The sequence below is a fragment of the Anomaloglossus baeobatrachus genome, chromosome 5 (assembly GCF_048569485.1).
Source record: "Anomaloglossus baeobatrachus isolate aAnoBae1 chromosome 5, aAnoBae1.hap1, whole genome shotgun sequence".
In the NCBI taxonomy this organism is placed as follows: Eukaryota; Metazoa; Chordata; class Amphibia; order Anura; family Aromobatidae; genus Anomaloglossus; species Anomaloglossus baeobatrachus.
Window position 1 is genome coordinate 294,944,544 of NC_134357.1, and position 72,089 is coordinate 295,016,632.

The 72,089-nt window shown below is 45.7% G+C and overlaps 1 protein-coding gene across 1 annotated transcript; it reads right to left on the bottom strand.

Annotated features, from left to right (window-relative positions):
* Nucleotides 1–19,173: 19,173 nt before the first annotated feature.
* On the bottom strand, nucleotides 19,174–37,518 carry GALR2 (galanin receptor 2). The gene is made up of 2 exons (XM_075347477.1): nucleotides 36,662–37,518; nucleotides 19,174–20,793 (listed from the first exon to the last, which is right to left on the bottom strand). Exons 1-2 carry the CDS (start codon nucleotides 37,003–37,005, stop codon nucleotides 20,016–20,018), a joined length of 1,122 nt encoding a protein of 373 aa, XP_075203592.1. The 5' UTR covers nucleotides 37,006–37,518; the 3' UTR covers nucleotides 19,174–20,015.
* Between the last annotated feature and the right edge of the window lie 34,571 nt (nucleotides 37,519–72,089).

The following is a 72,089-nucleotide window of genomic DNA, read 5'->3' on the forward strand; positions in this document are numbered from 1 at the left end:
TGTCAGTCTGCAGCCCTCATATGCCACTCACCCTGCAACTCCATCTTTCCTCATATGCCACTCACCCTGCAACTCCATCTTCCCTCATATGCAACTCACCCTGCAACTCCATCTTCCCTCATATGACACTCACACGGCAACGCCATCTTCCCTCATATGCCACTCACCATGCAACTCCATCTTCCCTCATATGCCACTCACCCTGCAACTCTATCTTCCCTCATATGCCACTCACACTGCAACTCCGTCTTCCCACATATGCCACTCACCCTGCAACTCCATGTTCCCTCATATGCCACTCACCCTGCAACTCCATCTTCCCTCATATGCCACTCACCCTGCAACTCCATCTTCCCTCATATGCCACTCACCCTACAACTCCATCTTCCCTCATATGCCACTCACCCTGCAACTCCATCTTCCCTCATATGCCACTCACCCTGCAACTCCATCTTCCCTCATATGCCACTCACACGACAACGCCATCTTCCCTCATATGCCACTCACCATGCAACTCCATCTTCCCTCATATGCCACTCACACGGCAACGCCATCTTCCCTCATATGCCACTCACCATGCAATTCCATCTTCCCTCATATGCCACTCACCCTGCAACTCCATCTTCCCTCATATGCCACTCACCCTGCAACTCCATCTTCCCTCATATGCCACTCACCCTGCAACTCCATCTTCCCTCATATGCCACTCACCCTGCAACTCCATCTTCCCTCATATGCCACTCACCCTGCAACTCCATCTTCCCTCATATGCCACTCACCGTGCAACTCCATCTTCCCACATATGCCACTCACCCTGCAACTCCATCTTCCCTCATATGCCACTCACCCTACAACTCCATCTTCCCTCATATGCCACTCACCCTGCAACTCCATCTTCCCACATATGCCACTCACCCTGCAACTCCATCTTCCCACATATGCCACTCACCCTGCAACTCCATCTTCCCACATATGCCACTCACCCTGCAACTCCATCTTCCCACATATGCCACTCACCCTGCAACTCCATCTTCCCACATATGCCACTCATCCTGCAACTCCATCTTCCCACATATGCCACTCACCCTGCAACTCCATCTTCCCTCATATGCCACTCACCCTGCAACTCCATCTTTCCACATATGCCACTCACCCTGCAACTCCATCTTCCCTCATATGCCACTCACCCTGCAACTCCATCTTCCCTCATATGCACTCACCCTGCAGCCCCCTCCCCCTCATGTCCCCTCTTTTCTCATTACCAGTCATCATGTGTCCACATCTCCTTCAGGATTCAGTATGTTTGCTTTCTGCCCGGCATCCTGTGTCTCCTCCCACACAGTCACATGGGCGTGACATCATCGCAGGTCCTGCAAGATGAATTATTCCGTCTGCTGTGCTGCTTCTTCTCCTGCCGGGCGGGAACTTTTGAAATGACACACGCAGCGCAGTACTGACAACGTCAGAGCGCGCGCGTGTGTCACTGACAATTAGTGCCGGCAGGGAACAGAGGAAAGACTCCTGCGTTCCGCTGCCTGCACTGACTGTGCGGACCTGCACAGGATCTCTCCCTGCTCGGCACGCTGCAGCCCGGCTCCACTGCACCGGCTGAAGACGGGCGGGCCGGTCACAGAGAGTAGGCGGGCCGGATGTGGCCCGCGGGCCGCCCCTTGCCCAGGTCTGCACTACACAGAGCAATGAGAACCAGGAAGTGAATTCACAGCGTTCTCATGCATTACCTCAAAGCACAGCTGAGAAGCAGAGCTGCAGAGCATGCAAGGAATAGTCACACAGGCTGGGTCAAACACCGTACGGGCAGAAGCAGGACCGAAGGAACGAGCAAAAGCGGAGTCAAAGTCAGGCCAAGGTCAGTACCGGAGGAAGCAACCGAGTGGGGAAATAGGAGAGGGGACAGAGGACAGGAGGGACGACCAGGGGATGGAACACAGACAAGGACACGGGGGCACAGGAACAGACAGATCAGGATATCACTCACAGGACCAGCAATCACAGGCAAAGCAGTGCTAAGCCTTTAGCCGGCACTGGTTCACTGGAAATGCCAGCTTTTAAGGCATCCAGGGTCTGGAAGTGAGGCTCGAGAGAAGGCTCCGCCACCTAGCCATGTGGACAGGGAGGCGAACCATGACACTGTGTTTGTCGAACCAGAACTGATAGACATTGTGATGATCCGACTTGATGACTCCAATATTTTGCCTTGACGTCTACCTCTTGGCTTTTGAATGGATTCAGCAATTTCATATTCTTCCAATTGTCATGGTACTCACAAGAGGCAGTTTGGCAATTATTTTGGCTGAGAAACTGCTATTGATGAGCTGGATGATGTTTCTCTTTTCTTGGGAAATCTTCTTCATGGTTGATTCTCAATTCAAATCAGTGACCTTTCACTTGGGAATGAACCTAATAAAACACTGAGCTGTTAGGGAATTTGAGAACAAGTTGTAATTTGTAGTATACAGGAAGAAAAAAAACATTTCAAACACCAGGAGCAAAACAGTAACAATTCAAAGACATGACAAGAATCTGCATAATTAATTATATGCTAAATAGTTGCAAGTCAAATTTATGTATGAGATTACCTTCACTTTATAGACAATCATCTTGGTTATGTCACGTTCAAAGATCTAGTGGATGGTGAGATATGGAGTCTTAAAATCAAACGTGCAAAACATTGTTACTCTTTTGCTCCTCACTGTTTTAACATTTGCCAGGTACTGACTACAGCTCACATCAGCATTGGCGTTGACCCACCACTCTAATGAGAGTTGTAGTACCCGGCAAATGGGAATATCATATTCTGCTATGTTTCCATTCAATTGAGCAATCTTTCCTACCATTTCACTGATTTTCCTACCCCTCCCAACCCTCAATAATAATAATAATAATAATAATAAAGACTATTCAGCCGCCGAACTTGAACTTGAACACGGACTTCTCTGAAAAGTACATGCTCGAGTCGAGTCGAGGTATGAATGACAAACTTGACTGTTTGGGTTCTCTCATCACTAGCCAGGACACTTCTCTGGTTGAAAAACACCCTTCACGCTTGTATCTGTGGTGCCTGGAATGTGATAGTAACACACTAATTGTTCAAAAACTGTGTAACTTTAAAATGTGAAACAAGAAAAATTAGTCACTTCTTTTGTATCCAATCCTGTGTTTGGAAAATTTATTTAAAGTGAATCTGTCAGCAGGATTCACACCTTAAAATATTTATATGTAGCTAATTCCAGCAATAACTTTACATCATCATTACTGAGAAATGGGGAGGATTTACTAAGTGGAAGTACGCCAGAATTCTAGTACAATTATCAAGTAAAATATGGTATACAGGGATCTGTGCCAGTGTTTGGTTCCTGGAACACCGCTGCACGAGATGTCTCGTCCGTCCGGCACCGCTGAAATCTCGGTGCCCGTGCCCGCAGCCAACGCCCCGACCAACCCCTTACCCCTGTCACTGGTAGCGGAGCTCGCAGCGTCTGCGAGGGAGGGCCCAGACCTGGGGTCCCCAGGTCTTACCTTTGTCAACGCCCTGCCACCGGTCCCGGCTTCCATCCCAGCGGCACCGCCGATGACGACGGCCCTAGCAGTCCGCCCGGCCGCGACGGAGATGACGACGGCTCCGGCAGTCCGGCCGGCCGCAACAGCAGCGAAGCACCCATCCCGTTAACTATCTGGGCAGCCTGGTTCTGGACTGGGGTCAAGGGGTGCTGCCCATTTCTTAGGGGCAGCATCAGGGCCAAGTTGTTTGGGTGGGTGACTAAAGGACCCGTTCCGTTGCCATTATTAAAAGTGTTTATTTTTGTTGCAACGTTGAAGTAATGTGCATCCCGTTGTGGGAGGTTTGCAAGGTAATGCTTGTGTTTTGATGTTTTATTCTTTTTGCAGTTAAAAGAAAAATAAAACCGGTGATGGACGGGCAGCCCGCAGACAGTCTGCATTTTGCTAAGGGAAAATGTGACGCCCTGGACAAGCCAGGGGCCACAGGTAACAACACACACACACACCCCCACCCCCAGCAGTTCACAGCAGACATCCCCAGTGAAACTTGATTCCTTTCCTCGGACTCAGACAGACACACCAGGTGGGTGGAGTCAGGAGATGGAGACGCCCACCCAGGAGTTTGGCTGACCTGAGGCAGGAAACAAGCCCAGTCAAGTTCAGGCACAGGAAGAGAGAGGAGGTCTGCAGAGAGGCAGACATAGCCAGGGGCCTAGGTTGGAGCCTAGGACCCTCGTACAGAAAGTCAGGCAGACGGTAGTGGCCGTCTGCAGGGAGCCGGGAAAACAGTTGGTGGAACCGTATTAGCCGGGGCTGGGCGGTGGCCCACCGGTACTGAACCGGGGAGCCAGCTGGAAACTGGAACGCAGGAGGAGTGTACACGGAGGTGAAAGAAAGGACTTACACCACCAAACTGGGTCAGGGGAGAAACAACAACCGCAGCCGTCTGTGGGACCCGTCCATCCAGCCGTGTGTTTTACTGAGAACTGTGTCATCATCATTACCGGCTGAGTGAGTACCACCGTGCCGTGCGGCACCGCGCTGCCCCCGCGACCCTGCACCTCACCAGGCCCCGTAACCCGCCTGCTACCCATCCACCTACCTCACCGGGCCCCGGGACAACCAACCCCCTACCCACGGAGGGGAGAACTAACATCTAGCTGCTCCGTACCATCACTCCCGGGATCCCCGTCCAGAGCAGCGGTGGTGTTCCAATCTCACCACAACCGTGGGTGGCGTCACGGACAATCTCCCTTACCAAATCCCTTTTTACTGTGGAGCCTGGGATCACAGACTGGGTCACGCCACCGTGATACCCACAGAAGTGACCCCGTGGCCCGGATCTGAGTACCCCTGGTCCCCGGGCGACACATTTGGCGTCACGAACAGGATCCTACTGCTCTGCCATTTGGTAGAGGTGCACCTTGTTACTGCCGGAGGTGTCCGGCCGAAAGTTTTGCAAAGCCGCCATCTTGGGCGCGAAAAATTTCCCGCTCGAGCGTCTTCCCCGAGCAGGAAAGGCGCGAAAGTGGAGCCCCGCCCCCTGAAGAAGGAAGTGCTAAAAAGAGGCTAAGGGGGACGGGATGGCGTCCGGCCGCATGTGAACCGCGGCTGTGGAAGCAGGGACGCCAGGACTCTGCCAGTGTTTGGTTCCTGGAACACCGCTGCACGAGATGTCTCGTCCGTCTGACACCGCTGAAACCTCGGTGCCCGTGCCCACGGCCAACGCCCCGACTGACCCCTTACCCCTGTCACCGGTAGCGGAGCTCGCAGCGTCTGCGAGGGAGGGCCCAGACCTGGGGTCCCCAGGTCTTACCTTTGTCAACGCCCTGCCACCGGTCCCGGCTTCCATCCCAGCGGCACCGCCGATGACGACGGCCCTGGCAGTCCGCCCGGCCGCGACGGAGATGACGACGGCTCCGGCAGTCCGGCCGGCCGCAACGGCAGCGAAGCACCCATCCCGTTAACTATCTGGGCAGCCTGGTTCTGGACTGGGGTCAAGGGGTGCTGCCCATTTATTACGGGCAGCATCAGGGCCAAGTTGTTTGGGTGGGTGACTAAAGGACCCGTTCCGTTGCCATTATTAAAAGTGTTTATTTTTGTTGCAACGTTGAAGTAATGTGCATCCCGTTGTGGGAGGTTTGCAAGGTAATGCTTGTGTTTTGATGTTTTATTCTTTTTGCAGTTAAAAGAAAAATAAAACCGGTGATGGATGGGCAGCCCGCGGATGGTCTGCATTTTGCTAAGGGGGAATGTGACGCCCTGGACAAGCCAGGGGCCACAGGTAACAACACACACACCCCCACCCCCAGCTGTTCACAGCAGACATCCCCAGTGAAACTTGATTCCTTTCCTTGGGCTCAGACAGACACACCAGGTGGGCGGAGTCAGGAGATGGAGACGCCCACCCAGGAGTTTGGCTGACCTGAGGCAGGAAACAAGCCCAGTCAAGTTCAGGCAGAGGAAGAGAGAGGAGGTCTGCAGAGAGGCAGACATAGCCAGGGGCCTAGGTTGGAGCCTAGGGCCCTCGTACAGAAAGTCAGGCAGACGGTAGTGGCCGTCTGCAGGGAGCCGGGAAAACAGTTGGTGGAACCGTAGGTAGCCGGGGCTGGGCGGTGGCCCACCGGTACTGAACCGGGGAGCCAGCTGGAAACCGGAACGCAGGAGGAGTGAACACGGAGGTGAAAGAAAGGACTTACACCACCAAACTGGGTCAGGGGAGAAACAACAACCGCAGCCGTCTGTGGGACCCGTCCATCCAGCCGTGTGTTTTACTGAGAACTGTGTCATCATCATTACCGGCTGAGTGAGTACCACCGTGCCGTGCGGTACCGCGCTGCCCCCGCGACCCTGCACCTCACCAGGCCCTGTAACCCGCCTGCTACCCATCCACCTACCTCACCGGGCCCCGGGACAACCAACCCCCTACCCACGGAGGGGAGAACTAACATCTAGCTGCTCCGTAACATCACTCCCGGGATCCCCGTCCAGAGCAGCGGTGGTGTTCCAATCTCACCACAACCGTGGGTGGTGTCACGGACAATCTCCCTTACCAAATCCCCTTTTACTGTGGAGCCTGGGATCACAGACCGGGTCACGCCACCGTGATACCCACAGAAGTGACCCCGTGGCCCGGATCTGAGTACCCCTGGTCCCCGGGCGACACAATTGCGTCACAGGGCCTCCAATGGCAGCGGGGAAAGGTGATTTCCCAGCCGTGGACATTTAAATCGTGCTATCACATTTTGACAGCGCGATCTAAGGGGTTAACAGGCGCGGGTGGAAAGCCGTTAGCCGTACATGCCGCACATGTCTGCTGTTCAAATCATCAGGTTCCCAGGTATTAATAATAGATGCTGATTGCTTTTCCCTTTTAACCCGTTCACAACTGCATTTTTCATTTTTGCGGTTTTGTTTTTTTTTCTCTCCTTACAATAGCTATAACTTGTTTATTCTTCCGTCCAATTAGCCATGAGGGTTTCCTTTTTGTTGGACAAGTTGTACTTTTAAATGACACTATTCATGTTAAGATGTGATGCACTGGAAAGCATGAAAAAAAGATGCGTTGAAATTGCAAAAAAAAAAATCATTTAAGTGGTGTGATGTGGTACTCACGCTGCTTGCTGTTTGATGTAGCACACAGGAACACTTTCCATTTAAAAGTCTAGTTGGTTTATTACATGTCAGATAAACGACACTCCTGGTAACATAACATCATTCCTCTTCTGGCTTCAAGAAATATAACACAGTTATATTAAACAGTTAGAAATATAACACAAGTCCGTTTCACCTGCGTACACCCACACAGGTTCGGATATAATTTTTCCTTAGATGTAGCCCAGTGGAGCTATCTCAGAGTTCACTTACTGACCCCGGTCAGTTTACACACCTTTCTCTAGAGCAGGGGTCTCAAACTCGGCTGGGTGTATGGGCCGAACATAGAATAAAAATGATTTGATGGTAAAAACATTTTTTTTTATCTTTTTTGTGCCCAGTAGTAATGCGCCCATCCTTGTGCCCAGTAGTAATATGCCCATCCTTGTGCCCACTAGCATTGTGCCCATCCTTGTAGTATTGTGCCCATCCTTGTAGCATTGTGCCCATGCTTGCAGTATTGTGCTCATCCTTGTAGCATTGTGCCCATCCTTGTAGCATTGTGCCCAAGTAATAATGTCTCCAGTCCTCATCCTAGTTACCAATTATGCCGTTCTTGACATACACAAAAAAAAAAGATTCTTCTTACCTTTCCTCTGTTCCCTCTGTTTTCTCTTCTGCTTGTTGTGGCCTGCAGAACCGTAGACCCCGTGATAATTGCGGCCAGTGCAGGTGTGGCGCCCCTGACCTGGTCAGGCACCACTGAGTACTGCACCCATGCTGGGGACAGTACAAACAACAGATACAGAAAAAGAAACAGATACAGAAAAAGAAACAGATACAGAAGAAGAAAGAAAAGACAGAGATGGAGAAAGCAACAGGTGCCGCAGCCCTACAGGCCCAAGCCCTGGTAAGGAGGAATCTGTGTAAGCATGTAAAGTAAAGTAAGAAGTACAGCAAGTTAAAGTTATGACAAGTTTGCAACGTTTACCTGTTTAAGAAATGCGCCCACATGAACTAATGTGAGAAACCCATGAACCTTAAGGCTATGAACTGGCTATAGCCACAAACTCTCGCAGTGTACATAGTTACCCCAGAGGTACCACCACCAGAGCCAGCCTGTTTAGGGGCCTGGCTCGCCCGCAACCAGGGAGCATGCCTGTTTATGGGGCCTGGCTCTCCACCACAAAGAGGGTACCTGGTCAGCACCAACTGTGGAGGCCGCCTCTACATCCTGCCAGAAGAGGCTGAAGGCGCGGCTTCACCAGGCCAGGTATGCCCTGAAGACCACTAGACCATGAAAGCCGCCTCTACATCCTGCCAGAAGTGGCTGAAGGCGCGGCCAACGGGAGAGGAAGATTGGAGGAAAGGTCTGGGGAAGTGGATGGCCCAGACCTGGTTACCAAAAGAAACCGGTGACCTGCCTCCTGAAAGGGTTTTGGGTGGGTTAACGGACTTGTGGGTGGAGGGTGGTGATGTATGGTACCTGGTGGTTTTAAAACGTTTTACCATGTTTTAATGTTTTATGCATTTTAAAATGTTGTCTTGCAGCCCGAGGACGTGCTGGTGATAACTAAGGGGGAATGTGGCGCCCCTGACCTGGTCAGGCACCACTGAGTACTGCACCCATGCTGGGGACAGTACAAACAGGTAATCCAGAAGGCTGACCGAGGTGTGACTACACAGGCGCATAGTGATCAGGTCTCACACATGTACCTTTGGGAGGACCCCTGGGGATCCCAGGAGGGGGCGAAGCCTCCATCTCCACTCAAGGGGTGTGGTAGAGAGCCTGGTTGCTAGGTGGCGTAGGCAGGCACAAAAGGGAAAGGAGGAGAGAGCAGTCTGAAGCAGAGTGTGGAGGAGTGAGGAGCATGGAAGTGGAGCTCAGACAGGAGCAGCAGTGCAGGTCCCACGAGTGAGCCAGTTTAGTGTGCAGCTCAGGAAGAGCAGAAGCAGACCCTGGAGCTGTTGCAGTCTAACAGCGTCCGCGCAGTGACTACCGACGGGGGAGAACGGTCACCTGGTAGTGCTGCCCGAACACCACACACAGCTGGAGAGAGAGCAGTGTAGTGGAAAGTACGGAGACTGTCAGGGAGTACCAGGCCCAAACGGGTAGCAGGTCCCAGTGCAGGGATAGATCCACCTTTCCTTGCCAAACCTGCATGAGGGGGCACTTTACACCCCCAAGACAACACCACAGAGTCCGCAGCCACGTAGCCACAGTTAGGGCCCATAGTTCACAGGAGACAAGCAGCTGGAGTGATCTGGTCCAGGCTACAAGCAAACGGGCCGAAACGAGGGGAGCAGCAACTTCCCTGGGTGACCCCCATAGGGACTAAAAGTCGGGGTTACCACAAACCACAGAAGGGCTAAGGAAGGCGAGTCGGTAGCCACCCTCATCAGTCAGCCTGAAGGACACCTGGTTCCAGCCTGGTTCATCCCAGCTACGCCCGGGTTACTCATCCTGCCATCATCAGTGAGTAAAACCCCTGAAAGACATTCTGCTTGTGTGGAGTTATTCTGCGCCTTGTGGTTCTACACACCTACACAGGGCCCTGGGGCTTGCCTCACTCTCAGGAGGCTATTACAACTGGCTGCACCCACCATCAGCCCCAGGCATCCCTTAACCTGCAGTGGCGGTCCCCACTGACCGCAATTCTGAGAGTGGCGTCACGACAATCCTAAATAGAAGATTTCCTACCTGTGACAGGATCCAGCTGCGTGGAGTCCCTGAAGGTAATGCACCGACACTGCACTGGTGGGGCTTCACACAGGGGGCCGGCAGGACTTTACTACACTTGATTCATTTGTGTAGCAGCATGCACTTAGGAGCTCTCTGCACTCTGCCATTCACAGGCAAGCAGGTGACTTCATACAGCGATGCTACCTGCTTGACATTGATATAATGCAGAGAGCTCCAAGCGCGCGCTGTGCCGCAAATGCATCAACTGCAGCAAAGCCCTGACAGTGCTGGCCCCCTGCATAGTACCACGATCGTCACGCGGTCTGCGGGCACTCGGGCCGCAACAAGAAGCCTCAGAGGCTGCATGCAGCCCGCGGGCCGCGTGTTTGAGACCTCTGCTCTAGAGGTACCTTCCAGAGGTATCACCGACCTCCCTACACGGTCCCAGTCAGGACAAGCTAAGCTTCCTGGAGACAACACAGCCTCCTCACCTTGGACCATGTGTCAAACAATCAGTCTCCATTTTGACACCTGAGACACACCCATGGGCAGAGGTATGTGAATAGCCAGACCCGCTCATCTCTCCAGCCATCCATAAAACCTCTTCCTAGAATACCCTAATAGCTTTGTGGCACTATAAGTACCAGAGCAGACATCCAGGTTTATAGTATTTCTGTGATACATACCTGCAACCATGTTATAGTGTTACAGTCATGAAAGGAAATTCAAACATTTGTAAAAATGATTTTGCTTGTGTTGCCAGTTACTGAGACCCAGATAGAAAATACCAGCGTTTGCTGAGATGCAAAAAGAAGGGCACTACAAAAAAGGCCTGTTTTTGTGAAATACCAGAATGTGTGGGTCCAGCTGCTGGTAATAAAATAGGACCTGTGTGATGTCTTATAAATGCAAATAACGTATATGGATATTACTGTGCTGCCCCTAATTTTCTGACACCAATAACAGTTTTAATTTTTGGGATATGAGGCTGGGTGAGGGCTTGTTTTTTGTGCCCCAATCTGATGTTTTTCACTGATACTATTTTGGATAGATACAATCTTTTGATCACCTCTTATTGCACAGTTGCGACTACCAAAAAAATGCAGTTCTGGCGTTTTGATCTTTTTTTTATTTACGCCTTTTACCAATTGAATTAATTTATTTTATATTTTGATAGATTGGACTTTTCCAAAAGGAGTGACATCAAATGTCTCTTTTTAAGTGATTTATTTTTAATGGGGCAAAAGGGGGTGTTTTGAAATTTTGTATTTTTTCACATTTTTAAAAACTTTTCTTTTTCACTTTTTGTTGCATTTGTTGCCCCCCTTAGGGGACTTGAAGCATCAATTATCTGATCACTTGTGCTATACATAGCAGTGCTGATGCATTTCTATGTACTGTATATGGAAAATTACAATCTCCTATGAATACCAGCTACAGGCAGGCTTTCGCAGGAGAACTGAAAGCAACGGGGGTCTTCAGCAGACCCCCAGCTGTTATGACAATCCATTGACACACCATCACACACGTCAATAGTATACCGATGGGCTCGTGGAATGATGCGTCCCTTTGTTGGCTGATGTTAAATTCCACTGTCAGAGATTACCAGTTACATTTAAAAGGTTAACAGCCACTAAACCGTCAGCCATCATCAGATGGGAAAATGCTGACTTGGAGAGCGAGCCCGCGTCAAAGTCACGGACACGACATGTGATGTAACTGTATGTCATATGTTGTGAAGGGGTTAAAGAGAGTGTTAATAGAAAATTACCATTAATGGATATTTAGTGATTTTGTATTACTATGTATTTTAAAAAATATCCTTACATTTTGCAGTTTTTATTCTAATCTCTGAGTCTCTAGTCTGACATTTCCTGTTCTGTGGAGATAATTCTGAAATAGACAACTCATTATCATCATGGGTAGGATTACGATGAAAGGTAGCACTGATATATTGATAATATTGGACCCACCTTTCACAGTAGGTGATGGCCACCATTTCCACCCCCCCCCCCCCCGCAAAATGACCTCTGCACAGACCTCAGAGCATGCCAAGAAGTCTTTTTTAAAGAAATGGAAGAACATAACGACACTATTTATCCCTATGGTTTTATGTAACTACTGTAAGGCTATGTGCCCATGTTGCTTTTTTATTTGCTTCTTTTATGCACATAAAAACGCATGTTGTGGCAGGAAAAAGGTATCAGAAAAATATGCATTTTTATTGTGTTTGGGTGTTTTTTTCATGTATGTTTTTTCCTGCTTCTTTTTGTACTTTTTTTTTAGTCATGACGATCGCAGGAGTGCCTACGCTGTACCCCCGCGATCGCCATCGGGCTCCAGCTGATGTTACTGCCAGGATCCGGCTCTCACTGCCCAGAGCGGTGCTTGCGCCGCTCCTAGCAGTTTAACCCCCTAAATGCTGCGATCTGTGCAATCGCAGCATTCAGAAGGCAGAGAGAGGAATCGCTTACCTGTCCCTGGCGATCGGGTCCCTTTAGGGACCCGATCACCGCCATAGTAGCCCTGGGTCTCCACCATGACGACCCCGTGTTACTGAGCTACGGATCGCCTCACAGACCATTTATGCACGGTGTGTGAGGCGAAGTGCTGCCCTATAATCCCTTGTAATGATAAGGGTATGACCGCACTTTGCGTTGTCCAAAACGCATGTCAAAACTCACCCTCTGGCAGTAATTGATTTTCAAAAAGAAGGAGCCAGCACCAGCATGATTTCTATACTGTATTTGTTAATAAATTAGAGATTTTTGGCAAAACATTGCAATATTTTGAGCCACCCCGCCAACATCACGGCAAATCCCATGGGGCAGTCCTACACTAAATATTATATTTTGTTTGGGGTGCCATATGGCCTCACACATCAAATGCAGAACTGCTTGAGGCAGCACTTACCTGGTGCTTTTCATTCCCGTACCTGTGACTGAGTCATTTGATGTGTGAGACAATATGGCACCCCAAACAAAATATAATATTTAGTGTAGGACTACCCCATGGGATTTGCCGTGACGTTGGCGGGGTGGCTCAAAATATTGCAATGTTTTGCCAAAAATCTCTAATTCATCAACAAATACAGTATAGAAATCGTGCTGGCTTCTTTTTGAATTTTTTTGGCAGGTGGTTAGCCTCCACCAGGCCATGCACCCTTTTTTGGTTGTTCTATCTGTAAACTGGTTTAGCTATTGGTGACTGTTCACACACAGCCACCGGCCCTGTCCACAGGCTTTTTAATCTTAGCAGCACTTGCCTGAGCCTGTCCCGCCCACAGCTGTGACTTAGTCACAGGTACGGGAATGAAAAGCACCAGGTAAGTGCAGCCTCAAGCAGTTCTGCATTTGATGTGTGAGGCCATATGGCACCCCAAACAAAATATAATATTTAGTGTAGGACTACCCCATGGGATTTGCCGTGACGTTGGCGGGGTGGCTCAAAATATTGCAATGTTTTGCCAAAAATCTCTAATTCATCAACAAATACAGTATAGAAATCGTGCTGGCTCCTTCTTTTTGAGTAATTGATTTTGCCCAAAGTTGCTTTTGACCACAAATTAGCGCTAAAAACGCATGTGTATTTACCGCATTTTAGATGCGTTTTTAGCGCTTTTGACATGCTTTTTCAATTGCGTTTTGAGAGATGCGTTTTGAACATAAAGACACTGCTTAATAAAGTTTAAATAGTCAAACTCAATGAAAAAAAGGAAAAAAAAGAAATAAATCTATATTTTTTAGAAAATTACTGGAAATAAATAAATTTCTTAAAATTATTGCGGTAATATTATAATTTAAGAAAAAAAAGCAATAAATTATTACTTTTCTTTATTTTAATTGTCGGACTATGTGTGTTTGTAAAGGGACATATGAATTCATTATTTTGATGTCCAAAAAGCATGCATTTTGAAGTCCAAAACGCATGTTTTCTGCACCAAAAAAGCAGGTAAAACGCAGGAATTTTGATATTTCTTGCTTTTTGCCATTTCTCATTGACTTTAATGTTAGCAAAACGCACCCAAAATGGCAAAATCAATTGACATGCTGCTTCTTTGAACGCATGTTTTTTGCCACACAATATGCAAATTAAACGTTGCATTTTAAAACGCAAAGTGCGGACAAGATTTCAACATTTTCCAAAGACTTTGCTGGAAAATCAAAACACATGCATTTTGGCATGAAAATGCTGCAGTTCAAAACGGACCTAAAAAGCACCTGAAACGCAGGTGGAAACGCAAAGTGCGATCATACCCTAAAACATTGCAGTGGACTATAAAAACGCACAAACAATTGACATGCTGCTTCTTGTTTTCAGCAACAAAATCTGCAAGGAAAAAAGAAGCAGTGTGTGCACAGCAAGTCAGGCTTCTCATAGACTTTGCTGGGATGCTTTTTCCTTGCTTTTATTGATTAAAAAAGCAAGGAAAAATGCAGAAATAAAATGACACTTGCGCACATAGCCTAAAGCATATCCAAATGCTGTTAAGTATAGCAAATTAGCTAACCTCATAGTAATAAAAAAAATAAAAAAAAAATAAAAATATATATATATATATAAGACCTATAATAAGAAAATAAAAAAATAATTAGAAAAAAGAATATGTATTGATACTTGGTTTTAATCAATATAAAAAATATATATAAGTTCCTTTTAAGGTAGCATATTTATTAAAGGTCTACTTAAATGGTGAATAAACACATGCTGCATTTTAATATAACATCAGCAAATTAGCAAAATTATTAAAAAACTAATTAATAACATTGCATTGTACTACTTAAGGCATGCTGGCTTCACAACTCTAAAAATAAAGCCTAGATCGGTGCTTAAAAGGGATTGTTTGAAATCTAACTAGGGTCTGGTTGTAATACCAGACAAAACCTTTAGCCCCATGTGGTGCTATTCCTTAAAAAACAAACCCCTTTTTGATTTCAAACCATCCCTTTAAGATACAATTATGTGAATGGTATTCAATAAAATGAAAAAATGCAGTTATTACAGATTTTTTTGCACGTTAATGATAATTATTAATGGTTCAAGTACATTGAATAGTCAAGAAAAGCATTTATATACTGTAGCTTGTAGATGTACAGTACAGACCAAAAGTGTGGACACACCTTTTCATTCAAAGAGTTTTCTTTATTTTCCTGACTCTGAAAATTGTAGATTCACATTGAAGGCATCAAAACTATGACTTAACACAAGTGAAATGAAATACTTAACAAAAAAAGTGTGAAACAACTGAAATATGTCTTATATTCTAGGTTCTTCAATGTAGCCACCTTTTGCTTTAATTACTGCTTTGCACACTCTTGGCATTCTCTTGATGACCTTCAAGAGGTAGTCACCGGAAATGGCTTTCACTTCACAGGTGTGCCCTGTCAGGTTTAATAAGTGGGATTTCTTGTCTTATAAATGGGGTTGTACAGAAGTCTAGTGGATACACAGCTGATAGTCCTACTGAATAGACTGTTAGAATTTGTATTATGGCAAGAAAAAAGCAGCTAAGTAAAGAAAAATGAGTGGCCATCATTACTTTAAGAAATGAAGGTCAGTCAGTCTGAAAAATTGGGAAAACTTTGAAAATGTCCCCAAATGCAGTGGCATAAACCGTGAAACGCTACAAAGAAACTGGCTCACATGAGGAAAGGAAAGGAAAAGAAAGGAAGACAAAGAGTCACCTCTGCTGTGGAGGACAGGCAACAAGCAGAAGAGACTTGTTTAGGCTAAAGAACACAAGGAATGGACATTAGACCAGTGAAAATCTGTGCTTTGGTCTGATGAGTCCAAATTTGAGATCTTTGGATCTTTGGATCCAACCACCGTGTCTTTGTGCAACGCAGAAAAAGTGAACAGATGGACCCTACATGCCATGTTCCCACCATGAAGCATGGAGGAGGAGGTGTGATGGTGTGGGGGTGCTTTGCTTGTGACACTGTTGGGGATTTATTAAAAATTAAAGACATACTGAACCAGCATGACTACCACAGCATCTTGCAGCGGCGTGTTATTCCATCCGGTTTGCATTTTGTTGGACTATCATTTATTTTTCAACAGGACAATGACCCCAAACACACCTCCAGGCTGTGTAAGGGCTATTTGACTAAGGCTATGTCCGCACGTTGCTTTTTACCTGCTTTTTACCTGCTTTTTTGCTGCTTTTTCAACTGCAGCGTTTATTGCCAAAATGGTTCTGTTCTGCTTTTCAAGCAAAGTCTATGGGAATTTGGGTTTCTTGTCCGCACTATGCAGTTCAAACTGCAGCCTTTTTGTTGCAGAACTTTGGTCAAAAACTCAGCTTTGCAGTGCAAAACCCAAATGGCAAAAACAATTCACATGTGAATTGTTTTTGCCATTTGGGTTTTGCACTGCAAAGCTGAGTTTTTGACCAAAGTTCTGCAACAAAAAGGCTACAGTTTGAACTGCATAGTGCGGACAAGAAACCCAAATTCCCATAGACTATGCTTGAAAAGCAGAACAGAACCATTTTGGCAATAAACGCTGCAGTTGAAAAAGCAGCAAAAAAGCAGGTAAAAAGCAGGTAAAAAGCAACGTGCGGACATAGCCTAAGAAGGAGAGTGATGGGGTGCTACACCAGATAACCTGGCCTCCATAGTCACCAGACCTGAACCCAATTGAGATGGTTTGGGGAGAGCTGGACCGCAGAGTGAAGGCAAAAGGGCCAACAAGTGCTAAGCATCTCTGGGAACTCCTTCAAGACTGTTGGAAGACCATTTCCGGTGACTACCTCTTGAAGCTCATCAAGAGAATGCCAAGAGTGTGCAAAGCAGTAATCAAAGCAAACTTTTTTGTTAAGTATTCCATTCCACATGTGTTAATTCATAGTTTTGATGCCTTCAATGTGAATCTACAATTTTCAGTCATGAAAATAAAGAAAACTCTTTGAATGATGTATGTCCAAACTTTTGGTCTGTACTGTAGATGTTATCACACTCATCTGTCCTGAATTGACACGTGGATCTTCAAGATTCCTCTTTTTATAAAAATTCCAATAACGGCTAGAGGAATGCTTAGTCAATGCTGATGGATGCTCATAGCTCATATTTAAAAGAATCTGTCAACAGGTTTTTGCTATGTAATCTGAGGCCAGCATTAAATAGGGGTAACAATACAGTTTGACATAGGAAACATCTTTGTGTTGTTGTTTACTTAAAACGTAACAGTCGATTTAATTTTTATTTCATAAATCAATAGTACACATGATAAAAAGCAACTTTGTAATATGAGGTGCATCTCAATAAATTAGAATATCCTCAAAAAGTTAATTTATTTCAGTAATTCAATATAAAAAGGGAAACACATATATTATATAGTCATTACACACAGAGGGATCTATTTCAAGTGTTTATTTTTGTTAATGTTGGTGATTATGGCTTACAGCCAATGAAAACCCAAAAGTCATTATCTCAGAAAATTAGAATATTATATAAGACCAACTGAAAAAATTATTTTAAACTCAGAAATGATGGCGCCTACTGAAAAGTCTGTACAGTAAATGCCTCAATACTTGGTCGGGCTCCTTTTGAAGGAATTACTGCATCAATGCGGCGTGGCATGGAGTTGATCAGCCTGTGGCACTGCTGAGGGGTTATGGAAGCCCAGGTTGCTTTGATAGCAGCCTCCAGCTCATCTGCATTGTTGGGTCTGGTGTCTCATCTTCAGGGGGCTTTAAACGCTATGATATCGTTAATGTTTTATCGTCGGGGTCACATCGTTAGTGACGCACATCCGGTGTCATTAATGGTATTGCGGTGTGTAATACTTACCAGCGACCTTAAACGTCCTCCAAAGTGGTGAAAATCGTTCACCATGGAGAGGTCGTCCTAAAACCAAAAATTCATGGTTGTTTAACAATGTTGTTCCTCATTCCCGCGGCAGCACACATCGCTGCGTGTGACACCGCAGGAGCGAGGAACCTCGCCTTACCTGCCTCCCGCCCGCAATGAGGAAGGAAGGAGGTGGGCGGGATGTTCGTCCCGCTCATCTCCGCCCCTCCGCTTTGATTGGCCGGCCGCTTAGTGACGTCGCGGTGACGTCGCCGTGACGCCGAACGCACCTCCCCCTTGAGGGAGGGATTGTTCGGCAGTCACAGCGACGCCGCCGACCAGGTAAGTGCGTGTGACGCTGCCGTAGCGATAATGTTCGCTGCGGCAGCAATCACACGATATTGCATGCACGACGGGGGCGGGTGCTTTTGTGTACGATATCGCTAGCAATTGATAGAAATATCGTAGCGTGTAAAGCCTGCTTTCCTCTTGACAATACCCCATAGAGAACTTTGGGGTTTAGGTCAGACGAGTTTGCTGGCCAATCAAGCACAGTGATGCTGTGGTTAGTAAACCAGGTTATTGGTACTTTTGGCAGTGTGGACAGGTGCCAAGTCCTGCTGGAAAATGACGTTTTTTACATCTTCAAGAAGCTTGTCGGCACAGGGACTTTGGTCTTGATAAAACACAGTGGACCTACACCAGCAGATGACATGGCTCCCCAAACCCTCACTGATTGTGGAAACTTCACACTAGACCTCAAGCAGCTTGGATTGTGGCCTCTCCATTCTTCCACTACACTCTAGGACAGGGTTCCCCAACTCCAGTCCTCGAGGGCCACCAACAGTGCATGTTTTCAGGATTTCCTTAGCATTGCATGGGTGTTGGAATCATCAACTGTGCAGGGGATTAAATTATCACATGTGCAATACTAATGAAATCCTGAAAACATGCACTGTTGGTGGCCCTTGAGGACTGGAATTAGGGACCCATGCTCTAGGACCTTGATTTCCAAATGAAATGCAAAATTTTCTTTCATCTGAAAACAACACCTTGGACCACTGAGCAACAGTCCAGTTCTTTCTCTCCTTGGCCCAGGTAAGACGCTTCTGGCGTCGTCTATTGGTCATGAGTGGCTTGACACAAGGAATGCGACACTTGTAGCCCATGTCCTGGATACGTCTGTGTGTGGTGGCTCTTGAAGCACTGACTCCAGCAGCAATCCACTCCTTGATAATCTCCCCAAATTTTTAAATGGCCTTTTCTTAATAATCCTATCAAAGCTGCGGTTTTCCCAGTTGCTTGTGCATCTTTTTTTACCACACTTTTTCTTTCCACTCAACTTTACATTAATATGCCTGGATACAGACTTTGCAGGTCTTTTGTAGTAATTATTCTAATTTTCTGAGATAATGACTTTTGGGTTTTCATTGGCTGTAAGCCATAATCATCACCATTAGCAGAAATAAACACTTGAAATAGATCCCTCTGTGTGTAATGAATCTATATAATATATCTGTTTCTCTTTTTGTATTGAATTAGTGAAATAAATTAACTTTTTGTTGATATTCTAATTTATTGAGATGCATCTGTATCATATCAGACAAATTCAAAGAATTGATCAGTCATCAACATTTTCAATTCTGAGGTGAAATTCTGATAATGGGAGGAGGGATGAGCTAGAGGAAGAGGGAGGGGCCATAGGCAGAGCTCCTCCCCTCCCTCTTTTATCTACATAGTATCTCATCAGTACTAACTGCCATCTCCTATCTCAGTATACAGATTTTACCTCAGAACTGAGAATTTTGATAATAACTGATCAATTCTGGAAGAGAAAGAAGCAAATTGTCTGATAAGATATAATATAAAAAGTTCTTTATTTTCATGTTTACTATTGAATTATTAAATAAAAATGAAAAGGATGGTTACACTTTAAACTGAAGGCTTTATCACCTTGTGGATTATCATTGCTGTGACCAGCTGCCTCAAGTTTCCATGGCTCCGCCCCCTCCTTTGATAAGCAGTTAACCATCTATATATATTGTACATAGTGAGCCTGGTGTGGGTAGGGCTAACTTTCTCAGCTCTGCTGTATGCTAAATCTAAAAATTCAGATTTTGGCAGAACCTCCGCAGCCAATAATCTAAGTGATACATCATTGGATTCAAGGTCTCTTTGTCAAGATCATGCTGCTCTCAGATGAGGTAGCAAAAGTCTGCTGACAGATTCCCTTTAATTTGCATTTGTAGTCTTCACAGTATACATGGGTTTTTTGAAAAATCAGGGTCAAAGATAAAATTTGTTACTTTGGTATTAGAATTGCTATATCAGTGGATATTGGTTATTGATTGCTCCAACACGTATTCTGGAATCAAAAGCTATGATGTTGAAGATTTCTTTCTTCATCTCTTCCATCTTGACTCTCACAACTAGGTAACGTTAAATGTGATGAATGCCGAGCCTCTTTTATCAGCATTTCTTTCTGTATCTTCCCATGGGCTTCCGGGATCATGACAACAGGCAGAGCAGTGTAACGGACCTTCACTTAACTGAGTCACCTCTGTGCACGCTACTTCCAATGTGCTGACTCCTGCGTGGGCTGCAGGGACCACATGGATCTTATTGGCTGACCTTTGGCGCAACAGCAAGCAACGAAATATCTTGCGAAATCCCTTCCGGAAGTGTTTTGAAACCAGGGCATAGACCACTGGATTTACACAGGAGTTGGCGTAGGACACCAGGTGTGAGAGGATACGTAGGGCATATGTGAAGTTATTAAGAGGAAAGTATCCAAACCACACACAAAGAATTACAAGGTGGTGGGGAAGCCAACACAAGCAGAACAAGACAGCAACAATGATGATCATGCGAGTCACCCTCCTCTTCGCCCTTTTTGATTCAGACATATCTTCAATCGGGTCTACAGAAGTCCAGAGATATCGTATAGTGCGCGCATAGGTCAAACTGAGAACGAGCACAGGAATAACATAGCTGAAGATAAAAGTACAAAGATCCATAGTCTTACGATGAGAGATTTGCCACACTGGGTGGCAGACAGTAAGGTTAGCCATCTGAAATTCCTGGTAATAACTGAGGTAAGGTCCCGAGAAGATTAATGACAGGCTCCAGATGAGGGTGATAGCCATCAAAGCATTTTTGGGTGTCCGCAGCTCTCTCGAACGTAATGGATAACGTATAGCAAGGTACCTTTAGGGGAAAAGAAAACAATAAGGAAATACACTTTAGCGGCAAGATTAATTAATGGCATTTCAAGGTATATATAAAAAAACATGCAGCATAAACTAAAACATAATATAAGTCATGTTGGAAAAAACATGCATTCACTACAAAACACTATAGCAAGGTAATAGAAAGTAATGCGGCAGTCTTCCTTCTGACCTCTAGCTCTAGGGGGTACTTACACAATAAGATCGGCCGTGATTTTAGATTCATGTGGAAACCAACCAAAATATTTTGTATGCTTACATATGAATTTGGAGGCATAAAGAGGTATAGTAAGGGTCACAAAGACTTTAAGGAATTATTATTATCATATTATGGTTCCAGAGAACTTGAAAATGGTATGGAGGAATAATATGGTTGTGTGCATGAACCCCATCTGGTATAGTTTCTATGGTGTAATCTACATAGCATGGGCGGCCACATCATTGTTGCAACTTGTGCAGCCGCACAGGGGCCCGAGAGGTTAAGGGGTCCATTTCTACCCTCAAATCAGGTATAATTGTGCATTATGATCAGCTATTGGACAGCAAAGGACTCATATATTGTTATTGCACAAGGCCTTTTACTTTACTGTCGGCGTTCGCGAATGCTACATAGTAAAGGGTACTTTACACGCTGCAACATCGCTAGCAATTGCTAGCGATGTCGAGCGCGATAGCACCTGCCCCCGTCGTTCCAGCGATATGTGGTGATCTCTGCCGTAGTGAACATTATTGCTACGGCAGCGTAACACGCACATACCTTGTCAGCGACGTCGCTGTGACCGCCGAACAATCCCTCCCTCAGGGTGGAGGTGCGTTCGGCGTCATAGCGACATCACTAAGCTGCCGGCCAATAGAAGCGGAGGGGCGGAGATGAGAGGGACGTTACATCCCACCCACCTCCTTCCTTCTGCATTGCCGGCGGACGCAGGTAAGGAGATGTTCGTCGCTCCTGCGATGTCACACATAGCGATGTGTGATGCCGCAGGAACGAGGAACAACATCGCTACTTACCTGACAACGATTTTTTGCAATTAAACGACCTCTCCAAAACAAACAATTTTTGTCGTTTTGCGATCGTTTTAGGTTGCTCCAGCCTGTCACGCGCTGCAATGTCACTAACGGATCCGGATGTGCGTCACAAACACCGTGACCTGAAAGATATATTGTTAGCGATGTTGCAGCGTGTAAAGCACCCTTCAGGCCCCTGCTCCACTTGCTTCTGATGTGAGAGCATTGGATACAATATGCTAACGACCCTCAGCTCACAATTTCCTGCGAGCGTGAGCCGAGTGTCATACAACTATGATCCGATCCTGTGATTGGATCACAGGTACGGCGAAGATGATGAGTGTAATTTCACACATACCCATAGATTTGTGAGCCGAGACTCACTGCCAAATCCGGCATACTGCGATTCTTTTCTCATGCTGATATGTCATGAGAAAAGACTTGCAGATGGACTCTGGTGACAGTGCAATCCGATGTTTTATTGAATTGCACTCGTCCGTGTAAAACGCAAGTGGAGCCGAGGTCTATGATAAACCAACCTTGTAAGAAGAATCCGTTTGCTCCTTTTACATAGAAAAGCCAATTTATTCAGGGCACTTGGTTTGTACTAGAGACACTTAAATGCTTTTGCAGTAATATTCGATCCATAACTCATTTATGTTCTCACAAAGAAGTTGCAGCAATGAACTTGTTGATGCCAATTATATCAAGAAGTATTTCTAGTGCCAATTACATTAAGAGGTGTTACTAATAAGCGCATTAGTTCGAAAAGTTTAATGTCCGATTGCTGGTCAGTTATAATGTACAAATACTTGTATCTCCCCAATATATAAAGAATGGATTTAGCTTGCTAGGCAGGCATAACAGAATAATGAAGCTTTACTGCCACGGCTCTCTGTATTTTGAGACTAGTGACAGGATCAGGACTAGAGTCTCTCATTGTCAACTGAGACCCTACATATTAAACATGTTTTTTTTCCTTTGGGTGTTGCAAGGGTTAATGTCAGTTTTCTGTGCCAGCATCTGCAGACTCCTGTTCAGGTGTTTCTGGTGTGCGACCACTCCCAGTCCCTTTATATACCCTCTGCTTCCAGCTGAGGGTGCCGGTTATTCTCTTTGCCATTTGGATTCTGGGCCTGGAGGTGGCAGGAGCTGTTGGATTGTTTGCTGTTGGTAACGGTGTTAGCTGCAGTACTGATGCCTGACTGCAGCCTAGATGTTGGAGTCAGTCTATTGTTGTTTTCCCCCCTGTTTGTCTTACCTTCCGTTTGTGTGTTATTTTTGTGTGGCAGTGGCACTACTGATCCTTACCTTTCACTCACTAGCCAGGGCTTACTGCAGGGTTTCTCAAGGCTTCAGGTTCCTGCTCGGCAACAGGTGAGTAATGTGTACAGGGAATGGCTAGGAGTGCACGGTACAATGGTAGGTAAGTGGAGTAGGTGTCCATCTTCCCTCTCACTAGCATCAGGGCCCACTGTTGTTAATGTGTCCTCGGTCTATCCCTTGTTACAAAACACCTATCTGTTCTGTGTTTTACCTCACGCCGGACCTTCCCTAAGTCTGAGTCGTGACAGCTACTCAACACTACCTCTATAAGGAGGGTGACCAAGAGACACAAATAAAGTTGAAATGATTGGCACAGATTTACTAAAACTGTGTTAATATACCAAATTTATCCCATGGGTTCATTCTGGTCTTTAGACACTTCTTTTATAACTTTAAAATGGATTTGTCTCCAGATTTCACAGTACAAAGTTCATACAATAATTAGAATTCTTAGACCTGAGGAAGCTGATGTATTTGCTTTGAATATACAGGTCAGAGTAGTATAATGCTGAAAATAAGATGAGCATTTTATGACCTGGGCTCTATAACAAAATAGCATACTATAACAATCTCCACCCACGTAGCCTGACTGCTGCAGCTTGTACGGAGCGTTGTGAAATCTCATCAGCAGGAGGGAGAAGGGACACGGAGGAGCTGTCAACCTGGCTAAGTGGAAAAAGACAACAGAGACCCTGATTTCAGCAATGTATCACTTAGTTTAATGTGAGCTGCAGAAAGAATCACAGTTTTCTCTGCTGCAGATCTGGCAGCACTCAGAATGATAAGCCCTGTATAAGCTAACCCAGGGGTCTCAAACTCGGCTGGGTGTATGGGCCGCACAGAGGAAAAAAATAAATTGGGGGGCCGCATTCTTTGCAGGACAAAGTGACATTTTTATTGGTACCATATATAATATATTTTATTTTTTTTACACACCTTGGGATCACTGATTTTGAACATTTTCACTTGTTCATTATAGCAAACGCGCACATTCTTTGTTTAAATATAAACATTTTTTTTTATATATATATATATTTTATTCCTTTCTTGTAACTAATAGTCTTACTATTAGCACCATATAGAAATTTTGACCAACATCTTTTAGTAATGTTCCCCATATTGTTGTAACGTGCCCATCCTTGTCCCCTTGTAGCATTGTGCCCCATCCCACAGAAATGTGCTCATCCTTGTCCCCTTGTAGTATTGTACCCCATCCTAGTCCCCATCCCACAGTAATGTGCTCATCCTTGTCCCCATCCTAAAGTAATGTTCCCCATCCTTGTCCCCATTTTGTAGTAATGTATTCATCCTTGTCCCCATCCTATAGTAATGTCCCCAATCTATAGTAATGCGTCCATCCTTGTCCCCCATCTTATAGTAATGTTCCCCATCCTTGTCCCCTTATAGAAATGTCCCCATCCTATAGTACTGTCCCCATTCTATAGTAATGTGCCCATCCTTTAGTAATGTGCCAACCTTGTCCCCACCCTAAAGTAATGTCCCCAGCATTATCCCTATTCTATAGTAATGTTTCCCATCCTTGTCCCCTTTGTTGGTAGTAATGTCCCTATCCTACAGTAATGTGCCCACCTTGTCCCCATCCTGTAGTAATGTCCCCATCCTATAGTACTGTGCCCACCTTGTCCCCATCCTGTAGTAATGTCCCCATCCTATAGTACTGTGCCCATCCTAGTCCTCATCCTATAGTACTGTGCCCACCTTGTCCCCATCCTATAGTAATGTCCCCAGCCTTGTCCCCATTCTATAGTCATGTGCCCATCCTAGTCCCTATCCTATAGTAATGTCCCCATACTATAGTAATAATGTCCCCATCCAATAGTAATGTCCCCATCCTTGTAATGTCCCAATCCTATAGTAATGTACCCAACCTTATCCCCATCTCATAGTAATGTGCGCACTTTGTCCCCATCCTGTAGTAATGGGTCAGCAGCTCCCCTCACCTTCCACAGACGCCGGAGTGAAGCTGAGGGGAGTGGTCTCCAGCCCCAGATCCACAGTGATTGGAGAGATTGGTTACAAGGCCGGTCTCACCAATCAGAGCTGGGGGCGGGTGAAACACAGGTCACCCAGCTCCAGCCAAGGATCAGAGCTACAGCTGCACTGATCTTGGCTGGATTTCAATGTTTCAGCGATTTTCAATGGCTGAAACATTAGTGGCTGTGATTGGCTGAGTGGCATTCGTCAGCCAATCACAGCTTCCGTAGGTCCGGGGAGGAGACACCACCCCTCCTGAGGTCCCCTCCTCCCCGAATCTAAGGTATTTGCAGCGATCGCAGCCTCCGGGGCTGCGATTTCGCCATGACGTACTGGGTATGTCATGGGTCCTTAAGTACCAGGGAGCCATAACGTACCCAGTACGTCATAGGTCGCTAAGGGGTTAACGTCCAACACACACATACACACACACACCATTCTTCTCACCTGTCCCGCGCTCCCTCCTCTGCCTCATCTCTGCTTCGTGCGGCCCCCAGGTCCGTGCCCCTGGTCACTAATGCGGCAGGTGCAAGAGCTACAGCCACTGTCAGTGATTTATGTCAGATGATTGTATTGCCGGCGCGAGAGCGCAGCGCCACCAACACATTCATCTGACATAAAGCGCAGACAGTGGCTGCGGCCCCTGCACCTGCCGCATTAGTGAACAGGGGCACGCGCCTGGGGGCCGCACAAAGTACCCTGAGGGGCCGCATGCGGCCCGTGGGCCGCGTGTTTGAGACCCCTGAGCTAACCTGTTCCCACTCCTCCTTGCGAAAACAGTACAACCCAGCATAGTGACACATCGCTGCTTTACATGTGTCGATTTCTCGTGCGATCGCATTTACGATCGCACCCGCCCCCATAATTTGCGTGGCACGGGCAATTTCTTGCCCGTGTCACACAATGCTGTAACCCCCCGTCATACGTACTTTCCTTCCAAACGAACTCGCTGTGGGCGGCGAACATCTACTTCCTGAAGGGGGAGGGATGTTCGGCATCACAGCGATGTCATACAGCGGCCGGCCAATAGAAGCTGAGGGGCGGAGATGAGTGGGACATAAACATCCCGCCCACCTCCTTCCTTCCGCATTGCCGGCGGGACGCAGGTAAGCTGCAGTTCATCGTTCCCGGGGTGTCACACGGATCGATGTGTGCTGCCTCGGGAACAATGAACAACCGGACTTTCGATTTTTAGAAAATGAGCGACGTGTCAACGATGAACGAGAAGGTGAGTATTTCTGCTCATTCACCATCGCACGTAGCTGTCACACGCTACGATATCACTAACGATGCCGGATGTGCGTCACTTACGACGTGACCCCACTGGCATCTCATTAGATATATCGTAGCGTGTAAAGCCCGCTTAAGTCTTGCTGCTCTCAGATTACATAAAACCTGTTGACAAATTCCCTTTCACAGCTCCACTGCCCATCATAAAGTTTACATACTTATCTCCCAAACCGGCACTGTTCCTTCTATCACAGCACTGTTCCCTCACTTGACCACTGCAGCCAATCTTTGAGTACTGACTGGCTGCAGTGGTCACATAACATAAGAATGTCAATCTTAATTTTCTTACTGAGTGCATTTCCATAAAGGATTATACAGAAACTCTTACATGGATATTCAAAGTTATTGCATCCTTTCAGGTCTAAGAGATTTTTACTAATGTATGAAGTTTGTTTTGTGAAGCCTGGTGACAGTGGTGACCCACTTTAAACAGCTATTGTTTGGCTTAATTTGTGAAAATTATTTGTGCCAACATTGAGGTACACTGAGGTGAGTGATCGGTGACGCACGCTCTTGATTTGACCTCACTGCAGGGACCAGAGTAGCAGCAGCTGAACCTACGGAGGGTGAGTACTTGCTGATTCATCTCTGTGCCTGGTGTTATTTTTATTATACAGTTATGGATATACTTTCCTGATAATGGACAATCTCTATAACATCATAATAATAATAGATACAAATTTATACAACTTAATACAAAGCAGTAAATGACAAAAGTGCTAATCTCCTTCCAGAACTGTCCAAATATCTATTTATGAAAATCAGAATAACTGTTTAAAGCACGCCAGTGTTTTTTTTTATTTCAGGGCTGGAGTGGTGCTTTAAACATAAGTCCCCTGCCTCCAGTCTTGTCTTTTTCCAGCATTGATTGGGTTGGTCTCCAGAGATTTGTGACCTGCCAGCAGCTCCAGTGTTTCATGAAGCATGGTGGACATCACAACTCAAAACAAAACAAGTCTATGAGAGCCTTTGGCTTTACCCAGAAAGAATCAAGATAGAATGATGAAACTTTACATTTATTCCACATACTCTCCACTGATGTCAGCACACTTCTTATATCATTATTCCAAGTTGTTCGTTTGTGCAGTGTGAGCGGAGGCGTTGTCTTGCATGAACAAGATTCCTTTGGACAGCTTGCCGTGCCTTTTGGCCTTCAGAGCTGCGTTGAATTGGTCCAAAAGTTCAATGTACCACCTTGCATTGATGGTGGAACCCTTTTGAAGGTAGTCCACTAGCAGCACGCCCTCCTTATCCCAGAACACAGACGCCATCACCTTAGTGGCTGATTTTTGCACCCTGAACATCTTTAGACGAGGAGAACCACTGTGTCTCCACTCTTTTGACTGCTACTGGTTTTCAGGGTCATACAAATAAATCCAGGTCTCATCCATAATGACCAGTTGATCCAGGAAGTTCTTATCAGTCCGGAAACGCTGACAAATGAACCGGGAAGTTTTCACTCGCATGCTTTTCTGATGTGTTGTCAAACATTTGGGGACCCACTTTGCAGATTGCTTCCTCATGTCCAAATGTTCATGGATAATGACACAAACACGATCACGAGAAATCCCCATGATGTCTGTTATTGCTTTAGCTGAAATTCATCCATTCTCCAGTATAAGGTTGTGCACAGCATCGACGATCTCCGGAACAACAACCACTCTCGGTTGTCCAGGACATTCCTCATCATTGGTGCTGAAGTGGCCCGTTTTAAATTTGACAACCCAGTTCATAACTGTGGAATATGAGGGGCATTGATCCCCCAATGTCTGCGACATATCACCATGAAGATCCTTCGTGGACTTTCCTTGAAGAAACAAGAATTTTATCACTCCTCTTCTCTCAGTTGCTGTGAATATCGCATTAGACTTCGCCATTTTGTTTTCCCGCAAAAGACATCAGCAGCCCCTCGTATAATACTTACATTTAAAGCACCACGCCAAAGCTGGAAAAAAAGCTGGAGTGACTCTTTAATGGAGTGATATGGCTCTATAGAACACTCAAAGTGATTTGTCCTGAATCAGAAGTTTGTGTTATTGGGTTTTTAGCCACTTCTCCCCCAGGTGATTTTCTGTTTTTGTTTTTTCCTCCCCTTCTTCCAAGACCCATAATTAGGGCCGGCCTTAGCCTGTATGGCGCCCTGTCCAACACTGCCCTTTGGTGCCCCCCCCCCCCCCCCACTGATTTTTTTACCCAGTTTCCAGGAAACAAATGAGGACCAGAGGCCATTTTTTTATATATCCTAAGAAAATTGATCTCTTCAAATGTACAATAAACTCCTCCAGATTTGTGCTGGAGAATCTGCTGCTCAAATCCACATTAATTCCACCACATCACACAGAGACGGAGACACACAGAGACTGATATAGAGACAGTGACACAGAGAGACTGATATAGAGACAGAGACACACAGAAACAGAAACACAGAGAGACTGATATAGAGACATAGACACACAGAGACAGAGATACAGAGACACACAGAGACACACAGGAACACAGTCTGATACAGAAACACACAGAAACACAGAGACAGAAGCAGAGACACAAAGAGACACACACACAGAGACTGATGCAGACACACACACAGGGACAGAGACACACAGAGACAGAGACACACAGAGACAGAAACACACAGAGACAGAAATACAGAGACACAGACACACACAGACATAGAATCACAGAGACTGATTATAGAGACAGACAAAGAGAGAGAGACACAGAGACACACACAGACACACAGAGACTGATAAAGAGACACAGACAGAGAATGATATAGAGACAAAGAGAGAGAGACACAGAGACACACACAGACACACAGAGACTGATACAGAGACACAGACAGAGACTGATACAGAGACACACACACAGAAACACATACAAACAGAGATTGATACAGAGACACAAAGACAAACACAGAGACAGGCTTATACAGAGACTGATACAGAGACACACCGATATAGACACACAAAGACTGATACAGAGACACAGAGGCACAGAGAAAGAGACGGAGACACACAGAGACAGAGACACAGACATAGACAGAGAGAGACACACAGAGGCACACATACAGAGACATGAACACACACAGAAACACAGACACATACACAGAGGCACATTCACACACAGACACAGAGGCAGAGACACAGACACATAAACAGAGATACACAGAGACAGACACACACATAGAGACCCACAAAGACAGAGACACACAGACAGAGACACACAGAGACTCCCAGAGACAGAGACACACAGAGACACGCAGAGACAGAGACACAAAGACAGACACAGAGACACACATAGACAGAGATGCACACAAACACAAGCACAGACACACAGAGACAGAAACACACAGAGAGAGGGAGACAGACAGACAGAGAGAGACACAGAGAGTGGGAGAGAGGGAGAGGGAGAGAGACAGTTACACTACAACTATATGCAAATACCTGCAGGAGCCCCCACACAGCCTCCTATGCACAGCAGGAGCCCCCACACAGCCTCCTATGCACAGCAGGAGCCCCCACACAGCCTCCTATGAACAGCAGGAGCCCCCACACAACCTCCTGCACACAGCAGGAGCCCCCACACAGCCTCCTGCACACAGCAGGAGCCCCCACACACAGTATCCTATGCACAGCAGGAGCCCCCACACAGCCTCCTACACACAGCAGGAGCCCCCACACAGCCTCCTGCACACAGCAGGAGCCCACACACATCCTATTACACAGAGCAGGAGCCCCCACACAGCTTTCTACACAGAGCAGGAGCCCTCAAATGGCCTCCTATATACAGCAGGAGCCTTCACACAGGCTCCCATACACAGCAGGGGCCCCCACATAGCCTCTTATATACAACAGGAGCCCCCACAGATCCCATATAGACATAAAAAATATTATACTCACCTAATCCTGATTCCCAGCACCGCAGCCTCCGTCTTCTCTTCTATGGTGGCCTGCGGAGGCAGCGCGATGCAATGATGTCACTGGACTGCCCTTGTGGATATACGGTCTAAGACACAGGCCTGCAGCGGTCTGTGGCTTAGGAGACGGGCAGTGATAGAGCATGGAGCTCTTGCTCTGTCACAGGATTGAACTGTATTGGGGTGACGCTGACATAGTTCAGTGTTGTGGTTGCAGAAGATTCGGGGCTCCGGCCAAGAAGTTCTGGGCCGGAGCTCCGGATCTTTGATGCCAGCGGTGCCCCTGCCGGCGGGTCCCTTTTATGTCCAGTTGGAGAGCCCTCTGGGGCATTGACTGGTGTCTGTGTACCAGACCGACGCTGGATAGATGATAGACAAATAGATATCACATAGATAATAGATAGATAGATAGTTAGATAGATAGAGGGATAGATAGATATGTGATAGATAGAGGGATAGATAGATATATGATAGATAGATAAATAAATAGATAGATAGAGGGATAGATAGATATATGATAGATAGATAGAGGAATAGATAGATATATGATAGAGAGATAGATGAATAGATAATAGATAGAGGGATAAAGAGATATATGTTAGATAGATAGATAGATAGATAGATAGATAGGCAGACAAATAGATAGACAGACAAATATTGCACAGTATACAGGATACACACATGTTATACATAACACATACACACAGCACATAATACATTACAGATGACACACAGCATGTTATACTCACAGTTACTTCCTGGGCTCCAGGATTTCAGTGGGGCTTTAGCAGCATCTCCGGCAGTGCTGCCACCCTTCCCCCTCTCTCTGGTAGAGACGGAGGAGAGAGGACACAGAGACGAGAGCAGGTAAGGGCGCCCCCTGCTGGAGCCTGTGCAGGGAGCAAACACTATGCAGAGCCGAGAGGAGGGGGAGGGGCGCTCCCTGCTGGAGCCTGTGCAGGGAGTAGACAGTAGCAGAGCAGAGGGGATGGGGCGCTCCCTGCTGTACACTGTGCAGAGTGGGAGGAGACTGGACACAGGGCACAGAGAAGGGGGGGCGCTCCCTGCTGGAGCCTGTGCACCGGAGCAGCAAAATGAAAGTAAACAGCTGCTCCCTGGGCACCCCCTCTGCTGTCGGCCTGCCGGCGCCCTGTGCGACCGCGCCACTCGCACATAGATAAAGCCGGCTATGCCCATAATGTTTTTATTTTTCCTTTTAATATAGCCGTATGAGGACTCATTGTTTACAGGATAAGTTGTACTTTTGAATGACGCTATTCATTTTCCATTCATAGTTTTCTCTGTGGCAGATCCGATTGCTTGTGCTATGCAGAGCAATGCATCAGCCCTGCTCCGTAAAGCATTAATCGCGGTCTCTTATAAGGGAGGCTCACAATGACAGGTGTTATTGTGTCGCCCCAGGGCTATGGGGTACTCGGTCCCAAGCGATGTATTGCTGGGGAGATGTCACTGGGTGGCCGTTGCCTGGTTTCGTGACCCTAGGATTGCTTTTAAAAGAGGGAATATTTACAGGGGAAATTAAATAAAAGTTTTTGTCGTGACGCCACTTGCAGGTTGCAACTATTTAGTGGTGCCACCACTGCACAGTTCTCACTACTGGGGCTAGTGTTGGTGGCAGCCTGGATGTTGTGCCCTCCGCAAGTAGGGCCAGGCCCCAGGGGATAGATGATGTTGCTGGGCACGGAAAGAAGGTAGGCCACACAAGGGATTGCAGTGTAACTAGTTTCTTTACTCACAGTGGGATGATGATCGCTGGTAACTCGAGGAAGGCTGGTCTTGACTGCTGGACCCCTTAAGCCTGCTTTACACGGGACGACCGATCGTGCGATTTCACGAACGATCGTACCCGCCCTCGTCGTTTGTGCGTCACGGGCAAATCGCTGCCCGTGTCACACAAAGTCGTGAAACCCCCGTCACACGTACTTACCTGCTGAGCGACCTCGCTGTGGGCGGCGAACGTCCACTTCCTGAATGGGGAGGGACGTTTAGCGTCACAGCGACATCACACAGCGGCCGGCCAATAGAAGCGGAGGGACGGAGATGAGCGGGATGTAAATATCCCGCCCACCTCCTTCCTTCCGCATAGCCGGCGGGAGCCGTGGTACGCAGGTAAGCAGAGTTCATCGCTCCCGTGGTGTCACACGGAGCGACGTGTGCTGCCACGGGACCGATGAACAACCGGCACAAGTAAAAATAAACGATAGTATGAAACTGAGCGACGAGTACACGACTCATGATTTGAGAGCGACACTGCATCGCTCAGAGGTTTCACACGAGACGACGTCGTGTATGATGCCGGATGTGCGTCACGAAAACTGTGACCCCGACGATGCATCGCACGATCCGTCGTCTCGTGTAAAGCACCCTTTAGTCCCAGTGCCAGTGTGGTGAACTGGTGACTTCTTTCCACTGCACCTGTCTCTGGTTGGTGGGTCCCCGTGGCTTGGTGCGTCTGGGGGTCACCCCCTGATAGTCTCTCAGTCTTAGTCCATATAACAGGTAGCTTGAACCCTGTGGGGTCGGTTCCTCTTGTCCTGTTCTCCTGTTGCTACTGTGTCCCAAACTTCAAGGTCAGTGAGGTCCTGGATAGTCCCCTCACTGTGCAGATTTTATCAGGTCTGCCTGGAGCATTTGCTTGACCTACGATTCTATACCCCGTCAGTGCTATGGTTCCGTGAGTAGTCCACCGTACTCTACCGGCAACCACACACCTGGGCCCTCAGGTCACCGTTACACTCTCCTGTCAGTGCGGACGTATAACTCCTCTTTCTTCCACTCACTCTGTCTCTGACTGACCGACTGTCTGACCCCTCCCACCTGGTAGTCGTCTAGTGGACTGGATCGGCTCCACCCCTAGATGGCCTTCCATTGGGTCCTACCCTAGCCTGTCACCATTCTTTGGGAATGGGGAAAAACAGGGATTAATTTGAATGTTTTGCTGTTACCGGCACTAGTCTTCTGGGTCTCTGGGGGTAGGCCCTGCATCCTTGATAGGATACAGTACCTTGTAGCTCCTGATGGCTTTAGGGGCGCTACATCATCTACAGATCTCTGGTTGTCATGACAACCCATTGACGCTCCACAATCACGTCACGGGTGCAACGATCGGAGCAAGGTATGTAGCGACCCCGGCGGGCACATCTTAAATTCCGCTGTCAGAAAATGATAGTGGGGTTTAACTGGTTAACAGTTGTGGACGGCTCTCCAATCCACTAAAGGCTGTTAGAGGCATGTGATGGCTGATTAAATCAGCTGTCATATGCAGGGAAAGATGTAGACACTGTGTGCGAGCTAGCATCAAAGGCAGGAACACGACTTTTAACGTATATACAAGTCAAAAGTCATGAAAGGGTTAAAATGATTAATCTATAGTGCTAGGATACCTAAATTGGAGAGAAAAAGTCTGTGTGCCCACAATGAGTTTTTAGTGAGTTTTTGATGCTGAATATTTTCATTTTGTCGAAAACGGAGCGTCTTACAGTTCCAGCAAAGTGGCTGGGATAAAGAAATCTCATGGCCAATGTACTATTTTTTTTTACTCAATGTAAACTGACTTGCATCTATTATATCTGCAATATGTCAAATTTTCTTGCAGGTACGTTTTATGTGCATATTTTTTTCATAGACTTGCATTAGAGGCAGAAAATAAGCAGGTAAAAGATAGATATGCGTTTTTAATGCATTTCCGTAACGTAAATGCATAAAAAACGCATGAATATATTAATAACATTTTGTCAAAGCCAAATACTAAGAAGCATAAAAAAGCAGTTTTGTTTAAAACATACCAACAAGAGACAGATCCGCAGCATCTAAAATACAATAAAAATGCAAGTAAAATGCTCACAAAAGCGCAAGTAATCTAATTTACTCAGTAGGTACAGAAATTCTGCAACATCAAAAACTCCCCAAAAGCTGATCGTGGGAACGTAATTTAGCGGCAATGTGTGAACATGGGGCACAAAATTGCCACAATTTGCAAGAAGAGTTAGATATTTCTTCTCTAGCCCCACATCATATATAATATACTATCTCCCAGTGCTGTAAGCTGCTATGTAAGAACAGTGCCCAGGGTTCCAGACTTTACCATTTTGCTTTAATTTCAATATGAACCATACATAAAGTTAATTTCTGATATATTAATAGCTTTACTGTATATCTACCTAAAACTATCTGCTTTAGACAACTACCTTAATGCATCAGTAAATGTCCTATGTTACCGGCATAGTGCACATATTGTATTACACAGGCTGACCTTTTCTTACACTGTTAGCTTGAGAATTTTAATCCATTGTAAATCTGTGCAAATTTCTCATTTTCCTCACTGATTTTTTACTCTGGAAGTAAACTACATTATTAACAGGGAAAAATAAGCCATAGCAGATGAGAATGCATCCTAAGGATTTGTTCACACAGGGCATTTAGGCTTCAGATTTTTTTGCATGTTTTTTCATCAGTTTTATACAAATCCATGCTAGTTAAAAGCTGTTTTATGCCAGCAAAAGCTATGAGATTCCAGAAATTTCACACACACATGCACGCACACATATACTGTACACACATGCACACATACATACATACACACACATACATACACACACGCACACACACACGCATACATACACGCACACACACGCACATGCACACATACACACACGCACAAACATACAAACACATACACACATACACGCACATACACGCACGCTTTTTTTCCTAACACAAATGGAAAACTACTGCCTTTTATAACCACTTTACGATCTAAGACGTACCTATACGTTAACCCCTTAGATTGCGCTGTCAAACTCTGACCGTGTAATCTAATGTGTCTTGGCGTGGATCGCGCCTTTCCCCAGTCGCCGTCAAAAGCACCGTGACGCGTTCACGGTTTACCAATGGGTTGTCATGACAAAGGGGGGTCAGCTGATGAAGTTCCTGTGAATGTCGGCAGAGCGCCGGCATTCACAGGAGATCATCATTTCCGCTGTTCAGAGGAATGCTGCAGGAGGAATGCTCTGATCAGCACAAGCGATTGGACTGTGCAGTGATAAAGTCCCCTAGGGGAACTAGTAAAATCAATAAAAAAAAATAAAAAAAAAAATATGAAAAAACCGAAAAAATAAAAGTTCAAATCACCCCCCATTGAAAATAAAATAATAATAATGATGATGATGATGATGATGATGATGATGATGATGATGATGAAAAATAATAATAATAATAAAACACATATTTGGTATCGCCGAGATCAGAAATGCCCGACCTATCAAAATATAAAATCAATTAATCTGATCCGCAAATGGCGTAACAAGAAAAAAAAATCAAAACTCCAGAATTACGTTTCTTTGGCCACCGCAACATTAGATTAAAATGCAATAACAAGTTGCATTTATTCAAAAATGGTATTAAAAACTGGAGCTCAACATGCAAAAAAAAGCCATCGCTGAGCCCCAGATCCTGAAAAATGAGAACTGTATTAGTCTCAGAAAATGGTGACAAAAGCGCAATTCTTTTTTTTGGTTAATAACGATACATGTTTAGTATCTACAAACTTGTACTGACCTGAGGCATCATATTACATATAGTGAACATGGTAAATAATAAAAAACCCAAAAAAATAATGCTGCAATAGCACTTTTTGTTTGCAATTTCACTTGGAATTTTTTTTCCCTTTTTCCAAGACAATATGTGGCACTGTGGCAGAATGAATGGTGTTGTTCAAAAGTGGAACCCGTCCCACAAAAAACAGGCCCTCCTATTGCTATATTGACCGAAACATAGATAAGTTATGGCCCTTGAAAGAAGGGGAGAAAAAATGTAAAACGGAAAATCGCTGGGTAGTGAAGGGGTTAAAGAAGCAGCAGTCAATTCTTTCTGTGTTTTTTGCAGCTTTTTTCACCATTGAAAGCAATGAGAGAGTGCAAAAACGAAGCTGCTTTTATGTTGAATGAAACTAACTTAAACAAGTACTGTAGACAAAAGACGCAGCAAAAATGCAGCTAACAAACACAGCAAAAAAACCAGAAAAACCTGCTTTTTGATACCAGCTTTTTACTGCCAAAGGAACAGATTTTGCTGCAGCAAATAAAAACAATGTGTGAACATACCCTGCGGCTGTACAGTTATTTTTTTTTGCAGGGAGGTTTTCCTACAAAATGATGAAGTTAGAAATCTAAAAGTTGCTGCAGTGCTCGTTCACTGCAATAAAATATGGTTTTAACTCTTTTCTGTCTGGGTACAAAAAGTCTGGGTATATCTCCATAAATGAATGCATTAGATAAGGTGGAGATGTTCTTACCTGTCTAGTGACACGGTGGTCAGGGTGAAGCTGGAGGCATACATGGTGAGGTATATGAAAAAGTGCACAGCTTTGCACATGAACGGGCCAAATACCCAACTGTCCAGGGTGTAAATTGTAGCTTGAAAAGGTACGCAAAATATGATAAAACAAAGGTCTGCAACTCCTAAGTTCAAAATAAAGAGATTGGTGGTGTTATTTATCTTGCCATTCCTTAACAGGACTGCCAGGACCAGGCTGTTACCCACTGTACCCACTAGGAAGATGAGGGAATATAAGACTGGAATAAGTACGGATTCTGGATGATAGCTGTCTGAAGATGACATCTGGATGGAGACATTCATCTTCTCTGCCGGATGTGTGACCCTACAAAGGCCACATTACACTTCACACTTGGTCAATAAATCCTGACGGTCCTCTTGTTGAGATCAGTAGAAAGAGTTGGTTAACTGGTAATTACCGCCATCTGCATTACGTTAAGTCAATAATGATTATTCCTTATCAATATAAGTCTGAAGCTCACAGTACAGTATTGTGATGACCAGGGAAGTCCACTGGCTGGTTAATCCAAGGGTTCTTCTCTTGGAAGAAGTGGTAGATCTATGATGACCAAGCCAAGAATCAGTCTACGGCTCTTTGGTCAGAGACAGTAATCCCATTGCCATCAAAAGATCTTAATCAATCATATAAATATCCAAGAAACTGTGTTGATTGTTCCTTGGTCCAACTACAGGACTTCTAGTTTGTTCCAGATCCTGGAGAAGTTGAGCTGTTGCTTCATTATCTGGGCTCTTGACTCGTGAATTTCATGATCTGTTCTTGTTAATGTCTGGCTGCTCACCTCCCATGCTCAGAGTTTTACAAGCTCTCTATAAAAACTTAAGCACTGTCAGCGAGCTCTTCGTAAGTAATCAGGATGAAGCCCCCCTCCTTGTCCGCAAGCCTGGTTTTGTGTGTGTGTCGCGAATAGTTCTCAGAATAAATAGATGAGAAGCATCCCGTTTCCACGGAGATAAAAAGGTACAAAAAATAGTGATGGTGTCCATAGTAACTAACCCCCCTGATCTATTCATTAGGCAGACGTCAGTGGTGTGCAGGGGAAGCGTGTCATGTCTGTGGGACTACTAAATTAACAAACTTGGTGAAGTGGCTAGCAGATGTAAGCCAGACCAGCAGGCTAATGCTGTACAAGGTGAAATATATCAATTTATGCCCGTAAGTGCATTTCTATTTTTCAATACATATTAACTGGTTTAATAAAGCAACAAAAGAATAGCGAGAACATGCCAAAATGTGTATCAGCTAGAGAATAATTCAGCGACAATTGCAAATATGCACATTTTTATTACAAATCATTATTACTAGGTCTGAATTACAGATGTATCAGAGGCATAAGCTAAATGGGTATTGTTGTTTAAACAACAACTTTATAATACATGTTATGTAAATATGCTCCTTTTTTGTCCACTTATGAGCCACTTCACTCCCTGAACTCATCAATCACTTTGACATTTGCTATTATCCATCTTGTCAAACAGCAACTGTCATATGAGACAAATAAGCCACTTATGATTAGTAGGAAATATCAAATATGTAAGAGGCTAAAATATAACTTTTAATCTATTCACATAAAACCTTAGATTAAGACACAGGGGTAAGCTATAGCTCTCTGGATTAAACGGGACGGATGGAACCCAGATCCAGGAGCCAATAATATATAACAAAATTAACAAAAAAAACACAACATACATAACAAATAATTGAGTATGATAATTATTACTCCAAAAGAGACAGTGGTCCCGTAAATGAGTACCTAAAAAAATTATCAAAAAAACTCAATATAATAAACATATAGTGCATAGGTGATCCTCAAGAAGAAAATCACTCAAAACAGGATTCTAGAATGAGTTAGACTCGATCTCACCCATTCCTCGCAGCTTGGGGTATTCAGGATTTTCTCCACACGGGTCCGCACAGCATCCAGCTGGCCCTACAATGACCCTAGGAATTCTTAATAGTGCCTGATACCCCAAAAGCTTCTGCCCTTACAAGGGCAGACCATATCTAGCCCTCTCTTGGTGCCCCTATAATGTTCCTGGCCCTCGTCCCAACGCGTTTCATCACTTTAGAATAATCTGGGTACTCCGGTAGCACATACGTATCATGAGGCTAAAAATACCCCCCGAGTAGAACTTTTGGCTAACCGGCAGAAACCAAGCTCTGAGGAGAATATCACACGGTTTATCCCAACATTTGATAATGGAGCCATGGAAGTCCGGAAAATCCTTGAACGGCATTGGCCTGTTCTGTTGATGGACAGGCCTATAGGCCCTGCACTTTCCCGTCGACCGCTAATCACCTATAAAAAGGAAGATCCCTTGGTGATAGGCTAGTACATAACCATTTCGAGAGAAGTCAGGAAACAAATTGGCTATCTAGAGAAATAAAAGGGTGCTATAAATGCTCCAAGTGCATTGCATGTCCTTTTTTGGAAGTAGGAAAAAACTTTAGGAGCAATGTCCTCAACAGAACTTTCGAGATACGCCATTTTATCAACTGCCGTTCTCAGGGAGTGGTATACAAAGCTACCTGCGCCTGTGGACTTGAATATGTGGGTAAAACCATCCGTGAGTTCAGGCACAGGGTGGGTGACCACCTTGGTGACATCGAACACCAGAGAGATAAACCATTGGCCAGACATATTTGGGCCAAACATGGTGGGGACCCCTCAGTGATACGCTTCGTTGCCATCGATTTGATCCCAAAACCCAAAAGGGGAGGGAATTGGGATAAAAAAGTACTTCAAAAAGAAACTAAATGGATATTTACCCTTGGTACTCTTTCCCCACAGGGACTTAATGAGCATTTACAATTTGCCAGTTTCATCTAGGTCCTGGTGGACTACCGCAAAAGATAGCCTTGCCTTTTCTGATATGTAACAGCTATAGTATAGAATTGATGGGGTGATATCCATCTCCTTATCTGGTACCTAACTTGTATGTCATTGCTATATTTGGGTTTGATAATACTATACCAATTATATAATAGAATGCCAATTGTGACACATATACAGTCATATGAAAAAGTTTGGGCACCCCTATTAATGTTAACCTTTTTTCTTTATAACAATTTGGGTTTTTGCAACAGCTATTTCAGTTTCATATATCTAATAACTGATGGACTGAGTAATATTTCTGGATTGAAATGAGGTTTATTATACTAACAGAAAATGTGCAATCCGCATTTAAACAAAATTTGACCGGTGCAAAAGTATGGGCACCTCAACAAAAAAGTGACATTAATATTTTGTAGATCCTCCTTTTGCAAAAATAACAGCTTCTAGTCGCTTCCTGTAGCTTTTAATGAGTTCCTGGATCCTGGATGAAGGTATATTTGACCATTCCTGTTTACAAAACAATTCCAGTTCAGTTAAGTTTGATGGTCGCCGAGCATGGATAGCACGCTTCAAATCATCCCACAGATGTTCAATGATATTCAGGTCTGGGGACTGGGATGGTCATTCCAGAACATTCTAATTGTTCCTCTGCATGAATGCCTGAGTAGATTTGGAGCGGTGTTTTGGATTATTGTCTTGCTGAAATATCCATCCCCTGCGTAACTTCAACTTCATCACTGATTCTTGCACATTATTGTCAAGAATCTGCTGATACTGAGTTGAATCCATGCGACCCTTAACTTTAACAAGATTCCCGGTGCTGGCATTGGCCACACAGCCCCAAAGGATGATGGATCCTCCACCAAATTTTACTGTGGGTAGCAAGTGCTTTTCTTGGAATGTCGTTTTTATTTGCTTCCATGCATAACGCCTTTTTGTATGACCAAACAACTCAATCTTTGTTTCATCAGTCCACAGGACCTTCTTCCAAAATGTATCTGGCTTGTCCAAATGTGCTTTTGCATACCTCAGGCGACTCTGTTTGTGGCGTGCTTGCAGAAAAGGCTTCTTTCACATCACTCAACCTACAGCTTCTCCTTGTACAACATGCGCTGTATTGTTATCCGATGCACATTGACACCATCTGCAGCAAGATGATGCTGCAGGTCTTTGGAGGTTATCTGTGGATTGTCTTTGACTGTTCTCACCATTCTTCTTCTCTGCCTTTCTAATATTTTTCTTGGCCTGCCACTTCTGGGCTTAACAAGAACTGTACCTGTGTTCTTCCATTTCCTTACTGTGTTCCTCACAGTGGAAACTGACAGTTTAAATCTCTGAGACAACTTTTTGTATCCTTCCCCTGAACAACTATGTTGAATAATCTTTGTTTTCAGATCATTTGAGAGTTGTTTTGAGGAGCCCATGATGCCACTCTTCATAGGAGATTCAAATAGGAGAACAACTTGCAAGTGGCCACCTTAAATACCTTTTCTCATGATTGGATACACCTGCCTATGAAGTTCAAAGCTCAATGAGGTTACAAAACCAATTTAGTGCTTTAGTAAGTCAGTAAAAAGTAGTTAGGAGTGTTCAAATCAAGAAATTGGTAAGGGTGCCCATACTTTTGCACCGGTCAATTTTTGTTTAAATGCGGATTGCACATTTTCTGTTAGTACAATAAACCTCATTTCAATCCAGAAATATTACTAAGTCCATCAGTTATTAGATGTATGAAACTGAAATAGCTGTTGCAAAAACCCAAATTGTTATAAAGAAAAAAGGTTAACAGTAATAGGGGTGGCCAAACTTTTTCATATGACTATATGTAACAGTGTATCCCCTAATTCAGTTGTATAATGTAATTTGCATCTTAACAGTGCGATATATAAGATCTTCTATACGTATAAGATGCAATGGTATTGTTCCCATGAGAGGGGTTGGGGTTATTTTACATCATCTGTATTTTGCACCCTCTCTACTTTATTAAAACGTGGATTTATGAGTTCCAAACAATAACCCTGTGCAGCGTTTTGTAGGGCGCTCCTGAAATTTATGAAGATGTGCCCACATATGTGGGTACATAGAGGCTGCCCTGGAACGTTCATTAGTAACACCCCCCCCCCAGACCCAAGAGAGCTGTGAAAGGATGTAGAATGGGGAAGTGGGTGTTCCCATTTTAGAGCGTGCACAATACGCTGCACGGTGTATCTGGAATGCATGTGATGTGCCAAGATATGCCTACAAAGGGGATGTGTTACGAGGGGGACCCGGGGAAGCGTGCCAAGATGGGAAATGGACAGCTTCCGCCGGTCAAGGTCCACTGTGCGGTGTAAGGGACCGCTGCTATGGTCAGGAAAGTGTGAGCGGGTTGCTGCTAGTGATCGTCTGGAACGTCACAGACGATCTATGTACACCGGTCCGCCCTAACCCGTGAGGGTTGTATGGCTCGGGGCTTCTCGTACGGTGTACCTGTTGCACGGGGACACACAGAGGTGCCTACACACTTGTGCCAGCGGGAGTCACAGGAATATGGCACGGGGGTAGCACAGAGGTGCCCACGCACGTGTGCTTCAGAAACCAAGTGAGTCCGACAGAGACTCGAGGAGCTCACCTGGGACAGGAACACAGCCTGCTAAACGGGATACTGCCGGAGCAGCAAGGCAGGAGCAAGACCTGCAAACTAGGTGCTGCCTGAGCAGCAAGGGCAAAGCCCACAAAAGACAATAATGCCTAAGCAGTGGCGTGGCAGCACACTGCCAGACATCCAAACATAGAAGGACGGTCACGCACCGCCATGATGGCAGGGGGAGCTTTTAAGGAGGTGTAGCTCCACCCAAGGGTGGGCGCGAGACGGGCGTGACCCAATCAGGATTCGTGACGTCCTGGCCCAGCCAGTCAGGATTCAGCACATCACCAGCCTCGTCATCGGGCCGTGTGATATCAGTGAGCGAATCAGAAGACGTCACGTGGAGCACATGCTCATCTTCCTGCCTCTGAGTCATAAAGGCGGGATCCCGGTTTCAGAATGTGCAGAGATATGGGAAGTCTTGCCGCTTCCCTGAGCATCTATTCTTTGCACACTGCGCAACCTCCCAGAGCCTCCATGATGCTGAGCAGGAGAGCTCGTGGCAGGCAAGGGATGGGAGACCACTCCATTCCTTGCAAGAGGAGAACCACTAGGTGTCACCCTTCTGCTGTGTCTCTGAGAAGGCAACTCCTGCAGTCTCCCAGACCTTTGGCGCTGCTGAGCAGGAGGGCTTGTGGCAGACAAGGAATGGGGGACCTTCTCATTCCTTGCAATAAGAGAGCCACGACGTGTAACAGGGATGCACCTAATATCCATCAGTAACGCCCCTCCAGACTGATCATATATCTAAGGAATTGGGAGATGGAGATGGGCGGCTCTAATTCAGAGCGAGCGCAGCACACTATTGGACGTGTTAAGATACACGTGGTGTGCTTGCTGACGCGCCCGCTTGTAGATGTGACGTCCCCTACACTCGGCATCTTCTCCAGACTGATCATATGTCTGGGGAGTTGGAAGGTGGAGGTGGGCGTCTCTAATTCAGAGTGAGCACAGCACACTATTGGACGTGTTAAGATACATGTGGTGTGCTTGCTGACGCGCCCGTGTATAGATGTGACGTCCCCCACACTCGGCATCTCCTTAGATGAATGGAATGCGGATATATGCAATCCACTCTTGGAGTTTGCGCAGAGTGCTTGATGGGTGGAGTTACGTCACTTGTCAATATACACGCCTCTTTCTTTGGACACGTCTGGATGAGATACATGGATTGGAGCTCCTGATAGGCGCGCATGTTAAGCACTGCCTGATAGGCTTTCTGGCACACTTCCTGCACAATCCCGGATGTGATGCATACACCGGATATGGTAGCTTGTTTGGAACGCACGCTATATCCACTCACCATGTGCTCGTACATGGTGCGGATGTTTACACCTTTGGAGAGCAATAACGTTAACTGAATATGAACACCTGGGGATGACACTGGCCATTGGTGAGTTATTCAATTGAGTGCAAGCTATGATTGGTTTCACTATGCTTATATACCCTCGGCTGCTTAGTGTATCTATGTGAGCTTGGGTATAGGATCTCTGACCTCTGATGTGCTACCGGAGTCCCCTGATGATTCTAAAGTGATGAAACGCGTCGGGACAAGGGCCAGGAACATTATAGGGGCACCAAGAGAGGGCTAGAAGGGCAGAAGCATTTGGGGTATCAGGCACTATTAAGAATTCCTAGGGTCATTGTAGGGCCAGCTGCTTGCTGTGCGGACCCGTGTGGAGAAAATCCTGTATACCCCAAGCTGCGAGGAATGGGTAAGATCGAGTTTAACTCATTCTAGAATCCTGTTTTGAGTGATTTTCTTCTTGAGGATCACCTATGCACTATATGTTTAATATATTGAGTTTTTTTGATAATTTTTTAGGTACTCATTTACGGGACCACTGTCTCTTTTGGAGTAATAATTATCATACTTAATTATTTGTTATGTATGTTGTGTTTTTTTTTTTGTTACTTTTGTTATATATTATTGGCTCCTGGATCTGGCTTCCATCCGTCCCGTTTAATCCAGAGAGCTATAGGTTACCCCTGTGTCTTAATCTAAGGTTTTATGTGAATAGATTAAAAATTATATTTTAGCCTCTTACATATTTGCTATTTCCTATTATCCATCTTGGTTGAAACAAGACAGAATGTCAGATCACTTAGGTAGTATAAGTAGAGTTGAGCGAGTACTTATCTATTCATACTCGCTATACTCATAACGAGTACTGTCTAAAACTCACGTATTCATTCAGAATAGCGTGTGCAATTCAAGTCAATGGGGAAAAATTCCCAAAGTAACGAGTAACCCGAATTCTGCACTATTTGCTACTCGCACGAATAGTATGGCATTCAGGTTACTAGTTACTTTCAAGTTTTTCCCCATTGACTTGCATTGCACACACTATTCGAAATGAATACGCGAGTATTAGACAGTACTCGTTATGAGTATAGCGAGTATAAATAGATAAGTACTCGCTCAACTCTAAGTGTAACGTGCCTCCCACAGAGGAAGAGTGAGGAGCTGGTCTTTGAGTGGTGCAGTAACAGGTAGTAAGCTAGATGGCGCTGAGGACACAAGAGATGGAGGGAAGTCAGGCAGGCCAGGGTCAGAACCGAGAAGACGCGATGAGACTCAGGGAGCAGACAGACGTGAGGTCGTAAAACACAAGAGACAGGTGAAGGTGTAGTCAGGAAGGGAGCTGAAGTTAGGAGGCAGACAGGAATGGAAATGTCAGGGCAGAGAACGCAGAGACAAGTCAGAGTTCAGTCCGGGGTTGAGAACCAAGATCAAATCGCTGAACATTCAGGAGCCAGGTGCTTACCACAACTAACCAGAGAACACGACTGGTGCCACTCCGGGCGCGAGCACTCCCGGATAAAGCAGAGCCAGTACCTGGAAGTGGTGCGTATGAGTAAACCCCTCCCAAAACCGGTGAATGACCAAATGCAGGGAACTACCCTTCACAGGGCAAAGAATAACAAAACAGCACGCAAAACACAGCGCAAATGCGAATATAGGCTTCCCAGGAAGACACAACAGAAGGCCCCGACACAGGAGCCGCACGGCAAGTCAACGCCATGACAGGTAGCAGATTACAACAATGTATTGACGCCTTTTAGAGAGGACAAGTGGAAAAGTGGAAAGTAAGAGAGAGACACCAGCACACACAGACTAGTACTTCTGCTTTCTATTGTTTTATCTTCTCCTAGAGCTGGATTCACAGTCACACTGCTCATTACTGTAGAATAATACACATAATGCTGCTGTTGCTTTTGGGGATATGCCATGAACATACAGGAGGAAATTAATTTTTATGTCTCTGTGCAGGGCCAGCATCAGCACCCGGCATACCCAGGCAAATGCCAGGGCCCTGGAAAGCTGGGGGGCCCACTCGGCCTCGTCACTTCAGCTGCCCCCGGACCCTGCCACTCTCCTTCAGTTTTGCTGCCCCCGGGCCAAGTTCCGGGAACCGCAGTCCTCGGCAGGAAACTGTGGCTGCCGTCCCTTAGCTAGTTTCACACTTGCGTTGCAAAAAGTGTGGTAATAAAGGCCACAGATTCCAGTGAACGCGTTGCGTTAGGTTTTCTTTAGCCGAGAGAGAGAGAGCCCTCATCATCACCGCACACATCCCGACATCACCGCACATATCCCGACATCACCGCACATATCCCGACATCACCGCACACACCCCGACATCACCGCACACTTCCCGACATCACCGCACACACTCCATCACCGCACACATCCCGGCATTACCGCACACATCCCGACATCACCGCACACATCCCGACATTACCTCACACATCCCGACATCACCGCACACATCCCAACATCACCGCACACATCCCGACATCACCGCACACCTCCCGACATTACCGCCTACATCCCCGCACACATCCCGACATCCCCGCACACATCCCGACATCACCACACACATCCCGACATCCCCGCACACATCCCGACATCACCGCCCTCATCTTCACCGCACACATCCTGACATTACCGCCCACATCTTCACTGCACACATCCCGACATTACCGCCCACATCTTCACCGCACACATCCCGACATTACCGCCTACATCATCACCGCACACATCCCGACATCACCGCCCACATCTTCACCACACACATCCCAAAATTACCGCCCACATCTTCACCACACACATCATGACATTACCGCCCACATCTTCACTGCACACCCCCCGACATTACAGCCCTCATCATCCCCACACACATCTCGACAATACCGCCCACATCTTCACCGCACACACCCCAACATTACAGCCCTCATCATCCCCACACACACCCCGACATTACCGCCCACATCTTCACCGCACACACCCCGACATTACCGCCCACATCTTTACCGCACACATCCCGACCTTACCGCCCACATCTTCACCGTACACATCCTGACATTACTGCCCACATCTTCACCGCACACATCCCGACATTACCGCCCACATCTTCACTGCACACATCCCGACATTACCGCCAACATCTTCACCGCACACATCCCGACATTACTGCTCACATCCGACATCACCGCACACATCTTCACCGCACACATCCCGACATTACCGCTCACATCCCGACATTACCGCCCACATCTTCACCGCACACATCCCGTCATCACCGCCCACATCTTGACCGCACACACCCCGACATTACCACCCACATCTTCACCACACACATCCCGACATTACCGATAACATCCCGACATTACCGCCCACATCTTCATCGCACACAACCCGACATCATCACACACATCCCGACATCCCCGCACACATCCCGACACTACAGCCCTCATCATCACCGCACACACATCGGCACTACCGCACCCATCATCACCGCACACACACACACCGGCATTACCTCAGTGACGTCCCCGCTGACAGCGCGATTCACTTCAGTTGCTGCGTGGAGCTCACAGGGGCGGCAGTGTTTTACTGCCGCTCCTGTCAGCTTCATGTAGGAGAGCTGGATGCGGGACCTCATGTGGATTATGCGGAACCTGGAGGGGTATTTGGGGATTTTAATAAAGTGGTGAAAGAGGGTGGTTTTTTTTGTCTTTTATTCCAAATAAAGGATTTTTTCGGGTGTATGTGTTTATTTACTTTCACTTACAGGTTAATCATGGAAGGTATCTTGGGGAGACGCCTGCCATGATTAACCTAGGACTTAGTGGCAGCTATGGGCTGCTGCCATTAACTCCTTATTACCTCGATTGCCACCGCACCAGGGCAATTCAGGATGAGCCAGGTTGAGTCCCGGGACTGTCGCATCTAATGGATGTGGCAATTCAGGGCGGCTGCTGGCTGATATTTTTAGGCTGGGGGGCTCCCCATAACGTGGGGCTCCCCATCCTGAGAATACCAGCCTTCAGCCGTGTGGCTTTACCTTGGCTGGTATCAAAATTGGGGGGACCGCAGGTTTTTTTTTTTAATTATTTATTTATTTATTTATTGTACTGCACGATATAGACCCGCTCACCGGCGGCTGTGATTGGTTGCAGTGAGACAGCTGTAACTCAGCGTGGGGGCGGGTCTGACTGCAACCAATCATAGGCACTGGTGGGCGGGGGAAGCAGTGAATACGAGATTGAATAATGGGCGGCCGACGTTTTCAAAAGAGGAAAAGCCGCCGGAGCAGTGTGAGTGTGTCTGTATGTATGCAGCAGAGCAGTGTGTGTCTGTATGTATGCAGCAGAGCTGTGTGTGTCTGTCTGTAAGCATGTATGATGTGTATCTATGTATGTCAGTGTATATGACTGTATAGATTTGTCTGTTTATATGTATTTTGTGAGTTTGTCTTTAAATATGTATATGTATGTATCTGTGTATGTGTGTGTGTCTGCGTGTTTATGGGGCCCACTGGGACTCTTCCGCCCGGGGCCCACAAAAACTGGAGCCGGCCCTGTCTCTGTGTACTCTGTATGGGAGACATCACAGCAGCTAGTCTCCACCTACTAACTCATAATTAACAAGTAGACATAGAGCTTACAGAGGTTGGTGAAAGATGCAGAATACTAGTTATATAATGGGGACAAAAAGGTGTTATTTCTAACATATACATACATGACAACTTGTGAGAAGTCACCTAAAACTAAAGGTATGTTTTAAAGGGAATCTGTCATCAGGGTTTCGCTACCTCATTTAAGAAAAGCCTAATGTAGGAAAAGAGACCCTTAAGCGAACGATGTATCACTTGGTCACAACTGCTGCACACTGAGTTTTAGATGTAGCAAAGCTCAGAAAGCTAAAACCATCCACACTACAGCTTTGAGTACATTGTATATTGAGCTGCTAATTAGTGCTGGCACTGTGGTCAGACCAGGTATCCTATGGCACCTAGTCCTGGCTGTCATTCATTAACTCCTGGTAATAAAATACTCATTGTATTGAAAATACAGAATACAGCCTAATTGACACATCTCTAAAATCAGTGCCTCAGCCCCATCTCATGATGCTCTCAGATTACATAGCAAAAACCTGCTGACAAAGTCCCTTTAAAGGAAACCTGTCGCATTGTACTTGGCACACGCAGTCTGATCTGTGAACAGCATGGTGTATAGGAGAAGCTGAGTAGAATGATATATAGGATATATAGGTTTGTTGGAAAAGATTCAGCATTACTTGATTTTTATTCACTGAAATCCTTGGTGTTTGTATGCACATGTCTACTGAGGAGTCCTACTCAGTGATTGACCGCTGTCTCTGCATATACAGTCATACAGAGAAGACTGTCAATCATTTGGTAGAACCGCCCATTGGACTCATGATACAAACACCTGGGATTTTAATGATTAAAGTGTTTTATGTAACCTTTTCCCACAAAAATAAAATATTAATCTGATCAGATTCCCAGCTCTACAACATCTTGCCTGCATGACAGGTTCCCTGTAAAGGCAACCTGTCAGCATGAATCAGACTATGGCTGTGTTATTGCAGCCAACTATGTTTTACTCTGAAATGCTGTGGTGTTTCACAGAAAACATACTGTATTACTGCTTTATTGAATATAATTACAAAATAAAGGTTCTTAGCTCACAAATTGGCCAATACATGAGAGCCCACCAGCCGCGACAAGGTGTATCTTTGATGGAACCCTAGCTAATAATTGTTGTCTCCCTTCCCAGCAAAAGCCTACAACTGTAAAGGGAAGGTAGGATGTAGCACTAATTAACAGACTTAACTGCCTCCAGAAACTTTCCACTTCTTTTTGTTGTATATCACTGGGTTTTTTTTACTCAAAAGAAAGCAACAGACATCAACTGAAGATTGATATCTATGAAACTTGATCTGACATATTGGACAACCTTTATTTATCACAGCTCCTAATGAACTTTTTCCTTTTCAATTACATCCCTAGCTTTCTGTGTTTTCATCTTCACCTTGCTCAATTTGGTACTGCAATGAGGTTTTACATACAGAAAGTACTAGTCAAAAGTTTGGACTCACCTGTTTATGAGATGGATTTCCTTGTTCTTATTAGATTATGCACATTGTAGATTCAGACGTAAAGGGAATCTGTCAGCAAGTTTTTGCTCCCTCATCTGACAGCAACATAATGTAGGCAAAGAGATCTTGAATCCAATGGTGTATCACTTAGATTACTGGGTGCAGCTGTTCTCACACAATCAAGGAATCGAGTTTTAAGCATGTATGTGAGCCCAGGAAGCTGTCCCGCCCACACCAGGCTCCCAATAGAGATTGTACTTTGACTGTGACATGTATATCACAACAGGAGGCATGTCGAACTTCTCTGCACGTGCCTTTCTAGTCCTGTAATGTTAATCACAGGGTAATACAGCCATTAGTTTAAGTAAACAATCGCTCACTCACAGATAAGAGAGACATAGTTGCTTTTTATTTTTTAACCCTTACAGCATGCTGTCCTTAGGTTACATAGCAAAAACCTGCTGCCAGATTCCCTTTAAGCAAGCAAAACCACAAAATAAATCACATAATATGGAAATAAGAAATAAAGAAACGTGTTTAAAATAATTTAGAATATGTGTTAAACTTTAGATTCTTCAAAGTACCTCTAATGCAGAAAGGAAGAACGGATGGTTTCTACATATATGGTACCCACCTTCAAACATGGATGGCTAGGAGTAGTGTAGGTGTGCTTTTCTGGTGACTCCACTGGTGATTTATTTCAAATTTACAGCACACTTTACCAGTATCACTACCTCCGCATGCCGCAATGTCATGCCATTTCATCTGGTTTGCACTTAGTGATTTCATCACTTGTGTTGCAGCAGGACAATGACCCGAAACACACCTACAGGCTAAGTAAGGACTATATAACAAAGAGGGAAAGGGATGCAGTTTGCATCAGATGACATGGCCTTCTCAATCACCCGATCTTAACCTAGTTGAGATGGCTTGGGATAAGTGGCACCTCTGAACCTCTGGGAACTCCATGAAGGCTATTTGAAAAACATTCCAAGTGACTAAATGATATAGCTACCTGAGAGAATGGCAGGGGATAAACAGCTGTTATCAGTGTAAAAGAGCAATACTTTAAAGAACCTAAGGGTTATGTGGCACCCCAGTCGTCATGGGAGCCACAGTAGCGTTGCACTCCTTCCAGGAGCGATGCTATGCTTAGAAGCAGTGATGAGGTCTCCATGCTAGGTAAATCTACATACAACACTTCCTAACTCAGGCTTGAAGGGAAAGCTCAAGACCTGGTTTATGGAGAGCTTCCCTGTGCATTCTGATCTGGGGAGGGGTTAGAACACACTCACAAGCACACACCAAATGTGAAACTAACAGAACAGTTTAGGAGAGCAGTGCATGCAGTCGCTGAGGAGAGCTGTGTGATATAGCCCTCTCAGTACCTAGCGCAGGAACAGAGCACCGGGGCCCTAGGCTGTGTGGGTGTTTAAGCCCCATCAGTGAAGCCAGGAGGGCAGGCGATTTCAAGTCCCCTGGCCCAAAGAAAGCCCGAAGGTGCAGCAGAATAGAGCCCGGGACCGCAGCTAAGCAGATGGTGCACCTGACAGGCTCGCGGTGCCCGCCATAAGGGAAGAACAGAATACGACAACTTGGAAAAGGGTCACTGTAGGACTCCAAGCCACAGAGACCCGTACACTAAAGTGTTACAAGCAAGGCCTCCAACCAACCGGCAAGGTGAATCTTCTCATTGCTCCCCGGCTGACCGGACCACCGTCATCTTCTGGACCAAACTCCGGGGCCTGTAACAACAACTCACCAGTAAAGGTAAATGAAACTATAGCCCTGTGTTGTCCAGTTATTACTGGTGTCCTCAGTCCTGCACCCCAAAGTTACAACACCGACTACTACCACCACCATCCTCCCTGGGGCCATCGCTCTGCCTGTGGAGAGCTGAACCATCTGAGCTGCGTTGTCATCCGCCCCAGCAGATAAGTCCCGCAGCGGCGGCTAATATTGGCCGCGCACTACAGATGGCGTCACGAACAATTATCCCCATCATCCCCATCCCCAGCCCTTTACTGATACCCGGGATCACAGAACCAGGCAAGGCCATCACGGCGTCCCAGGAGATGCACCGCGGCTCGGTGATGAGTATCCCCCGACACTGTGGGCGCGTCAGTTACATCATGTTCTGGTTTGTTTTACTCATTTCTTAATCCTTGCTTCTATATGTGCCATTCATGGTTTTGCTTCCTATATTCTGAATCTACAATGTGCACATTCCAATAAGAAATTAAACCATTGTATGAAAATGTGTTTTCAAACTTTTGACATCTACTGTAGATGCAGTGCTAAATAGAAGTTACCATAATTAAAATATCTTAGAGTGTACACCAACAGATTTACCGAGCAGAGAGAAATCCAAGGACACCAAGATGCTAAATGCCACCTCTATGTATAAAAGCATGTGATGCCAGCAGATGTGAATAATGAAGTATACTCTTCTCCACATGAATACAGAAGAGGTGAGGTGACTTCGTGTCTTGCAGATGAGAGCTGATTAGTGCGTTAATATGAACCAATTTAAGCAGCTGGCTGCACAAGTGATTGAAATTACTCCAGCCGAGAAAAAGGATATTACTGGCCGGGAGGACACTGATCTTGTTACACAAATCAGCTGCGCCATGAATAAAATATTTTTGTGTCTGAGAAACGTGGTGGTGTGACCTGGTGTTGCCTCAAATCATATCCCTGTGATGGGCTCGGTATATGCCATGCTTTTGCCAGTAAACATTATAAATAATATTGGGTGAAAGATTTCTGTGATGAGCTGGGCAAACAATTTTAACCCAAGGGTTTGTCCTATAAACAACATTCCTCACCCCCAGTGAGAAATATTTGATTATCGGGGGTTTAACTGCTAGGTGCCCCATGAACACCAAAAACAGGGATCCCAAAGTCCCCCGTGTAAATATAGTGTGTCTGACCACTGCCCCACTCATTTAGGTCCTTGTGATTGGAATAGACTTGGTCATGTAGGTCGTTTTTTTGTTTTTTTTCTACTACCACCAAACAAAAAATATCAATTTTGCCAAAATATTTTTTTATTGTATTAAATTACAAAAACATTTCTTTATTTTTTTTATCAGTGTAGCTGTATGTAGGATTTGAGAGACAAGTGTTAATAAAAAAAATGTTGGGGTACAGATAAGGCATTGATAATACTCATTTTAAAGCATTATTTTTTTTATGCTGTTCACCATACAATTTCAACATCATGCTAACACATGCATGTTTTTCTCTCTATTTAACATGAAATGAGAATAAACCTTTCTTGTTTTAGGTCACTTAGGAAGCAAAATTATTTATTTTTTGTCAAATGCCAGAATAATGAGGGAGAGAGAGAATGTTTTAAGGCAGTCTTATTACTTTCTACAAAGTCCAACGTTTACATATATTACATTACTATATGGTACCATTGCCATTAAACTATATGATTTGGGTCAGAGGTTTTGGATATCCTTCCAGAAGCTCCTCCCAATAGTTGGTAGGAATTTGGGCCCATTCTTCCTGACAGAACTGGTGTAACTAAGCCATGTTTGTAGGTCGCCTTGCTCGCACCGACCTTTTCAGCTTTGCCTATAAATGTTCAATAAGATTGAGATCAAGGCTTTGTGATAGCCTTTCCAAAACATTGATATTGTTATCCTTAGGCCCTGTGCGCACTAGAAAATGGAAAATTCCGCACCCTCTGAATGATTACCGCACCTGCAGTAAAAAAAACACAGCAAACCGCACCCGAAAACCGCATGTGGTTGTACCGCGGTTTTGCCACGGTTTTTCCGCGGGTTGGTACCGGTGTTGTTATGCCTTCAATGCAGTAAAGCGCGTTGAAAAAAAATATATACATATATATATATATATATATATATATATATATATACAGTACAGTTGATAGATAGATAGATAGATAGATAGATAGATGATGAATAGGTTGATAGATAGAGGGATAGATAGATAGATATTACAGCTTTTATTTCTGATGTATGTGTTTTCCCCCCCCCAACAGTATTTGTGATAGAGTAGTGACCCTGTGGGACCTTGGATCTGAGTTCTCGCAGGATCACTGCCGGTCAGTGACGTCACTCTATTACTGCTTGTGAGGCCCTGAAGTTCTCGCGAGCGGTAATGTGTTGACATCACCGACCGTGAGAAATGTCCTGGAGTTAACCCTGCAGCTTCATTCACTGAATGAGGCTGCATTAGGTACTAGCACTCAGACGCCGCTGAAGCAGTATGCAAGCGTCGTTGGACCTCGTGTGGAATACGCCGGACCTGGAGGAGCATTTGGGGATTTTAATAAAGTGTGAAAGGGGAATTTTTTGTGTGTTATTTCAAGTAAAGGATTTTTTGGTGTGTGTGTGTGTTTATTTTCTGTCACTACAGTGTAGTGATGGCATGTCAAAGACGCTGCCATTACTAATCTTTGACTTAGTGGCAGCTTTGGGCTGCCATTAACTCCTTTTTACCCCGAGTGCCACCGCATCATGGCAATCAGGATGAGCCGGGTAGAGTCCCGGGACTATCGCATCTAATGGTTTCCGGGTGGCTGCTGGCTGAGATTTTTAGGCTGTGGGGCTCCCCATAAGGTGGGCCTCCCCATCCTGAGAATACCAGCCCTCAGCCGTGTGGCTTTATCTTGGCTGGTATCAAAATTGGGGGGGACCGCACGCCGGTTTTTAAAATTATTTATTTATTTTACTGCACGATAAAGACCCACCCACCGGCAGCTGTGATTGGTTGCAGTGAAACAGCTGTCACTCAGGCTGCGGGGCGCGTCTGCCTCCAACCAATCACAGCCACCGGTGAGCAGGGAAGGCATGAATATGTTATGAGCCTAGTGAGCGGCGGCTCTGAAAGATGAAAGAGCTGCCATGGCAGCAGTGTGATAGCCGCCCGGTGATCGGTAAGTATGAAGCACTTGCTCCTACCCCTTTGCGTCCGATTCAGGTCCCCATAGACTTTATATGGGGAGCAGTATCTGGCTAAATACCAGCCCTCCAAACGTACGTTGCTGATTTCTATGTGTCTGTGCATTATATAAGTATGTGTCTGTGTGTGAGTGTGATATGTATTGTCTTTCTGCTCTTCTTCTCCTAGTGACATCATTTCCTTGCAAAGCGCAGGGTAGTGATGCTCACTATATCCTGAAAACCGTGAAAAACCCCGGATAACGCAATGAAACGCATATAATTTGCTACCTGTGTAAGTTCCTGCAATATTTCATGATTACATTACAGTCAAGGGTGTAGCATACCGCAGGCACCTGCAGAAGAGAAGTGACATGCACATTAATTCCGCAGCAGAAATTCCACAACAAAACTCGTTGGTGAAAAAAGTGTGCGCACAGATTTTATTTTTCACCATAGGTTTTTCTGGGGAATGACTGCAGAAAGATTATGAACATTTTCTGCAGCAAAACCTCGGCAAAACCGCGGTAAAAAAACGCAGTGTGCGCACAGGGCCTTAAGCCACTTTATAACCAGTTTGGCAGTATGCTTTGGGTCAATCTCCACTTGGAAGACCCATTTCCGCCCAAACTTTAAGTTCCTGGCTGATATCTTGAGATGTTGCTATCCTCATGGTGCTATCTATTTTGTGAAGTGCACCAGTCCCTCCTCCAAATGTAACAATGTTAATTATGGCTAAGCAGTTAAATTTTAGTTTTGTCAGACCACAGGACATACCTCCAAAAATGAATGTCTTTGTTCCTGTGTGCATTTCCAAACATTAATCTGTTTTTTTTTATGTTTCTCTTGGAGTAATGGCTTCTTCGTGGCAGAGTGTCCTTTCAGCCCATGTTGATACAGTACTCCGTTCACTGTGGATAATTAATGACACAATCTTACCAGCATCTTCACAAGGTCTTTTGCTTTTGTTCAGGGGTTGATATGCACATGTCTGACAAAAGCACGTTGATCTCTGGTACACAGAACCCATCTTCTTCCTTAGCAGTGTGATGGCTGGACATTCCCATCTTTTTGTACTTGCATATAATTATTTATACAGACAACTTCAGGTATATGGAAATCACACCCAAGGATGAACCAGACTTGCGCAAGTCCACAATTCTTTTCCTAAGATCTTGGCTGATTTCTTTTGACTTTCCCATAATGCTACACAAAGAAGCAGTGTGTTTCAGGTGTGATCTAAAATACCTCCACAGGTGTATCTCTAATTAACTTGATTTTATATTTTGATAGGGCATTTCTGAATACGGCGATATAAAATATGTGTATATTTTTTATTTTTTTAACTGTTTAATTTTCAATGGGGGGGTACTTTGAACTTTTAGGTTTTTTAGTTTTTTAATTTTTTTAAAACTTTTTGTTTTGCCTTTTTTATCATGCTAGTCCCCTTAAGGAACTATAAAGAGCAGCAGTCTGATTGCTGATTCATTTCTGCTGATCAGCGCTGCACAGCTCTGATCAGCAGAAATGCTGCGTTCCTGTAACAGCCGCTGCTCTGCTGGCTGTAACAGGAACTATGTCATGATAGCGACAGGAGTCATCACATGACCCGTCACTACCATGAGAACAATCGGCTCCCCGCAATCGCATCACAAGGCCTCCAATGGCAGCAGGGAAAGGCATGTTCCCCACTGCCGCACTTTAAAGGGGTTTAAAAGGGGATCTAAGGGGTTAACAGGCACATGCAGGGATCGCCGCTGGCTCACTGCTGCATCCAGCGGTGATCACACTTTCATGACTTAGGCTATGTGCCCACGTAGCGTATTTTCATGTAGTTATGCTGCGATCTGCACCGCAGCGTAACTGCATGCGTCCTGCATCCTCAGCACAATCTATGAAGATTGTGCATTATTCATGCCCACGTGGCGCATTAGAACGCAGCGCTTCGGCTACTACCGAACCGCTGCGTTCTAAGAAGTGACATGTCACTTCTTTCATGTGCTCTGCATGCAGCCCCCGCTCTGTCTATGGGAGGGGCTGCTATCAGAGCGCATGAAATCGGCTTTTCAGTACATACTGTTTCTGCAGCGATTTGAAGCGTACATGTGCTGTTCAAATCGCTGCAGAAATTTCTGCAGGGACAGAACGCAACGTGGGCACATAGCCTAAGGATGTGCCAATATGTCCCAGGTCGTGAAGGGGGTTAACCCCAGATTTCTAATTTTCACAAGGGGAATAGGTACAAAATGTCCCATAATGTGTGATACAATTTCTCCAAAACATGGCAATACTTGTCACGAGTAGTGTTGTGCCACCCCCCTAGTGTTCGAGTTCGGTTCAGTTCGTTGATTGGCGGCTTAGTTCGGCGAACGTTCAGCGAACGTTCGCCGAACACCTTCGAACCGCATTGAAAACAATGGCAGGCAAACACAAACACATACAAACACATTATACATGTACACATACAGTTAATAAACATTGCCATTATACTTACAGGTCCCCGCGACGCATCCTGCACTCTGTCTTCCGATCATCGCTGCGCCCTCCTGGTAACCAGCACTGATGATAGGACCTTCTGTGACGTCATCATAGCATGTGACCAGTCACGTGTGCATTATCTCATTGGCTACAGACTGGTCACATGGCTAGACGTCATGCTAGGTCCTGTCAGTGCATCTCTCCAGTACGCTGTGCTCATTTGAGAATCTCGGTGTACCGGCAACATGCTTGGGCAGATGCTTGGCTCCCCGTTCCTGCATGTGGGCGCTCTCTACAGAGTCAGCCCACATGCAAGGACTGGATGCTACAGCCAGTGAATAGCAGCACCGGGAATCAGGTGAACGGAGATCACCGTTGCTATAGTAACCCGCATGTCAGATTACTATTTCAACGGTGGCAGCGGTGACGTCACCGCTTACAACCCGCAGCCTCTGCTCACTTACTGAGTGATTAGGCTGCACTGGAGCAACAGCGTCTTCCTGCCATACAGTGCTGTCTGATGTAGCAGAGCTGCATGGGTTGAAGGAGAAAGAAGAAAGAAGACCAGGATCGTGGAGGGGTGAGAGGGAGTAATAAACATGGAGTCTCTAAGTGTGTCTGTGTATTTATTTCTATTAAAGTATTTTTTCTCTGTGTGGTGTCTTTTTTAACCCTTTATTGGAGATTCTTAATGGCCGGGTCAAACTTGCCTGACATTATGAATCTCTGGCTTAATACTAGCTAGTAAAACAAAGCTAGTATTAACCCATTATTACCCAGCGAGCCACCTGTCTCCAGGGCAGCTGGAAGAGTTGAATACAGCGCCAGATGATGGCACTTCTATGAAAGCGCCATTTTCTGGGGCGGCTGCGGACTGCAATTCGCAGCAGAGGGGCCCAGAAAGCTCGGGTCAACCTGTGCTGAGGATTCCAATCCCCAGCTGTCTAGTTGTACCTGGCTGGATACAAAAATGGGGCGAAGCCCATGTCATTTTTATTTTAATTATTTCATGAAATTCATGAAATAATTAAAAGGGCTTCCCTATATTTTTAGTTCCCAGCCAGGTACAAATAGGCAGCTGGGGGCAGCCCGTAGCTGCCTGCTGTACCAGGCTAGCATACAAAATATGGTGAAGCCCACGCCATTTTTTTGGTGCGCAAAAAACTACTGCATACAGTCCTGGATGGAGTATGCTGAGCCTTGTAGTTCTGCAGCTGCTGTCTGCTCTCCTGCATACACTAGTGAATGGATCATGCTGAGCCTTGTAGTTCTACAGCTGCTGTCTGCTCTCCTGCATACACTAATGAATGAAGCATGTTGAGCCTTGTAGTTCTGCTCCCCCTGTCTCTCCCTCTAGCATACAGCCCTGGATGAAGGATGCTGAACCTTGTAGTTCTGTAGCTGCTGTCTGCTCTCCTCCATACAGACAGACAGCAGCTGCAGAACTACAAGGCTCAGCATACTCCATCCAGGACTGTTTGCAGGAGTTTTTTGCCCCCCCCCCAAAAAAATGACGTGGGCTTTGCCATGTTTTTGTATGCTAGCCAGGAACAGCAGGCAGCTACTGGCTTCCCCCAACCCCCAACTGCCTATTTGTGCCCGGCTGGGAACCAAAAATATAGAGAGGCCCTTTTTTTTTTTAATTATTTCATGAATTTCATTAAATAATTTAAAAAAAAGTGACGTGGGTTTCGCCCAATTTTTTGTGTCTAGCCAGGTACAACTAGGCAGCTGGGGATTGGAATCCACAGCAAAGGGTGCCCAAGCTTTCTAGGCACCCCTGCTGCGAATTGCAGTCCGCAGCTGCCCCAGAAAATGGCGCTTTCATAGAAGCACCATCTTCTGGCACTGTATCCAACTCTTCCAGCTGCCCTGGTGATGGGTGGCTCGCTGGGTAATAATGGGGTTAGGGCTAGCTGTATATTATCAACTGGCCCTAAGCCCGAAATTCATGGTGTCACGCCAATATCAGACATGGCCACCATGAATTTCTAGTACAGATAAAAAAAACACAACACACAGAAAAATATTTTTATTAGAAATAAAACACAACACAATTATTGACTCCATCTTTATTGAAATAAAGAATCCCCCTCTGCAGTAATCCTGGGTCAAGGGTCCCGCGCTGTCCAATCCAGATCCAATATCATCTGATCGGTTGGCTGGAAGGCAAAGCGATCAGATGATGTGTCAGGTTCAAGGGCCTGAATCACATGACACAGCAGCTGATTGTATAAACGGCTATTATACAATCAGCTGATGCATCAGTGCAAAAAAAAACCCCAAAAAACTACACACTTCTGTGCAGACTCCTGTCCGACAGCAGCAGCTGATAGTTTAGCCGGCCGGGCGGTAAAAAGTCGGCCTCACCGCTCGACTTATAGTGTCAGCTGATTCCATCAGGTGACCGCATCAGCTGATCATCGCCAGGTCTGAGAGAGAAAAGAGAGAGAAAATAGACAGAGAAAAGAGAGAGAAAATAAAGAGAGACAAAAGAGAGAGAAAAGAGAAGAGAGGGAGAGTCCCACCTTACTTACTGTATTACTCTTGCTTTGGCAACACTAACTGCATTTTGGTCCTGCCAATAAAGCATATTTGAATTTGAATTTGAATTTGAATTTGAGAGAGAGCAGAGAAGAGAGCAGAGAAGAAAGAGAGAAGAGAGAGAAGAGAGAGAAGAGAGAGAAGAGAGAGGACAGAGAGAGAAGAGAGAGGAGAGAAGAGAGAGGACAGAGAGAGAAGAGAGAGGAGAGAAGAGAGAGGAGAGCAAGGAGAGAGAAGAGAGAGAGAGAAGAGAAGAGAGAGGAGAGACAAGAGAGAGAGAAGAGAGAGAGGAGAGAGAAGAGAGAGGAGAGAAGAGAGAGGGAGAGAGAAGAGAGAGAGAAGAGCGAGAGAAGAGCGAGAGAAGAAGAGAGAAGAGAGAGGAGAGAGAAGAGAGGAGAGAGAGAAGAGAGAGAGGAGAGAGAGAAGAGAGAGAGGAGATAGAAGAGAGAGGGAGAGAAGAAAGAGGAAGAGAGAGAAGAGAGCGAAGAGAGAAGAGAGAGAAGAGAGAGGGAAAAAGAGAAGAGAGAGAAAAGAGAGAGAAGAGAGAGAAGAAGAGAGAGAGGAGAGAGAGAGAAGAGAGAGAAGAGAGAGGAGAGAGAAGAGAGAGAGGAGAGAGAAGAGAGAGGGAGAGAGAAGAGAGAGAAGAGAGAGGAGAGAGGACAGAGAGAGAAGAGAGACGAGAGAGAGAAGAGAGAGAGAAGAGAGAGACACTGTGACAAATACTCAGCAGTGAGGGCCTCCCACTTCCAGAAATTTACCACCCATAGCCCGGGCTTTCCATCCATGGATGAGGACATGAAACTCCGCAACCTACTGGGGGAAGAGGAATCAATGGTGGAGATCGCCGCCCAATATGTCACCACATGTCATAAGCTGAGGGGAACCTAAGACCCCTAAATGGACTGTCAGAGCCCAAATTGTGCCTCCCAACTCCCCATAACCCTGATCCCCTCCCACCTTACTTACTGTATTACTCTTGCTTTGGCAACACTAACTGCATTTTGGTCCTGCCAATAAAGCATATTTGAATTTGAATTTGAATTTGAGAGAAGAGAGAGGGAGAGAGAAGAGAGAGAAGAGAGAGAAGAGAGAGAAGAGAGAGAAAAGAGAGAAGAGAGAGAAGAGAGAGAAGAGAGAGGAGAGAGAAGAGAGGGGTAGAGAGAGAGAAGAGAGAGTAGAGAAAGAAGAGAGAGGATAGAGAAGAGAGGGAGAAAGAGAGAAGAGAGAGAAAAGAGAGAGAGAAGAGAGAGAGAAGAGAGAGGACAGAGAGTGAGGAGAGAAGAGAGAGAAGGGAGAGAAGAGACAAAGATGAGAGAGAAAAGAGGAGAGGAGAGAGAAGAGAGAGAGGACAGAGAGAAAAGAGAGAGAAGAGAGAAGAAGAGAGGAGAGAGAGAGGAGAGAGGAGAGAGAGAAGAGAGAGGGAGAGAGAGAAGAGAGAGAAAAGAGGAGAGAGGGAAGAGAGAGGGAAGAGAGAGTACAGAGAGAGAAGAGAGAGGAGAGAAAAGAGAGAAGAGAGAAAGGAGAGAGAGACGAGAGAGAGGAGAGAAGAGAGAGGAGAGAGAGAGAAGAAGAGAGAAGAGAGAGAGGAGATAGAGAAGAGAAAGAGAGAGAGAGAGAAGAGAGAGAGGGAGAGAGAAGAGAGATGGAGAAAGAGAAGAGAGAGAGAAGAGAGAGAGAAGAGGAGAGAGAAGAGAGAGAGAAGAGAGAGGACAGAGAGAGAAGAGAGAGGAAAGAAGATAGAAGAGAGAGAAACGAGAGAGAAGAGAAGAGAGAGGAGAGAGAGGAGAGAGAAGAGAGAGAAGAGAGAGAGGAGAGAGAGAAGAAGGGAGAAGAGAGAGAGGACAGAGGAGAGAGGGAGAGAAGAGAGAGAAGAGAGATAAGAGAGAGAGGAGAGAGAAGAGAGAGGGAGAAAGAGAGAAGAGACAGAAGAGAGAGAGAAGAGAGAGAGGAGAGAGAAGAGAGAGAGGAGAGGGAAGAGGAGAGAGAAGAGAGAGAGAGGAGAGAGAGAGAAGAGAGAGAAGAGAGAGAGGAGAGAGCAATGCAGCCTCATTCCGTGAACTGCTCCGATTTAAGAGGTGTGTCCCGCGGCTCACAGCTGATATCCGGCTCCTCCCCTCAGTGCATAATTAAATTAAATTATAATTATAAATAAACAATAATTATAATTTAAAAATAAATTCTTTACCAGGACGGCCAGGACTTGAACTTGTGAACTAATTATCCTTAGGCAGTAGCTCTACCTATTGAGCCACTGCCTCTAATGAAAAGCATAGGAAGATTTGGTAATCTTGACCTCTGAATCGCAGTAGAGAATCCAGAAGTGGATTATTCAGCTACAAAGAGGAGAGAGAGAGGGAAATAAGGGAGAAAAAGAAACAAAAAGAGAGAAAAAGAGAGAGAAAAATAGAGATAGAGAGAGAGAAAGAGAGACAGAAAGAGCGAGAAAGAGAGAGAAAAAGAGAGAGAAAAAGAGAGAGGGAGAAAGAGAGAAAAAGAGAAAGAGAGGGAAAGAGAGAAAAAGAGAGAGAATAAGAGAGAGAAAGAAAGAGAGAGAGAATGAGAGAAGAGAGAGAGAGGGAGAAAGAGAGAAAAAGAGTAAGAGAGGGAAAGAGAGAAAAAGAGAGAGAATAAGAGAGAGAAAGACAGAGAGAGACAGAGATAGAGAGAAAAGGGGAGAAAAAGAGAAAGAAAAAGAGAAAAAGAGAGAGAGAGAGAAAAAGAGAGAGAGAAAAAGAGAGAGAAAGAGAGAGGGAGGGGGGAGAAAGAGGAAAAGAGAGAAAAGGAGAGAAAAAGAGAGAGAGAGAGAGAAAAAGAGAGAACAAGAGAGAGAGAGAAATAGAGAGAGGAGAGAGAGAGAAGAGAGAAAAAGAGAGAAGATTGAGAGGAGAGAGAGATGAGAGAGAGAAGAGAGAGAGGAGAGAGCAATTCAGCCTCATTCCATGAACTGCTCCGATTTTAGAGGTGTGTCTCGTGGCTCACAGCTGATGTCCGGCTCTTCCCCTCAGTGCATAATTAAATTAAATAATTATAAATAAATAATAATTATAATTTAAAATTAAAAATAAGTTAAATTAATTTTTTTACCGGGACGGCCAGGACTCAAACTCATGAACTGATTCCCCTTAGGCACTAGCTCTACCCATTGAGCCACTGCCTCTAATGAAAAGTATAGGAAGATTTGGTAATCTTGACCTCTGTTGCTGCGTGGAGCTGACAAAGAGCACTCGTGTTCTATGGCGCTCCCTGTCAGCTTCATGTAGCAGAGCTGAAAGCGTCGTGTGGATTACTTCGGACCTGGATTGTTGTTTGGGGATTAATAAAGAGGTAAATGAGGGTTTTTTTTGTCTTTTATTCTAAATAAAGGATTTTTCGTTGTGTGCTTATTTACTTTCACTTACACGTTAATCATGGAAGGTATCTCGGGGAGACGCCTGTCATGATTAACCCCTTATTACCCTGATTGCCACTGCACCAGGGCAATTTGGGATGAGCCGGGTAGAGTCCCGGGACTGTCGCATCTAATCGATGCGGCAATTCCGGGTGGCTGCTGGCTGATATTGTTAGGGTGGTGGGCTCCCGATAACGTGGAGCTCCCATCCTGACAATACCAGCCTCCAGCCATGTGGCTTTATCTTGGCTGGTATCAAAATTGGGGGGACCGAAGGTTTTTTTTTTTATTATTATTTATTTATTTATTTTACTGCACGATATAGACCCGCCCGCCGGTGGCTGTGATTGGTTGCAGTGAGACAGCTGTCACTCAGCATGGGGGCGTGTCTGACTGCAACCAATCATGGGCGCCGGTGGATGGGGAAAGCAGGGAATACCAGATTGAATAATGAGCGACAGCCATTTTCAAAAGAGGAAAAGCCGCCGGAGATTTGTGACAGCCGTGCAGTGCCACACCTGTGATCGGTGAGTAGGAAAGAGAGAGGGATTGTGCTGGGGACGCAGGACGCATGCAGATACGCAATGTGCGCACATAGCCTTACTGTGAAAAGCCACGCTTTTGGTGATCGAACCGTTATCGAATGGTAACTTGAACTGCCGAACTTGAAGCAAATCGTTTGAGTTCGTCGAACGACTCGAACATCGCCCAAAATCACTCGAATTTGAAATTGGCGAACGGTTCGATCGAACATCGTTCATCTCTAGTCACGAGTGTCTCCAGTGGGGGTGACATGTTTGATGGCCCTGTGATCTGAGCTTCATTTATTCTTGTGTGGATCAGCATATTAAACATATTTGCTTTCTGTTGGCACTTCAGGATTTAATGTCAGTTTTTCCTGTTAGCAGCTCCTAGCTAATCACCTCATGTGCAGCCGGTTTGTCACCCCTCCCATCTCCTTTAAGTAGTCTACCCATGCTTCAGCTTCCAATGGAAATAAATTAATTTCTCTTCTGACCACCCATTTGACTGCACATCTCTAGGAGCTGCTGGATATCTGCTGATTATATACAGTTATTGGAGCCGTGTAGTTGCAGCTTTCTAGTTTGTGTTGTATTGTTGTTCCCCTGTCTGTCTGTCTATCTATCCCTGTGTTGTATTATTTGTAGTAGTGGGACTAGCACTCTCACTGGCCTGCTCACTAGCCAAGGCGAGTGCAGGACTAGCTAGGGTGCAAAGTATCCTGTTCGGTGACAGGTTGCAAGAACCTGTATAGGGACTTTAGGCAGGGCCGGCGCCAGCACCCGACAAACCCGGTCAAATGCCGGGGCCCTGAGCTGCCGGGGGGGGGGGCCCACTCGCGGTGGCAGGAGTGGCGCACCGCTACTCAGGGGGGCCCGGTGGCCGTGCTGTCACCGCCCCCCGCCGAGGATCGAGCTTTCAATTGCATCGGCATCGCAGGTGCCGATACAATTGAGAGCAATGATGAGAGAGTGAGCGGCGCGCTCCCTCCCTTATCATTCTCCCCGCTGTGACTGGCTGTGACTGTCGGCGTTCTTCTGACAGCTCTGCAGAGGACCGCGGTGACGTCATCACTGCGCGCCTGCTGAGAGGTCAGAGTGAGCGACAGCAATGGACGACGCGCCGAGGAGACCGGATCAGAGGGGAACGAGGAGACGTGAGCCGCCCCTCTACTGACACTGGGCTCCCCTGACTCACAGGCCAGCCACTGCATAGCGGCACTAGTACACATAGGGGCCCGGCAGCCGCTCTGCGTCTATGTGTAGTGCTGCTGTGTAGTGGCCGACCTGTGAGTCAGGGGAGCCCAGTGTCAGTAGAGGGGCCCCTGACCTGGAGAGGCCACCAGCCGTGTCTGAGCTGCAGGAGTGCTAGTCCTGACCTGCACAGCAGACGGAATCTCCATCCTGCAGGACCTGCGATGATGTCACGCCCATGTGACTGTGTGGGAGGAGACACAGGATGCCGGGCAGAAAGCAAGATACTGAATCCTGAAGGAGATAATGGACACATGACTGGTAATAAGAAAAGAGGGGACATGAGAGGGGGGCTGCAGGGTGAGTGACATATGAGGGCTGCAGACTGACAGAAGGATGTGAAGGGGTGCACAGTGTTTGAGAGGGGTAAGTTGGGGTACAGGCAGGGTGAGATATGTGGGCAGGGTGTGTGTGATATGGGGGTGTATTGTGTGTGATATGGGGGGTGCAGGCTGTATGGGGAGCAGGGTATGTGACATATGGGGGTGTAGTGTGTGAGATCTGGGGGGGTGCAGGCTGTATGGGAAGCAGTGTGTGTGTGTGGGATATGGGGGGTGCAGGCTGTATGGGGAGCAGTGTGTGTGTGTGATATGGGGGGGTGCAGGCTGTATGGGGAGCAGTGTGTGTGTGTGATATGGGGGGTGCAGGCTGTATGGGAAGCAGGGTGTGAGAGATATGGGGGTGTAGTGTGTGTGATATGGGGGTGTAGTGTGTGTGATATGGGGGTGCAGGCTGTATGGGAAGCAGGGTGTGTGAGATATGGGGGTGTAGTGTGTGTGATATGGGGGTGCAGGGTGTGTGACATTTGGGGGCAGGGGCGTAACTACCGCAGTCGCAGGGGTCGGAAGGAGAAGAGAGGTACTTGTTTTTTTATTTTGCTGGCTGCATGACACATGGAGGCCTGGGGGTGCTGGCTGCATGATACATGGAGGTCTATGGGACTGCATAATAAACATGAAGGACACCTTATACATGGACTAGGGGTGCATTATACATGGAGGAGTATGGGGCTGCATAATACAAAATGAAGGACACCTTATACATGGACTAGGGGTGCATTATACATGGAGGAGTATGGGGCTGCATAATACAAAATGAAGGACACCTTATACATGGACTAGGGGTGCATTATACATGGAGGAGTATGGGGCTGCATAATACAATATGATGATTTATGGCGCTACATTATAATACATATAGCACTATGGGGGCTACATTATAATAAATGGAGAAATATGGAGGCTACCTTACACATGGTCACACATGGGTGTGCGTTATAAAACATGGAGGACTGTGGTGCAGTATAATATATGGAGTACTATGGGGTGAATTATAGTACATGGAGAACTATGGGGGTGCATTATAATATATGACGGGTTATGTGGGACCCTTTATATTATATGGAAGGCTATGTGGGGGCCATTATAGTATTTGGAGAGCTATATACAAGGAGGACAAAGATACAAGTATGGGATGGGAATGTTTTGTGCTGAGGGAAAAAGGCTCTTTCCCTCAGCACCCAGCTTTCCCATGCTCTGCTATACATCTCTCAGCACCCAGCTTTACTCTGTTATGGGAAAGCTGGGTGCTGAGGGAAAGATGGATATCAGAACATGGGAAAGCTGGGTACTGATAGAGGGATTTCAGATCATGGGAAACCTGGGTGCTGAGGGTAAGAGCCAAGTGTCAGCATCATTATCCTGTACCCCGAGTGTCAGTGTCATTATCCCGCACCCTAAGTGTCGGTGTACGTGGAGGGGGGCCCCGGTCCAAATTTTGCACCAGGGCCCATCACACTCTAGTTACGCCACTGAGTATTAATCACTGTATTCTACATGAGGGTGCCTACTGCTATCTGGCTCTGCACTGTGCTATATACAGGCTATGCTATATACAAGCTGTATGCTACATGAGAGTGCCTAATGCTATCTGGCTCTCCACTGTGCAGACAGCACTGTACTATATAGGTCTGTGTACTACATGAGGATACCTAATGCTATCTGGCTCTGCACTGTGTTATATAGGTGCTGTGTACTACATGAGGGTGCCTAATGCTATCTGGCTCTGCACTGTGGTATTTAGGGGCTGTGTACTACATGAGGGTGCCTATTGCTATCTGGGTCTGCATTGTGCTATATGTGTGCTGTATACTACATGAAGGTGCCTAATGCTATCTGGGTCTGCATTGTGCTATATGTGTGCTGTATACTACATGAAGGTGCCTAATGCTATCTGGGTCTGCATTGTGCTATATGGGGGCTGCATAGTGCATATGGGGGCTACATAATACTATATGGAGGACAATGGGGGCTTCATAACACAATATGTGGCTGCATACTACTATACCCCCAGAGTTGTATGTCCCCTCCACCCAGGTGCTGTATGTCCCCCCCCCACCCCAGAGCTGTATACACCCAGAGCTGCATGTCAACCCCCCACGTCACAGCTGTCCCCCCCCACCTCAGTCACTGCCCTCCTCTAGAGCTGTATACCCCTTTCCTCAGTAATATGTATTCCCCCCAGTATTGTGTTTGTCCCCAGCCTCTCTTGTGATGTATATACAGCAGTGTTAGTGTGCCCTATGTGCGGCCATGTCTGTTAGACAAGCCGGGAAGTGAATGAGGCTGTTGCCGGCTTCCCAATATTAGAAATATATATACAGGATAAATATATAAAAATAATGTGTGTGTGTATGTATGATGTGTATCTATGTATGTCAGTGTATTTGACTGTGTCTAGATTTATGTCTATTTATGTGTTTTTGTGAATTTCTCTTTAAATAAGTATGTGTACGTATGCCTGTATGTGTATGTATCTGTGCATGTCTATGTGGATGGGGCCCACTGAGACTCTTTCGCCCAGGGCCCACAAAAACCTGGAGCCGGCCCTGACTTTAGGGAGTGCAGGGTACAGTATCAGTTGAGCGCAGGAGGTGTCTTCGCTCCCCTTTCCCTAGAGCCAGGAACAGGAGCATGTTTCTATACCAGTCTTAAAGGTTATTTGTACCCAAAAACATTACACCATATAAAAAGCCGCATCCCACTGGTCATATGGAGGGAGGATACCAGGGTGTATATTTCCTCCATTTACATGTCTCAGTTCCCCATAACAGCTAAGGTGGTGATCAGTGCTAGGACCGAGACAATTTCTGTTCTTGTGAACAGTGGACCAGGAGCTAACTTGACAAAGACTGCAGTTTTGCAGTTGAAACGCGTCGCCGTGTCAAACATTTTTTTCCCTTCTGGAGTCATGACCTGATCATGATTACGCTGTACAGATATTGTCTGTTTTTACTATAATGCAAGCGTTCAATAAAACCTGGAAATTTTATCCTCCTGAATCCTTGTTATTGCGCTGGACAGAAACTGTTTGGACACTATTGGGGAGCCACGCCTGAAAAGTCCTGCAGCAAAAAGGTCAGGATTGAGCATACATATGGGTGAGCTGAATTTTGATCTGTTTTCTCCATAGATTCGGGGCGCTGTTGAATTTTGCTCTGTTCCCAACGCAGAGAACACTCGCGTCTCTATAAACATAAATTAACTGGAGGGGAAGCCTCGCCACATATAAGTTTATGCTGCACAGAAAAGAAGCACTGTGGGCATGAGATTTCTATAAATCCCATCCACTGTGCTTGTACATCACAATGCAGTGTTTTGGATGCAGTGAAAACATGCTGCATCCAAAACATTGCTATTCATGATCATGGGCACGCAACCTTACACATAATCCCCGGTGTACGTGTCGCGGGCGGAGGAGGGGACGCCGCGCTCTCCCACTGCTCGGGTCCGGCCGCTGCTCGGTGGTGGCTCGAGCGGTGTGCCGGATCCCGGGGACTCGAGCGGCGCTCCTCGCCCGTGAGTGAAAGGGGTGGATGGGTGGTGGGGGAATTTGGTTATTGTCTGTGACGCCACCCACGGTTGTGGTGATTTTTGGTAACACCACTGCTGCTCTGTATGGGGATCCCGGGAGCGGTGACAGGGAGCAGCTGAGTTGTTAGTTCTCCCCTCTGTGGGTAGGGGTTGGTTGTCCCGGGGCCCTGTGATGGGGTGGAGGATGGGTGATGGCAGGCCGGTTGCGGGGCCTGGTGAGGTGCAGGGTTACGGGGGCAGCGCTGTGCCGCACGGCACGGTGGTACTCACTCAGCCTGAGACGATGACACAGTTCTCGGTAAAACACACGGCTGGAAAGACGGTTCCCACGGACAGCTGCTGTTGCTTTTCCCCGGTAGTTAACGGTGACTGTCTCTTTCCCTGCACCTAGTACTTCTAATGGTTCCAATGGGTTCCCACCGGTAACCCGCTCCCCGGCTTGGATATGGGCCAGAGGAGCCCCTCTTTGCCCGTAGGCGCTGGCCCTGAGAAACTGGTGCCTTGGCGGTGGCGGTGTCTCTCTCATACGGTTGGACTGTTGCCTTCAATCGGGACTAAGTTGTTTGGAAACCCGGAGGTCCCCTTCACTGACGGATTTGGCAAATTCACGGCGACTCCAAGCCTTGCCGGGGTCCGAAAAGCCCCTGCCAATGGTGCTGGCTTCTCCTTGTGTACCGGTCCGGGACCGCCGGGCCACCACCCATCCACGGTCCTTCCGGCAACTCCGATAGGCCACTCCTGCAGACGGTCACCGCCGTCTGCTAACCTTGCTGTCTCTGTCGGGGGCACACACCCGGACGCTCTCTGTCAGTTGCTCTCCTCCACTTCACTTTTACTCCTTCCACTTTCACTTCCCTAGCTTAACTCCACTCTTTTCCCGCCTCCAGGACTGTGAACTCCTCGGTGGGCAGGACCAACCGCCTGGCCCACCCCCTGGTGTGAACATCAGCCCCTGGAGGAAGGCAACAAGGATTTTTGGGTCTAGCTTTGATGTGCCTAACCGGGGTGTAGGGTGTGGTGATGTCATTACCTGTGACCCCCGGCTTGTCCAGGGCGTCACATACGTGCTCAGCGTAGAGCGCAGGATAAACATGAGCCGCGCCGTACTGCGATCTTTGGGAGGTAGAATAAACAAATCAACAGAAGTTGAAGAATTGGCTGTATTTATCTATTTTTCACGCCGTCCACCGTGCAGTATAACTGATTAGGTGGCTTTTATTTGTCTGGTCAGTACAATTACAGCGCTACCAGATTTATATTGGGGGTTTTTTTTTTTAGGTTTGGCTACTATCACGCTAAAAGTGCTTTTTTTTTTTTTACAAAATAAAGGTTTTTTGCATCTCTGAATTTTGAAGCTATCGTTTTTTATTTTTATTTCTCTGCTGACAGATTCATTTGAGAGCTTGTTTTTTGTGGGATGATTTGGAGTTTCTATTGGTATCATTTGGGGCCATATAATATTTTATGATCAGTTTATATGCCGCCTTTTTGTGAGGCAGAATCAAGAAGAACAATAACTCACGGGTTTGCCAAAACAATTATAGTAACTTCCCCACCTGAGTGGTAAAGCTTCTACAACAAGACTGGACACAATAATCTGACATTGGAGTTCAGAATAAAGAAGCTCAAGAAATCAAGATAATATGTAATTTTTATTCAAAATATTTTTAAAAATATTATATAAAAGAATTCCACAGTGTAGTACCCAAGGACATGGAGATAGGTCACATAATTGTATTACTAGTATCATCATCAAAATATTATAATACAATATCCCATCTCAATAATAAATCTAAATAATAAATACTTATATTATCAATATCATCAAATATCAGAATTACTGGTTTCAAACTGCATTAATTATAACATGTATATCACAATAATGAGAGAGACAATTAAAATGCTATGTGCTGTAAGTTAGTATGGGACTTGTAGTTCCACTGATCTATCTACTGTATGGTAAATCTGTGGCCAATAGTTCCTCCACCCATTCACTGCGCATATCAATGCTGCTAATGTTATTACTAATTAGTCCACATCTCTCCTAAAATAGACAGATCACTGATGTTGTGCTACTTACAAGAGATCAAAGATCCATGTCCTTCAACCCCAACACGTGTTTCGCCACTTCTTCTTTGTTACATGGCGCGTCGTAGGGAAGCCTCGTCACTTTTACACCAAGCAGTTCCGACTTCCCGACGATGCGCCATGTAACACTAGTGAGTGTATTTCACTCTATTAGGCAGCACACTATAAAAAGTCCATCACCCTTCCCCCTAACATACGCCCCCCCGAAGAAGAAGTGTCAAAATACGCGTTGGGGTTGAAGGACGTGGATCTTTGATCTCTTGTAAGTAGCACAACATCAGTGATCTGTCTATTGTAGGGGAGATGTGAACTAATTAGTAACAACATTAGCACCATTGATATGCGCAGTGAATGGGTGGAGGAACTATTAGCCACAGATTTACCATGCAGTAGATAGAACTAAGGAACTACAAGTCCCATACTAACTTACAGCACATAGCACTTTAATTGTCTCTGTCATTATTGTGATATAATGATGAAGTGTGATCTACATGTTATAATTAATACATTTTGAAACCAGTAATTCTGATATTTGATGATATTGATAATATAAGTATATCCTAGAGATACATTTTACCAATTTAATATATATAATCTGTCTAGTACTAAATTTCTATACTGCTGTTGTGATATATGCAATTTTTGTGATCAACACATTTGTCTATGTCTATGTGTTCTGTGATATGATATGAGATTTATTATTGAGATGGGCTATTGCATTATATTATTTTGATGCTGATACTAGTAATATAATTATGTGACCTATCTCCATGTCCTTGAGTAATACACTGTGGAATTCTTTTAAATAATATTTTTAAAAATATTTTGAATAAAAATTACATTTTATGATCTTGATTTCTTGAGCTTCTTTAATCTCAACACCAATGTTAGATTATAGTGTCCAGAATCAAGAATAAACAGCAATTCAGAACTGGGTTTGTTATTTTTTTTTTTAGGGGGGAGGTTACGCCATTCTTTCTGCGTTTTTTCCTGTATTTATATAATCCACTGCTCAATTACGCCTCACACACTGCTTGCCATAATTTTCAATAAGTCATGGGAAACAAGAGTGATCACTCTAGATTGGAAAAGGGCAAATGTGGTTCCTATCTACAAAAGGGGAAAAAGGAGGATCCAGGGAGTTACAGGCCAGTAAGCCTGATCTCTATTGCACAAAAAATCTTCGAGCAAATTGTCAAAGAACATTTACTTAGGTACCTGGATGAGAAGGAATTAATTAACCAAAGCCAGCGCGGCTTTATGACCAATAAATCTTGTCAGACCAACCTGATTTCCTTCTATAACAAAGTCACTGAATGGTTGGACCAGGGGAAAGGAAAAAGATTCAGATTAGACATTAGGAAAAACTTTCTGACAGTGAAGGCAGTCAGAGAGTGGAACAGGCTACCACGGGAGGTGGTGAGGTCTCCATCAATG

Coding starts and splice junctions, on each gene's coding strand:
- GALR2 (XM_075347477.1), bottom strand. CDS start 37,005: ATGAATGTCTCCATCCAGATGTCATCTTCAGACAGCTATCATCCAGAA. Junction 20,794..36,661: donor ACCACCGTGTCACTAGACAG/GTAAGAACATCT, acceptor TTTCCCCTAAAG/GTACCTTGCTATACGTTATC.